We start from the raw sequence: 71169 nt of genomic DNA, 5'->3' as shown, positions 1-71169 counted from the left end.
TCAATCTAATGGAAAGATAATCTATCTATATTTATGTTTTTTTGTTTTTTTATCTTTATTTTTTTATATATATCTTACAAAGATTGAGTGTGCAACATTCTAGCTCATATAATTAAGAGTGTGGGATCACAAAGGTGGAAGGACTAAACATGTTGAATCGATTGAGTTGGTTAATCTAGAGTTTTAAATCATACATGTTTGTCTCTTTTATTTATATGAACGCCAGAACCAAGGAGAAGCTTATAAAAGTGATAGTCAAACCTTACATAAAGAGTGATGGTACAATATCACCTTGTGGAAGCTTTCCTTTCTTAGCGGTTGTGTATCGTGTTTGTGGCACCATCCATGGATCATCTCTTATGAGCTATGTCTTCCTTGTGTAATTTGTTAAACTTCATGTGTCTCTCTCTTTATCTCTAGTGTGAGTTTATTTCAGGACTTCCCAGGTCGATAGTGAAAGTTTTCCTACAGGGGTTAGTCCAACAAAATATCGAATATCTACTATAGCATACTATCGGCTCAAAAATCAACCTAGACACCATGTCTAATTTGATTTAGGAGGGCATTTTAACCTAAGCACCATGCTTAATTTAAAATCCCTTGGAAGTATGATCATCATTCCTAAACTAAGCACCATGCTTATTAAGAGATAAATGAAACTACTCCAAACCTAGACATATACTAAAGCAAATAAAGGTAGCATGAGAGCATTTATAGAGATCTACTCAAGTGGAGATGAAGTAGTGTGATTTTTAACAAATCAAGCATGTCTCAAAGGTAGGGACAACCAACATAGCAACATGGCAAAGGATGTTTTTATGTAAAATACTCCCCAAGCTTGAATTTTGCAAAATTCAAGTTTGGGTGAATTTAATTCAAAGTTGTATGATGATTGGTTGGACATACCTTGTGCTTGTCATTCATCCGATCTTCTTGCTCCAATCCTGGAAAGGTTAGTGACAAGAATACCCGAAGGAATATTTTTACAATTATCCTTATATGCTCAATACACAAGGTAATGTTGCAAATAATTAAAAGCTCATGTTACGATTTGATCAGTGCTTATTTTAGGATACTAAGCTTGTCCTTGGGAAACCATCAATTTATGTCGGCGAAGTGGTTTCCCCTCCAACGCTGACCTATATCAAGATCAACTCAACGAGATCTGCAATATTTATTATAGACATATGCATCGAGAACCGCCCTTTTAAAGTTTATATAAATAGAAGGAAGAGGGGGTTGGAGATCTCAAATGTGGTGATGTTGGAGAGACCAATAGATTGGGAAGATGTTGCATATGAGCATGAAGTAAACGAAGTGGCTATGAAATAAATTCCATGCTCATTGATGTTATCTTCGTCTCCAATCTGAATGTTCGGAGTTTCTCCTAGATTGGTCTCGCCTATGTCCTCTTCTGTAGTTGGATGAATCTCATCTTCAAAGGGAGTCAAGAACTCACCATTTGAAAGTGAGCCAAAGTCAGAATCCATTAAGGCTTCTTCCTTGTCCATCCATTCAATGGTGATAGCACATGGATTTTTAATGCCCTCTAGCCATTGATTTTGCTCTTCTCGATCCACCTTATGGTCTTGGTGACTCTTATGCATGGGATGTCTAGAGAGATTCATAGGATCATCGGGAGGTTCAAGAGAAAGAGCATAGTAGAAATTATTAGGCTCAAGGATGGGTTTAAAGATAGGTTCGAACGAGTCATCAAAAGTGGGCGTAGAAGGGGAGAAGATGAGATTGTCTTCTAAATGGCTTCGCTCTCTTTCTATTGCGTCACTTAAGATGCCATCCTTGAGTCTTTCTAGATGTCCATCAAAGGGATTGGATTTGAGATGCTTTCTAAGAGATCCCTTCTTAGGAAGGTTCAGACTATATGCACTCAAAGGTCTCTTATGAAGCAGGAAGTTTAAGCTCATCCCAAAATGAATTTCCAAAGGTAGAATTTCTTCTTCCCTTAGACGATTTTGGAGCACTACTAGTTTGGGTTGGATAGCCGAATCATGGGATTGAAATGTTTGGAAATCGGCTATTGAAACTTCCTTTCCTCGTCTGGGACATGATTCCTTTTCTATCTCTAGGATTTTTTTTATGAAGACTAGTGCAAGAAGGATGTCCACGAATGAAGACATACCCTGCTTTACTAACAGATAAAGAAAGAAAAACTCTACCAAAAGGTTATATGATTAAGACCAATGTGAAAATATCGAGGAAAAACATGGTCTTGTAGGGCTAGGTCTAAACCAGAATTTATAGAAAGATTAAAAGATTCCCTAGGTGTAGCTAAAAGTTCATTATCTTCTTGATTAAAAGATAGGACCTCGGCTATAGAAAAGGGTTGGTTTTGACCTATTGCAATCAACTCTGGACACAGATCATAATTAGGGGCAAAGAAAGGACTTGTTGACTCCCATGGTCTATGGCTGGTCTCCGAAGGTGCAAACAATTCAATAAGAGGTGTGGAATTTGAGTTATCCATAAACATGGAAAAAATAAAAAGATAAAAGAATAAAAGTATAATACAAGATAATAGCAAGACTCAAAGTTATCTCAGCAAACCGTCTTTCTCCCTGGCAACGGCGTCAGAAATGCTTGTTGATATTTGTTAACGCCATCAGGAAATGATCCGCAAGCGCACGGATATCGGTGAGTGTTGATATTTGGCAACGCAATAAGGAAATGATCCGCAAGCGCACGGATATCGGTGAGCATTTCACCCGGGAGGTTATCCAGAGTTATCGTATTTATATTTTTACCACTGGGAGAAAGGGTGCATCTGACTAACCAAATCTATTGCTACTATCCCTTTAGGCTACAAAGAATGTCTCTCGATGTGAGTGATGTATAGAGAAGACTGCAACCGTAGTCTCGTTCTAACCTTGGTAAGGATGATCTACTGTTCTATTGGGGAGGCTCACGGAATCTAGACAACACAAAAGATGTTCGACCCGCACCTATAAACCTACCCGTCCTGCTAACGTAGATATGGGATACAAAGGTAACTCGGAAATATCACGTTCCTCGCTACTACCACGGTCCAGCTAGTCAGGGGATATCTATGAGTACCCTAGCCTAAACACCACGTTTACGCTAGCAAGTGATTACTCTAATACTCAACCAGAAGAGGATTAAAGTAAACTCATAAACCAAAGAACAATAAAACAAGAACTTACTAGTATTAGAAGTCGAATTACTGAAGAATCTTAGAAGCAAGCCTCGGGTTAGGAGACTTGATCCCGCAGGTACAACTCGGAGTAGACACCGATAGGCCAGCCTTCCTCCGATCCACACCTCCACTCTATCTCTCTCAATCTAGTAGAAACTAGAAGATCTATTTCTACTTTACATTGGTTGCTAAGCCTAAAAAGAAATATTATTTAGAGAAGAGGTTTTCCTTCGAGGGCACCCCTCAATCTCTATGATAATTTCTTATCTTCTCCAAGGGCCAGGGGGTCTCCTTATATAGTCCTCCCCTTCTATGCGTTTTTGGGTCGGTAGGCGAGGTGGTACTATGTTATTCTAGATCCAATAGGTCGGTGGAGATCTCCCGAGAGAAAGAGTCCTGATTGGGCTCGGCAGGTGGGCGGGCGCCCAGGTCCTGGCCCCGTTTCGCCTCCGCTTCGGTCTCGTGGCTTCTGGAGTCTTCTAGATGGTAGAAAATTGCGCGGTGCGTTGATATCTCTATGTAATCCTGACATGTGGGCCTTTCTTCCTTATTTCCTAATAACCCCCTGCAGAAATAGACAAACACCAAAACTCGTGGAATTCTATCAGATAAAACCCTAAGTCTAGATGTTGATTTCATTTGGATCCTTTTCTTTGTTTATTTGATAATTAAATTTGATACTTAAGGACCGTCAACAACTCCACTCTATCTCTCTCAATCTAGTAGAACTATTTCTACTCTCACATTGAATGTTAAGCCCTATGAGGTTGGAACCCTAAAGGAACATCTCTCTCTGAATCCTCTTTGAAAAATATGCTAATGAATAATGGGGATTGCCTCCTCCAGGGGCCAGGGGGCCTGCTTATATAGCCCCTCCAAATGAACGTGGGCCGTCGGATCAAACCGACCTTAATCGCACGGTTTTCCTTGATCCCTTAGGTCGGTGGAGCATAATCCGCGAGGTGGAACCTGATTGGCTGAGGCACCTGGGCGGGCGCCCTGCCCCCGAGCCCGCTTGGCCTCCCGTTTGTTCCCGTGGCTTCTGGAGTCTTCTAGATGATAGAAAATTGCGCGACACGTTAATATCTCTATGTAAACCCGACATGTGGGCCTTTCCTCCATATTTCCTGATAACCCCCTGCAGAAATAGAAAAACACCAAAACTCATGGAATTCTATCAGATAAAACCCTAAGTCTGGGTGTTGGTTGCATTTGGATCTTTTTCTTTATTTATTTGATGATTATATTTGGTACTTAAGGACCGTCAACACACCCCACAAGCAAGGTATTTGAGAGAAAACTTCTAAAGCTAATGCTAATGCAAGCAAACACATGTGATGCACATTCAAATGCAACATACAAGTTTATGAGCTTGCTCCCCCTACTTGTGTGCTTCAAAATTTTGATTGATCCCCTTCTTTTATTATGGTCCCCTATCTTAAATCTTTGGGAAATTTTCTCCCCCTTTGTCATCAATGACCACAAAAGGTGACCTCAAATTTTAGATAGGTTAGTGTGAAACCATGTGAAGTGAGATCATTTTTCCAAATTTGTCCAACTTAGATTACTTGCCTAAGATATTTAACTCGGTTTGATCCAAGGACAAGCTTTTTCACACCTCAAAATAAGGTTTTATCTTGTACCATGTTGAGTTAAACACTTATAGCTCATATTCTAGATCAAACACTAGGATTGTATGCCCACAAACATGTCATATGCTACCACTAGATCTAGTAAAATATAGAAGCAATAGTGGTACCATACAAGCATCAAATTCATTTGATTTTCATGAATGATCCTAAGACATGTAAGGAATGACTAGATGCACTAAGCAAGTCCTTAGCATAGGATGAATGACATGTCAATCAATTTTACCTTGCTTTGCTCGAAGGAGAGGCATGTCATATAAGTGGGGGTGCATCAACACATATTTGAGAAGTCAAGTATGTTCAATTCATTCCTTAGTTTGCAAAACCTCTTCTCATCAAGTGGCTTGGTGAATATATCGGCAAGTTGATCATCAGTGCCTATACTCTCAATGCAAATGTCCCCTTTTTGTTGGTGATCTCTTGTGAAGTGATGGCGGACATCTATGTGCTTTGTTCTTGAGTGTTGAACCGGATTGTTGGTGAGCTTCATGGCACTTTCATTGTCACATAGCAATGGCACTTGCTTGAAGTTGATTCCAAAGTCCTTTAATGTTGCCTTCATCCATAGGATTTGTGCACAACAACTACCAGCCGCAATGTACTCCGCTTCAACGGTTGATAGTGCAACACTATTTTGTTTCTTGGATGACCATGAGACAAGTGATCTTCCCAATAGTTGGCATGTGCCTGATGTGCTTCTTCTTTTAAGTTTGCATCCCGCATAGTCTGAATCGGAATATCCAACAAGTTCAAACTTTGCACCTTTGGGATACCATAAACCAACATTTTGTGTATGCTTCAAGTACCTCAATATTCTCTTTGTTGCCTTCAAATGACTTTCTCTTGGTGAGGCTTGGAATCTTGCACACATGCATACATTAAACATGACATCTGGTCTTGATGCGGTCACATAGAGTAGGCTTCCAATCATAGACCAATACAACTTTTGATCCACCATATTTTAACTTGTATCACTATCTAGGCTTCCATTTGTTCCCATTGGAGTGCTAATTGATTTTGCATCATCCATTCCAAACTTCTTGAGCATGTCTTTTATGTACTTGCCTTGACTCACAAATGTGCCATTCTTCAATTGCTTGATTTGAAGACCAAGGAAGTAACTAAGCTCTCTAACCATTGACATCTCAAACTCATTATCCATCATATTGCCAAACCCCTCACAAAATTCTTGATTGATTGATCCAAATATGATATCATCAACATAGATTTGTAACACAAACAAGTCCTTGTCAATCTTCTTGGTGAAGAGAGTGGTGTCAACCTTGCCCATCTTGAAACCTTTAGAGAGTAAGAAATCTCTCGATCTCTCATATCATGATCTAGGTGCTTGCTTTAAACCATACAATGCCTTTCTTAGCTTGTAAACATGGTTGGATTTCTTGTCATCTTCAAAACCGGGAGGTTGCTCAACATAAACTTCTTCATTGATATAGCCATTGAGAAATGCACTTTTCACATCCATTTGGTATAGCTTGATGTTATGAGCACAAGCATAGGCCAACAAGATCCTAATTGCTTCCAGACTTGCAACCGGGGCATATGTTTCACCAAAATCCAAGACCTTCAACTTGAGTATAGCCTTGTGCTACCAATCTCGCTTTGTTCCTTACAACTATACCATCTTGATCTTGCTTGTTACGAAAGACCTATCTAGTACCAATGACATTATGATCACTAGGCCTCTCAACTAATTCTCATACTTGAATTCTTTTAAAGTTGTTATGCTCTTCATGCATAGCATTAACCCAATCAACATCTCTCAATGCTTCATCAATCCTCTTTGGCTCAATGTGAGACACAAAGGAGAAATGCTCATAAAATGATGCTAATCTTGATCTAGTTTGCACTCCTCTTTGAATGTCACCAATGATATGATCCAATGGATGATCTCTTGCAATATTTATTGGTTGGAGTATTTGCACTTGATTGCTTGTACTTGGTTGATCATGAGATGATGTACTAGCTTGACTTTGATCATGAGAACCACTAGCTTGCACATTAGAGGTAGGAAGCACCTGATATTTGCCATCTTCAATATTAATCACCTCTCTAGGCCTTAAATCACCAATGTCCATATTCTTCATTGCATCAGCCAATTGAGTGCCTCTTACATCATCTAAATTCTCATCTTCCTCTTGAGAGCCATTGGTTTCATCAAACTCAACATCATGCACCTCTTCAAGAGTACCACTAGCCAAATTCCAAACTCTATAAGCCTTGCTAGTAGTGGAGTAACCAAGCAAGAAGCCTTCATCACATTTCTTTTCAAATTTGCTCAATCTAGTGTCTTTCTTCAATATGTAGCATTTGCAACCAAAAACCCAAAAATATGCAATGTTGGGCTTTCTACCATTCAAGAGCTCATATGGTGTCTTCTCCATCATTGGGTGACAATAGAGTCGGTTGCTATAGTAGCAAGCCATGTTGATTGCTTCGGACCAAAAAGAATGACTCACATTGTACTCACTCAACATTGATCTTACCATGTCAATCAAGGTTCTATTCTTCCTCTCAACAAGACTATTTGATTGTGGAGTGTACTTAGCCGAGAATTGATGCCTAATGCCAAATTCATCACAATGCTCATCAACTCTTGTATTCTTGAATTCACTTCCATTGTCACTTCTCACTTTCTTGATGGTTGTTTCAAACTCATTGTGTATTCTCTTGACAAATGATTTGAAGGTTGCAAAAGCATCACTCTTGTCACTAAGAAAGAATACCCATGTATATCTTGTGAAATCATCCACTATCACAAATCCATATTTATTTCCACCAATGCTTGTGTATGTGGTTGGTCCAAATAGATCTATGTGCAACAACTAAAATGCCTTGCATGTACTTATGATGCTTTTCTTTGGATGAGTGTTGCCAACTTGCTTTCCGGCTTGACATGCACTACAAAGCTTGTCTTTCTCAAATGTGACATCTTTCAAGCCTCTAACAAGATCATGCTTGACTAACTTGTTCAATTGTTTCATTCCAACATGACCAAGCCTTCTATGCCATAACCAACCCATGATAGATTTAGTGAGCAAGCATGTTGATAATTGAGCTTCACTAGCATTGGAATCAACCAAGTATAGATTCTCATATCTAAAGCCTTTGAATATCAAGTTAGAGCCATCTACACTTATGATCTCTACATCATCAACTTCAAATATGCACTTGAAACAAAGATCACAAAGTTGAGCTTTGGATAGCAAATTGAAGTCAAGCTCTCTACTAGTAGCACATTGGAAATGCTCAAGTCATTAGATATAGCAATTTTACCAAGCCCTTTGACCTTGACTTTGCCATTGTTACCAAATGTGATACTATCAACACCATGATCATCATTTGGATTGATTGAATTGAACATTCTTGAATCACTGGTCATGTGTCGTGTGCACCCACTATCAATTATCCAATGCCTTCCTCTGGCTTTATAGTTTACCTACAAAACAAATCAATGTTTCTTAGGTACCCATACTTGTTTGGGTCCTTGGAGGTTAGTGACTAAGCTCTTTGGTACCCAAATGGCCTTCTTCTTTGGACCCACAATTGGTGTACCAACAAACTTAGCATGCACACCCTTCTCACCCTTGGTAAGCACATAACAAGAATCAAATGGAATGTAAGATACATTAGCATTTTTCTTGTTCTTGTTCATTTTATTGCAATTAAGCTCTAGGTGCCCAACTTGCTTGCATTTGTTGCAAAACCGACCATTGCTCTTCACAAAGCTAGGCTTGTGATTTGCAAAGGCCGCCTTGCCTTTCTTGGGGGTATAGCCTAATCTCTCTTTGTTGAGAGAAAACCTTTGGCTACCCAAGCACTTTAGTAAGCGGGCCTCACCACCATAGGCTTTGCCTAGGGCGTGAGTGAGCTCATCCACCTCTCTCTTGAGAGTCTCATTCTCAACCTTTAGTGAAGCATCACAAGTGACACCAAAACTAGAAGTAGAGATAGAGTTAGTGGTGGTGGATGAAGACCTACAAGAAGCGTTAGTGGCAACAACAATAGGTGGGTTGGGTGATTCCTTAATTAAGTCACATGTTGTGCCCACATCACATGATACAACAACCTTTTCCTTGTTCTCTTCTAACTACAAGGAGTGAGCTTTCTCAAGCTTGGTGTGAGCCTTACCAAGCTTCTCATGGGTCTCCACTAGCCTCTCATGATTAGCATTGAGCTCATCAAAGGATTGCTCAAGGGCTTTTAACTTCTTGGCCAATTCTTTGCACTTCTTATTTTTAGATTGAATAAGAGAATCGGCTTGTTCTAACATGTCCATGAGTTGTTCATTAGTGAATTCATTTTCATCATCACTATCACTATCATGTTCATGTTCACTTTCACTTTCACTCTCATCATATTGTACCTTGTGGCCTTTGGCCATGAAGCATAAAGGAGTGTCGAAGAGTGATGGCTTATTGATAGCAATACTAGCAAGCGCCTTCTTCTTGGATGACTTGTCATCATCGCTTGAATCATCATCCGAAGAAGCATCACTATCCCATGTCACAACATAGGATCCACCCTTTTTCTTCTTCTTGAAGACCATCTTATTCTCTTTCTTTTCTTTCTTCTCCTTCTTGTTCTTCTTGTCATGCTCATCATTATCACTATTATAAGGACAATCCGCCACAATATGATCGGGGCTTTTGCACTTGTAGCATAGCCTCACATGCTCCTTGTTCTTGAAGTGATCTCTTCTCTTTCTTGTGTGATAGCCCTTCTTCTTATTCATCTTGCCAAACTTGCGGATGAGGAGTGCTAGTGCTTCATCATCACTATCATCATTGGAGCACTCCTCATCACTTGATTCTTCCTTCTTGGCCTTGCCCTTATTCTTGCTCTTGGATGAAGAGCTAGGTTTGAATGCTACGCTCTTCTTCTTCATATCATCATCATCCTTCTTCGTGACCTCATCATCATCATTATCATTGTATTGGTCTTTGGTCATAACATCTCCAAGTACCTCATTGGGAGATACACCCGTCAATCCTCCTCTAAATATGATGGTTCTCAATGTCTTGAACCTCTTGGGCAAGCACATCAAGAACTTGATAATGAAGTCCTCATCCTTTACTTTCTCACCAAGGCCCTTGAGATCATTGATGATGACTTGGAGCCTATAGAACATCTTCGGTATTGATTCATCATCCTTCATCTTGAAGTTTGAAAGCTTGTCCTTGAGCATGTACAACTTTGCACTTTTTACCGTTGTAGTGCCCTCATATGTTTCTTCAAGTCTTGTCCACAATTCACTAGCCTTCTCAAGATCTTTGACTTGTTCAAATACCTTTGAATCAATGCCATTATAGATTGTGTTGAGAGCCATAGTATTGCATTGTTTGTTTGCTCTCTCATTATCGGTGGGGTTGGCAGGGTCAAGGATCACAAAATCATTCTCCGTGACTTCCCACACTCTATCATTGATTGATCCAAGGTACATTTTCATTTTTCTCTTCCAATAGTCAAAGGAACTTGTGCCATCAAAGAAAGGTGGTTTGCCCCCAACATGGTTGAACACTATTTGAGCCATAATTTGAGCATCGAGGTTGTTAAGCCTTCATAAAACGATGACCACGGCTCCGATACCACTTGAAAGGTCCTAATATGGCTAGAGGGGGGTGAATAGCCTATTTAAAAATTCTAAAAATTCACTAGAGCAAGTGGTTAGTAAATAACAAAGCGTAGCTTTTTGCTCTAGCTCTAATGGGGTGTTTGCAAGCCACCTATCCAATAATTCTAGTGGATATGATCACTAGGCACACAAAAGCTATGTCACTACTTACACTAGAGAGCTATCTAAAGTTTATATACAAGTAAGTAAGCTACTCTAGTTTCCGGAAATGTAAGGGAGATGGTTTGATCTTTATACTGCAGCGTAGAGGGAATGAACCAATCAATAATATGAAGTCCAATCACCGGGAGAAATCTAATGAACAATCACAATGAAGACACACAATTTTCTCCCGAGGTTCACGTGCTTGCCAGCACGCTACGTCCCTGTTGTGTCGACCAACACTTGGTGGTTCGGTGGCTAAGAGGTGTAGCACGAACCTCGTCCTCACTAGGACACAGCAAGAATCGACCCACAAGTGAGGTAACTCAATGACACGAGCAATCCACTAGAGTTACCTTTTGGCTCTCCGCCGGGGAAGGTACAAGACTCCTCACAATCACCGAAAGATGGCCACGAACAATCACTAACTCGTGCCAATCCTCCTCCGCTGCTCCAAGCCGTCTAGGTGGCGGCAACCACCAAGAGTAACAAGAAAACCATAGCTAGAACGATCCCCAAGTACCACTAGATGCAATCACTCAAGCAAATGCACTTGGAATCACTCCCAATCTCACAAAGATATTTAATCTATGAAGGAGATGAGTGGGAGGTGTTTGCTTAGGCTCACAAGGATGTCAAGTATGTTAGAATGCCAAGAGAGTAAGCCCCAAGCCGGCCAACAACTATTTATAAGCCCCTCAAACAAATAGAGCCGTTGGCTCTTTTACTGGGAAGAAACCGGAACCACCGGATGCGCTGCTAGTAAGCCACTCGACGCTGGAAAAAAGCGTCCGGTGCTCCATAAACAGTCACGTGTCCCCTACTTGAATCTCGCGCGTTGATCTCTAACGGTCATATTTGAACCACCGGACGCGGTCAAGTAGATACCGGACGCGTCCGGTGCGCAACGGTCATGTACGCAGAGAGTTTGTCAAAAACGCAGGATCACCGGACGCGACCACCGGATGCGCCAAGTCGGCACTGGACGCTTACTCAGAGAACACCGTAAAAGCTCAGAGACACCGAACGCACGAACAGCGTTCGGCCAGCGACCGGTGCTGATCGTCCGGTGCACAGCTCTCACCTATGCCAGCAACCGAGAGCGCACCGGACGCTCCGAGGCAGCGTCCGGTGCCTCAGGACAGAGCGTCCGGTAAGAGTTAAGAGTTTTCAGTCAGAAACTTTCTACTAGCGGGCAAGAAACTTTCCACCAGCAAACAAGAAATTTTCCAACAGTATATAAGAAACTTTCTACTAGCACACAAGAAACTTTCTACCTCCTTAAGGTGTGCCAACACCACCATGTGTGTACCAACATGTGCAAGTGTATTAGCATTTTCACAATCATTTTCTTTGAAGGAGTTAAGTTAGCTCACTAGGTTCTAAATGCATGCACATGAACAATGACACCTAGTGCCACTTGATAACCGCTTAGCCAAAGAATTCCCCTCTTTATAGTACGGCTATTTATCTTAAATGTGATCACACCCTCTATGGTGTCTTGATCACCAAAACTAAAACCCTAAGCAATACATTTGCCTTCATCTCGATAAGGTTTTATTTTTCTCTTTCTTCTTTTCCAAGTTAAGCACTTGATCATCTTGTGGTCATCATCATCATCACCATGATCATCTCTTGCTCCATTACTTGGCATGTATCATCCTTATTAAGTCTACACACTTAGCATAGAGGTTAGTACTAGGGCTTCATTAATTATCCAAAACCAAACTAGGGCTTTCAATGGCCCGGTGGCCAGCGGGCCCGGACCGGCCTGGCCCGAGGCACCAGGCCGTGCCTGGGCCTCCACCTGGCCCGTGGCACGGCACGGGCACGGCCCGCTCAACTAGCAGACACGACAATGACCCGGTCTGCTAACTCAATTTCCACTGGCCTGGCCTACTAACTCCCCCCTCCCAATTCCCATCCCCACAGCCCAGTAGCCCACACCGGCCTGCTTACCCCAAACCCTAACTCCCTTCCCTCACATCCCACTCCCAGCCACCAGGGACGCGACGCGCACAAAGTCGTCCGCCCGACCGCCTCCGCATGTCCCGATCTCTCCCTTCCCCTCCAGCTCCATACCGCCGCAGCGCCGCCTCTGCCTCCGCTCATCCCGATCTCTCTTCCCCAGTCGCGCTCGAGCACATCGGCCTCAAGCCGCGGCGGCGGCGCGGCACGCCGGCACCCTCCTGGCTCGCGCGGACGCCCCCTCTCCTCCGGCGCCCCGCGATGGCAGGCTGAAGATCAAGCGCCGCCACGACCTCGTCCTCTTCCCCGGAAGCCAGAGTTGCAGTGGCGGCGTCAAGCAGCTGCTTCTTCCCCGCGCGCGCGCTCGGCACGGCGGCACGCCGTGCTCTCGGCACAGCCCGACGGCCCACGGGTTGTGCCTTGGGCCGGAGGCCAGGCACGAGCACGGCAGCAGCACGGCACGGTGGCCCGTTGAGGCACGACCTCACGTCAAGCTGGCACGGCCCGTTGGCCATCTATAGATCGAATACGAACATATATCATTAATATTATATTTGTTTTTATATTTCAGATAGTGTCAACCATACCGAATAAGATACAATTGGGTGTCGACATTATAAATATACAACTTGAGTACAGATACAGTATTGAGTGTTAAATATCTAGACTAATACAAACAGATTTGAATTCCTCTAAACAAATTCGGAAAATGTCCGTATCATTTTCATCCCTAGTCTCAATTGGAACACCGTCAGGTCATGACACTGGCTGTTCTAAGTGTAAAAATATATTGTGAAGAGGCTCAATTAACACCTATTGTTGGGGAAAAAAAAGTTCAAGAGTCAATTTGATACGAAGCCTTACATACCTGCAAGGCATACAAGCATTAGAGGTGATAAGACCAGAAGTAATAGTATATGACAAAGCAAATCACAAATGAACCAATTTCATAAACAGGGGGAATACATCACATAATGTTGATCTATCCCAACGGCAGTAATCCACCAAAGCATCAAGAAACAAATTTAGAAAGTGAATGGTTATTACATATGCCATCAGAAGCAAACTAGATACTGCAGATGTCAGTGGATGCCTAACAGTTGGTTCCCTTCCTACGGGCCATGGTATAAATGAGAACAATTATTTTTCAAATTCTACCATTGGGTTTGTCAACTTTCATTTTTTTTATGGAATCCAAAAGGGATGATGACTGTTCTTTGCTGGAAGATGATTTTGCAAAAGGGTTAACTGGCCGCTGAGGCTCTGCTCGATTGCAGTATTCAGTGCTCATTTTTTTTGCACCAGTATGATCAATGCCTCCTTCCTGATTCTGGTCGACTACAGCTGCATTGGATGCTCCATTTCTATGTTTCTTTGTTTCACTGCTTTTAGGTACTTTGGCAGATGGAATAAAAGCAGATGAAACCTTTCGAGCACTATCCTTAATTTCAATCCCTTGTTCTCCTGCTGACTTCTTTGGTTCAGTTGAACTGCATTGTTGATTGACAAGATTCGGTTTGGGTAACGAAAATTCCAGCGAACTGTTCCCATCTTGCATAAACTTAGAAGGTACAGTTGCCTGAGTGGTCAGCACTGGTGTATTCGTCGTGATTGTAGCATTGGAGCAAAATCCTCCTGTCCCAGCTATTATTTTATTATTTAACATCCTCTCCTGAAACAGGAAACTATACAATCATCAATTGAACAAGGTGCTCAAGACTGTAAGAATATTTTTTACATTAAGTGTGGTTGATAAAATTCATAGATTTATACATTAAGTGTGGCTGATAAAATTTATAGATTAACTTCAATAATAAATTCCTAGTATGGTGGTTGCTAGATTAAGAGATTTGGAATTATAGGGCAGGTGGAGCTCAAGGCCCCCTGACTGCCGCTAGGAGGATGGAACTCCTGTACAGGTTTGCAGCCATGGAACCTTGTACGAACTGCCTAGTGGTGGAACATGAGGACGACAAGATATTCTGTGATTGGTACACTCTTGACGTGTTTCTACAAGATCAGATTACATGAAGGTATGTTGGTCAAATTGATTACATAGTTGAATCAAGCCTGTGCTGAAACCGATCCTGGCTAAAAGTTTCTGCACAGTTCACATGAATCAGGTCTAGAAATTAGATAGGTTCAATCGAAGTAGAAATTAAGGGTTGTGGCTTTTACCTCAATTATGGAGCTGAACTTCTCTTGCAACATGGGAAGTTTCAAGCGGGTCACTAGTGTTAGCGCTCCCTTCATTGACTTCTCTAGTGTCAATAATTTTGCAAGCTCAGAAGCTCGAACGAGCTTATCACCTTTGGGAAAACAAGAAAAGAAGACTATAAATTTCATACAACACCAAAATTCATAAATCCTTTTAGTTCAAGTCTGGTACCACTGCAGCAGATAGAGATGAGCCTCAAAATGCATTGGTCAAGTCCTGCCTCCATGTTGAATGCTTCATCATCATATGTGGTGGTGTCAAGGCCCAAAGCAGTCATTTCTTCCATTTTATTTTGAATCTGAGATAAATAGCAATTTTAATAAACAGATAACAGAACACATATAACACAGTACAGAACTGAAAAGGAACAGTATGAACCTGTGAGAGCTGTAACTTCCTCATCAAGAACTCATTTTCCAAACTATTAGCCCCAAGGTCTGATGACGCAAGGGGAAATGACAGATGAAGTATGCTTAGCACAGGCTTGGGCATTACCTAAGATCAGAAGCAGTTTTGTAGTGAGGAAACTTTGTCCTAGTTTCGAACAGAGAAAAAAAAACATTTGTTGGAACTATCTACACTTCAGAAGTTCCACTAACATGAAAGTAACTGAAAAGAAACAAATCATACCTGTGGATAAGATTGAGGGGTTTTGCATACAATGCAGAATATATTATTTGCATCCAAACCGACCACCCAATGGCTTTCATCTTCGGATTTTCTTGCCTTCACCGAACTGAAATCAAATAGAGTGATTTTCTTTGCTGTAGCAATAACATGAGTATTTATCCAGTAGAGTATATTCAATACCTAAATAATGGAAGCCAACTTCCACCGAACTGACTGGAAAAAACCCTCAGTATTCCCTGAAAATTTGGTTGCTCTTTTAAAACATTCTTGATATTGGTATCATTGAAGCTATGTTAAACATTAACATACTTGTAGGTCATACAAACCTTGGAATCATATGAACTAAGTTGGCCATTCTCACTGAATCCAAACCAAGATAATTGAGACAATGGTGTCAAAACAAGACGACCAGACATTGATTGTGCCCCTTCAGATATGTTGAATACTTTAACATCCAGCACCTGTCAGTATCAGTCACAAATATTTAGTTATTACAACATCATTACTCACAGAAAAGTATGCATAACACCAAAGGGATAGGTCACTACTTAAAACTATACAGCAGCTTTGGCACAACGTATATAAGGTCACTGTTAAGCTTAACACTAGAGCAAATTAAAATCCTGACAAATACCTGATCCCCTGAGGGCAGACAATCAGAAGCATGTGACACAATAGCTAGCTGGTCTTCATAACCTGCTGCTGTAACAACCGGGCCACTGACTGAGAGGATATGCATCTGCCAAAAAAAATTTGGTTGGTTAGTGTTTTGATTCTGCTTTGTCTTGTACAAGAGATACGGTATCCATGGAGAGATCCATGCTCTGTCTTCTAACAAATTCAGAAGCAGATTACATTGTTTAGAGATGTGGAGCGACAATACAAAATAGAAATAAGAAGGGCGATAGAAACTGGAAATATGGAGATGTGTTTCTCTGTTAGAAGCGTATGTCATGGGCCTATCAGGCCTGGGTCGGCAATATAGCCCATTAGAGTTAGGGTTAATTAGAGATAAGAATTTCTTGCTTAGGGGCCAAGTAAGCCTCTCTATATAAGGAGAGAAGATGTATCAATCTAATCAAGCAGAAATTAGAAGGAAAAACCTTCACTCTTGCTCTGCCGTGGGCAAGGCCCCCAGCCAGCCCCCTATCTCCCTCTCGACCCCAGCAGCTGCCATAACATTCTCCATTACTTGTGTCTATCTTTTACACATCTCCAGATAGTCTATATGACTAAATCCTACTATGCACTGCTGCTAGCTTGCGTTCTGGGGGGTGCCCCTCACATTCCTAGAATGCATACCTGCAAACTTCTGACCACGGTTATCTCCTCTTAATGAATAGCGCGCGAAGGCGCATTCGCAAAAAACTAATAGTACATGGACCTCAACTTGAGCTTGGATTCTATCATATCGTATACAACTTCCTTGCTCAAACTCTTAAATTGATTGGACTTCTCTTTTCCCCTATTTTAGACAACTATTACCATTTGCCACCGCGACAACATCTGCTAAACTAAAAGTCCTCTCTATAAGAGTCTACAGCAGTTGTATTTTCTTTTTTGGTCTTCAAAGAAAAACAGAACATTGAATACCACACAGACCATAAATAGTCCTCAGCTTGCATTATCAATGGACATAAATTTGTGTTTGTTTCTCCTTTCCTTTTGATTGTGGTCTTTGAGAGGGAATCAAGAGTGGTATAAAAAAATGTTGTCAACAATTTAATACCTATAAAAATTTCGGCCTTAGGGAGCACACATAGGAAGTTGTGAACATGAAATTGATAACATAGTTCATTTGTATCTGGGAACTAAAATGGCAGCAGCTTCCTCTAAGCAAAAGGATCTTCACTATGTCCCAGACAAGAATAAAACTAGACAAATATAGAAGGTTTCAATTGTAGATGTGAGGAAACTTAATATAACCTGCAAGCCTCCTTCGGTGAAAATGCGCAAAAAATTTAAGCTTGTGACTGCAGCAACCCATCCAGCACCAAGAGCCACAGCCTTCACTTCTTCCCCCTCAAATCTCATTGACCACTAATTTTGAATATAAAGTACATTATGCATCAATAAATAGTAACAAATACAAACTTGAAGATTTTTCATTTGTTGAACTTGTATTACCTAAGTGTGACATGCAAATAACGTACCTCACTGTTACCAGCCCAGCTACCAAAAGGGCGGTACATTAGAGTGCTCATATTCTTGTCACCCTTGCATTGATTTGCAAACACACTTCCTGATCCATTCATTGCAGCCATTGTGAAACCAAAATAGTCTGTCATGGAAGGAACTCTAGGTCCTCTTCCTGTGTCATGGAAGTCAACCTGTAAAATGTAAGTACAATAGTTATTGCACTGCATAAGGAGGAACTGAAATACCATCAGGTGGCTGGATCCACATTCAAGCTGCAATCAACTGAGCACATATGGCTACAAAGCAACATGTAGCAGCAGATCTTACCTCCACATGTGAATGTCCCTCATTTTCAATAGTAGTAATACTTCCAAGCATGTTGTAAGCGAGGAAATTTCGCATGCCAGGCTGAGGTGGTGTTGAGCCAGGCTGGAAAGCAGCTTGCATTCTTGCAGTAACTAGCCTTGCTGAAGTGGCAGAATCACCTCTTGCCTTTCCAGCATCCTCTTTTTTATTATGCTTATCTTTCATTCTTTTGGTCGATTCCATTTGATGTATTAAATCCTCATTATCACTATCTCTGTCGAATGTGGACTTCCTCCTTGGTCTCTTGTGGCTGAAAGGTGTTGAATCACTAAGAGTTTCATCAATATCATCCTCCAAGCCACCAGAGGTACTTGGCTTCTCCTCGTCCTCGTCCTCGTCATCATCGTCAAATAGAGGAGCCTTAGTAGAGTTGAGATCAGGTATGCCCTCGTTAGGTGACTTCATAGTCGAAGGTATGACTGATTCCCAAATGCCAACCCTGCCCATGACATCAATCAGAAGTAAAGCATTTCCATTTGGTTTCCAAGCCAAGCTGCATATCCTATCGTCAAACTTCTGCCTCTCGATGTCCTGCCTTGACTTCACATCCCAGATGAGCACCTGCCTATCCAGGCCAGCACTGGCCAGATATCTCCCATTGGGAGACCAGCAAAGGCTGCTCACTGGTTGTTCATGATCTCCATATAGTGTGCACACCTCCTCCCCTGTGTCCCTATCATACAGCACCACATTGTTCCTCAACCCAGGCACAGCAAGGGTCTGACCATCAGGGCTCCAGCACAGAACATTCCTGACCGAGTTATCCGACCGAAATGTGGGAGCAACACGCGTCAAAGTACGGACCTCACCACCAATGCAAAGATCCCAATAGATGACGGTACCGAAGCTGTCGACGGATGCTAGGTAATCGTTCTTCGGGTCGAACGCCAGCCCAGTGACGGAGCCCTTGTGTCCCTTGAGCACCTTCGAGATGGTGTTGTCAATGGTCGCGATCAGCTTGATGCCGTCGTCGTCGCCTGCGGCCGCCAGCAGGGTGCCTTTTTTGTTAAAGGCGAGCGATCGAATCGGCAGGGTGAATCGGGCGACATTGCTCTGGAACTCCCCCTCTGCTTGCAGAGGTCAGAAGACATATCACAGATCTGGCCGTGTAAAGTAAGAAAATTTATCGAATCATATAAACGCCTCAGGGCGCTGAGATCCACGAACCTGGGAAGGTGTAGAACTTGATGGAGTGGTCCATGGATCCCGATGCCAGAGAGCCGCTGGGGCCCGGCGCGACTGCGAGTGCAGTGACGCCGTCTTTGTGGAGACGGATAGTAGCCAACGGCGACGAACCCGAGCCCCGGCCGCCGGCGAGCACCGTGGCGGCGTCGTGGATGAGGACGGCAGTGTCGGCAGCAGAAGCGGTGACGACATGTTGCCCGCTGGGGCCCCAGGAGGCGGAACAGAGGGCCGGCGAGCCTGCCTTGTGCGCCTCACGGAGCTTCACCACGCGCCCTTTCATGGCGGCCCTTCCCCTAATTGTGGTGATGCGGATTCGGAATGGGATGGGATGGGCAGATGGGTTAGAAATTGAGAAGAAGGTGGGGCTTGTACCTTTTCGTTATCTCTGTGTTCCCGCCGCCGCAAAAAAATTGGCGGGAGAAAGCGCGGGAAGGGTTTCTTAGGCGGGAGGAGCATGGGTCTGCTTCGTTATACACTTATATACTCGCTCCGATATAATCATACAGCACGTGGCTCGCTGGCCCAGTCCGTGGCCCGGTATTTTGGCCTGGTACGGGCATGGCACAGCCCGACAGCTACGAGACCCGGGCTGGCACGGCCCAAGGCACCAGGCCGTGCCTAAGCCGTCACTGTGGCTCGTGGTACGGCTCGGATACAGTCCAACAGTCCAGTGTTTAATAGTCTAATAAAAAATGTAGCCTGCTAATTCTTAAAAAAAAGCATGATGACTCATTGAACTATCCTAATTAGCTTAGTAAGAAATATAGTTTGTTAATTCTCAAAAAAGAAAAGAAAATATAGGCCTGTTGTTGGCCCATCTAGCCATCATGCTGGCCTGCTGCAGCATCAGGCACGAGCTTGGCACGCCATGTATTTGGGCCGATCTGATGGCCCACGGGCCGTGGCTTAGGCTGTACCCCTGACACGAGGCACGGTGATGGTACGGTACGGCACGACACGACGGCATGGCACAGCACGATGCAGACACAGCACGCCGGATGATCATCTATAGATAACAAAATAAACACACGCATTTAGCGATCAATCAATCTCAATTTATATTAACTAAATATATAAAAATATTACTAATATAAATAATGCCTTCCATTTCATTTTATTAGTGATGGTTTGGAACCACATAATTAGTAGTTGCCAATCGGTTTAAGACTATCTCTAACAACTGTGACTTAAAATACAAGATTAATTTGGTTAGCGCTACATGTAAATGATTTCATACCTATTTTTAGTCTTTTCCAACAACAAGACCTAAAAGACAACAATCTGCAAATAAGGCTCGAGAAGGAAGGATACCTAAATTTGGATTATGTCTCTTTTAATATTCAAATAGCTATAAATATTATGTTGAAGACTCACTTTAGATTTGGGTTCCGCAATAGGTCTCCTGTTGGAGACAGTCTAAAGTAGCAAATTGTTTTGGATCTGACAAGGCTATTTAGTTCTTAGAAATTTCATAATTTTTTTAAAAATTCTCGCCACATCGAATCTTGCGACATACATATAGAGCATTAAATATAAATAAAAAAATACTTAATTGTATAATTCGTCTGTATTCTGCGCGACGAATCTTTTGAGTCTAGTTAATTCATGGTTAGATAATAATTATTAAATACAAATGAAAATGCTACAGTAGTACTTTACAAAAAAAATTCACCAACTAAATGGCCCCAAAGTACTATTTTCCTAAATTTATTTTTTTAAAAAATATTCATTTATTTTTTAAAAAATGTCTCCTTTTTTGGAAATTTATGACTTAGTGTAGTGCCATACGACCAAATTTTTTGTCCGAACACTAAAGGGAGCACAAAGTTAAAATAAAAAAACAAAATGATATTACCTTTTTTTGTTATAACCATCAAATCAATATTTATACTAAATTAATTTAGATTATTTTTTATTAGTCTAACTATTGTTTTTCTATACCCATTAAATGAATTTCCTTAACCTTAAAAAGCCTAAAAAGTAGGATCATAGATTAACCTAATGAAAGCCCAAGTTTAGTTTTGGTAATTAACGACACCAAGTTGCTAATGTCTTGTGTTTAAGTGATTTGAGTTAGGCATAACAACACATGTGATGAAGGTGCATGCTGGCTTAAAAAGGTGGTCACATGATCACAGAGGGATGAAGCATGAAGTGAAGATCATGATGATAGATGAGGAGCAAAAGTTAACAAGGCAAATGTATAAACATAGGGTTTTACTTTTGCCGGTCTAAGATGAGTAGAGAAGTGATTGACCGGGTTTAGGATATATAGCCGACTATCAAGAGGGGAAATCACGGTCATCTCTCGAATCAAGTGCTACTAGGTCCATATCTTGAGCATATGCATTAGGATCTAGTAAAGTGCTAACTTAACTCCTTTGGGAAAATGTTTGTGAAAAGCTAACACACATGCACTTTGATGTTGGACACTTGTTGGTGTTAGCACATTTACAAAGGAGGTGGAGTTCCTAGGGTTGAGAGGGGTGTGGGTTCCTCTCTCCCTCCCGCCTCGCAAGCTCGGCGGGATTCGGCGCTTTTGAGAAAAATAAGTGTATATTTTCTATTGCGCCAGTGGAAAATTTGGAGAAGTCGCGGGACTGTTTCTCAGTGAGAAAACACTCACCGGACGCTCAGCGCGGAGGCACCGGACGCTGGCCTTTAGCGTCCGGTGTGCTGTCTGGTGTAGCAGAGTGCACCGGACGCACCGAAGAGAGTCCGGTGGGTTGCGTCCGGTGTGAGGAGGTTTTGCAATCCTCTCTGCGCATGAGTCCGGTGAGCACCGGACGCGTCCGTTGTGGACTATTTTAGCGTCCGGTGACCCGCAGGTTTGCGGAACTCTCTACGCATGAGTCCGGTGTGCACCGGACGCGTCCGGTGTGGACCTGCAGAGCGTCCGGTGATCCGCAGGTGCCCGTTACGATCTGACATGCGAGTTTCAGGACGGACACGTGGCCAACTCCAGTGCACCGGACGTAGGGAGTCGAGCGTCCGGTTAGCGTCCGGTGCCCCCGATTTCAGCCCAGTGAAAACAGCCAACGGCTAGTTTCTTTGAGGGGCTTATAAATAGAAGGTGGCCGGCTTTGGGAGGTTCTCTCTTGCACATTTGAATACTTGAGGCATACATTGAGCTAGAGAACACTCCCTCCACTCATCTCCTTGCTTGATTGCTAATCCTAGTGAGATTGAGTGAGATTCAAGTGCATTGCTTTGAGAGTTGCATTTAGTGGCACTTGATTCTTGAGTTTGCTGCGGATTTCTTGTTACTCTTGGGTGTTTCCTGACGCCCTAGACGGCTTGGAGCAGCGGTGGTGTTGAGCTCGTGATTGGAGATTGTTTCGAGCCTCACCAAGTGATTTGTGAGGGGTTCTTGAGCCTTCCCCGCGGGAGATCGCAATTGGCTACTTTAGTGGATTGCTCGTGGCTTGGAGGATCCCCATATTGTGAGTGGATGTGCGGCACCCGCTGAGGGTTTGGCTTTGGATTGCCAATTAGCTCGTGATCCATCAAGTGGGTGTATCGCCACAACGAGGAGTAGCTTGCCGGGAAGCAAGTGAACCTCGGTAAAAAATCTTGTGTCATCTCTTGCCAAGGATTCTCTTGTGATTGTGAGTGATTGGTCAGATATATCTCTACTCTACAACATTGGTATAACAATCACTCTCCACTCCTTTACTTACTTGTATACCTTGCTAGTTGTTTAGCTTGTTTAGTTTAGTCTTCTTGTTTAGGAGTGTAACTAGCCTTCTCTTATTGTTGTGCTTTAGTGTTTAGCCTCGTACTAGTTTGCATAGGTGGCTTGCATAGCTTAGTTGAGCTAGTGCTAGAATTGCTTCGCCATTTGTTTTACTAACTCACTTGCTTAGTGAAGTTTGTAGAAATTTTAAATAGGCTATTCACCCCCCTCTAGCCATTTGGACCTTACACCTAACCATCAACTTAAAAAATCCTAAAATCGATTAAATTTATTTAGTATAATTGCTTACAAATCTAGCAATATCAATCCAAATTTGAGCAGTAGGATCCATAAATTTAGATAGTATAATTGCTTATAAATGTAGCAATATCAAATTTGTGTTATAATAGTTAGAAAACATTAGCGAATTTATTAATCAAAAAGTTTTAAATTTAAATGATTATATACGTATGCATCTTACAAAAGGGAATGAATGTAGTATCAAATAAGTATGATTATTATATATTAACATAGTAAACCTAGTAGAGTATAAATGTCAATATTTTTATTAAATTTAATTAAACTTGAAATTAGATGGCTCATGGAATACAAGATATGTACTTCTATTAGGACTGGAAAATACTGTTCACTGATTTATTGTGAGAGGAAAACACTATTGGCTGATAGAAAAAATACATTATATAGGGGTGTTTGGGACTGCTTTGCTCCATGTTTTCAGCACCGCTCTACGTTTTTTAGTCAAACAGCTCCACATTTAGGAATGAGCTGCCCTAAAATGGTGTGATAGGATCGTCCATAGCCCGAGAAGGTTTGAACTAGTGTTATGGCCAAGGCCTCTTATTGGATAAGGTATAGGTATCAAACAGGTGATGAGGTGACCCAAGGGCTTGTGCTAGGGGTTGAGGGTTCTTTTATTGCCTCAACCTTCAAGTACAAGATGTAGTATTTGAACTCACGCACTAACTCATACAACACACACCACACACACTCACACCTCCATCCTAATGCGCAAGCTAGATCTATAACCTATATCTAGGCCTAAGATAACATGGCTAAAAGATACGAAAATTGTATTGTATCCATGCAAGACAACTAGAATTATTTTGGGAACCTACCTCGGTGAGAAACGGAGTCGATCCCAGGGATGATCAAACTCGCTTCCGGTGGTTCACACACCAACGAACAAACCATCCGAGATAACACTCGGTCTCGGGGTTGATGAGGATTTGGTTAGAGTCTCAGAGTTTAATGGTGTGTCTAAAAAAGTTTTAGTTAGAACGATCATTGGGTTGAGACAAGTTTAGTAAAACTAATTGCACCTCCACCAAAACAAGCACATGAAAATAAATAAAACCATGATAAATGAAAGAAGCATAAACCTAATCATCTCTGTGTCGATTGTACCTTCAAGATAATTTGATAATCTAAGTTGCCTATTGATGTCGGTACGTTTAAACATAGAAAATTCATGCATAAGCACTGCACTGGGTCTAAATTTGAGCAATGGCTTGGTCTTGTATTAGACTTGGTGTTGATCTAATTTAGATATGGATGAAATAGAGGCAAAGTAAAAAGTGATGTACATAAGAGGGAAAACAATTAAAGCTAGAGTCACTGCAAAAAGATTACCGAACTATAAATTAATAAACCTGACCTCAGATTAATGTACTAAATTGAAGAACACATCTAGTATACACCTTCTCGAATGCATCATGTGGTGGAAATCCTAACCCTACAAGAGGCAAGATAAAAAATCTAGTAAAAGCAAAACAATTAAACAATGGAGAAATCATTAATCGAGAAGGCTACCAATCATGACATCATTGAGAAGGGGGCGGTCAGGAGAGAGGTAGAGCTGTAGCGTCGATAATGGGAAGGGCGGCGATAGAGAGAGTGAAGCATAGATGCTAGCGTGAGGTGGCACAATGCTAGTTGTGGCGCTGGTGATAGAGAGGGGCAACACTTGGGAGAGCAGACAACACTGGGAGGCGGAACGGAGGTGCGGTTGTGCAAGGGAAGAGGAGGTACATAGTTTGGTGTTTGGGAGGCGATGGATCGGCGAGATATTTCATTGCTCTAGATAGGGTCAATAGTGCTATTAAAACACAACCGGATGTCTTAAAATTTTTATATGCTACAGTGGATGCTCTGTCCGGTCGTGAACTTTCGCATGTTTGAGGAGAGTAAATGAATCGGTAGACATTCCATTTATCATTTTTCCTCAAACCATATCGCTCTAATAAAAGAGCATAGGGTGAATATTACATTGGACTAATGTTTCTATTTTCCAAAGTAGTATAAGCTCACGTTAATATAAGCTGTTTGATTCAGTTAAACATCTTATAAATTATAATAGTCTGGAAAAGCTAGCTAAATTAGTTTGTTCGAATCAGTTAGAGCGTTTTTAGCTGGTATTTATATCTTTTATAATCATAAACTTCACTAACAACAGTATATCTCCACATGTAAGTTATCCAACTCACCAATCCACTAGCACATGTAATTAATTATTGCTAGTACATGCAATTATAATATCCACCCAGCAAGGCACACATTCACTAACATGCATTTAGCTATCTATATTAGTGTGCTATGTCATCTATCAACTTATAATAGTTTATCACTTTATATAGGTAATTCTATATTTTTTTAATTATTTAATCAGATTATAGGCTAAAGGCCTTTTTGGATCCATCTCTCTAAACTTTAAAGCTCTAAAAACTTTAGAGCATTTAGCTTAGCTTTCAGACCTACTTTTTAATGTGAGGTGAGCTAAAGTTTAGATTCAACTTTAGACTATATATTTAGAGATTTTAGCTCTAATAAAGTTTAGATGAGGTATAAAGTTTAGAGGAGCATTTAAATAGGCGGTAAGTCTCTCATTGTTTGGGCTTCGAAACCAGGAAAATTTTTATAAGTAGTGGTGTCATATGGAATCATAGCTTACAACACTACTTAAGGACACTCACAATGCAGACTCTATCATAGAGTCTAAAATTATTTATTACCTCGAACAATATGGATTTGGAGTTTAAATAAGATTTGGAGTCTTATTTTTTCTACCTCTTTCTTCAATAAATATGCTGCCACATCAGCAAAATACCATAAATAATATGTAATTAAGTGTCTTGGACTCTGTGATAGAGTCTTGCATTGTGAGTGCCCTAAGGGCACCCATAACAGCAAGAGCTCATTCTAATAGCTCTAAGTCAACATGTCCAATAATATTTACTTTTAATAACAACTCTTAATATGGTCAAACCACCGTAACACTGTCACTTGATTTTAAAATATGTGTAAGAGTCTAGCTTTTGATTAAAAGTTAACTTTTATCTCTTTTATTAAAATATAGAAAGAATACTTAGATCTATTTTAAAAGTCGATTGTTGGAGCTAATCTTCGTTCACTCTGTGCACCTAGGATTACATGAGTTTAATAGGCTAGGTTTATAGATGGACAAAAAAAAATGTAAATAAAGCAGCACATGATGCGAAAGCAATCAGCGGTGCCGCACGCTGGCCTGCGTTGCGACGGTGCCGCATATCCTCCCCCTCACCCTTTCGTCATATAAATCTTTTGTTTTTCCCTCAAAACCACCCTTCGTCATATAAATCCTTCTGCGTACACGTAGCAGGTCGATAACGAGGAGCGGCGACACGTCGTGAGTCGTGACGGCCGTTTCTTTCGCGCCGTATTCTAGAGATCTCCATCCAGCTCTTGCTCTATCTTCTTGTCCCCACGAAGAAAAGGCGGCGAGAGCATAAGCAAAAACCACACAGCTTGCACTTTAGGAGACCGACACAGAGAGAGAGAAAGGGGAAAGGTTCGCTTCTTCTCACAGCTTGTTTTCCTTTGGGTGCCATGGCCGATCCGGCGGAGGAGAACGTTGCCTCGCCGCCTCCGACCCCGGCGGCCCCAGCCGAGGGCGTCTCGGACCCGCCCCTGCAGCCTGCTGCTGACGGCGCCTCAACGGAGAAGGTGTCTGCTCCGGCGCCGGAGGTAAGGTCCCGGGGATTCAGGCTTCTTGGAGAGGACAACTCCGTGCACAAGGCCCTTGGGGGCGGTAAAAGTACGGATTTCTTTCTTCCCTTTCTCCCTTCTGTGCTGTTTTTCTTTCTGTGCTTCGATTCAATCGTATGGCGTTAGCTTGGATTTCTGGTTTGTTATTGACAACAGGAGTTGTGGTTTGTTTCTTTCTGGTTATTATTGTTCGAAGTGCATAGGAAACCACAGATGAGATAACGCAGGGGGTGAACTTGATTATTTATTCAGAGTTTTCTATTTGCGAAAATTATTCAAATCAATTTGTGCAGTTAGGTATGTCAAATTTTGTTCAAAAATAATTAACGGGTGTGCTATCGATCATTTTGTTGTGTTCGTTGTCCTTTTTCCCTCCTTTTGACAGGGGGTGTGCTGGCCTTGGTTATTTGGAGGTTAGGTGTCTAACCGAGCTTTGTGTTTTTTTCTAAGATCAAGACATTTTATTTAGGCCTCTGCGGGAGTTTTGCATTCAATCATTCATTATTACAAAGTTTCAGCCACCGGCTGTACTTATTAATTCGGTGCGTTCGCGAAGGAAGATCGAAGCCTACTGGGCTTCATGTATGAATAGATTGCTTTGGTAAAAATATGCTCAGGAAACGTCTTCTCTCCTGAAACTGTCTGTCTTGGGTCTACTTAATTTGTGGACGGGGAATGGTTGTTCCTTCTTTGTGTTAGCATCCCTTAGATCTAATTCACAGCTCTTGTAAGTTGTAACTAAAAGAGCATGTTGTCATGGTTTAGAATAGTTATTAATAAACCACTAGCTTATGCATGTTTCTGGCTTTCAGCTAAGTTTTCCAGATCAGAAATATGTTCTAAGAAAAGTTAATAATTTGCGACTGCAAAGAAACGTACCTACAAAATTGCTGATTTAAAGAATATTGATATTAGTTTCTCCCCAGAAAACTGCTGCCAAAAAGAAAGATATGCAAGCAGAATCTTTAGATTCATTGTTTATTGGACTCGTAGATGCAATGATGGTGACAAGTATAAAAGCGCAAGTTGGCCTTTTCATTGGAAACAATGCCTTTTGTCCATTTTTCCTAGGGACGCAATGTTTCGCTCGAGAAGATGTTAATGGCTTTTGACAGGTGGTTACACCAACAGAATTGTAAAAGTAAATCTACACTTGAATCATATGGTTTCTGACTCCTCTTTTTTAATCATTACAGTTAAAAATCTAGATAATCTGCTTTGGTAACAAATTTTAATTTTTAATATGTTGCCATATACAGTGATGTTTGAAACTGTGCTTCTATTTTCCAGTTCTACTGTAATGATAAGTGAATTCTTTGTGAATGATCACTTACTTTGGAAAAATTTTAGTTTGATCCTGATAACCATAAGAGGAACATATGGCTGAAACTATGGACGCAACTATTAGAACAGGAGCAGGTCAAACTCAGTGTACTGAAGGAGATGCACAATACCAGTTACAAGTGTATCTAGATATTTTGTGTTGTCCTCAGAAATAGTATTTTTCTTTCTTTTCATTGGAAAGGGGAAATACATTGGCTAAAGTTTATTGGAACACACGTGGGGCAGGAATTTGTCAATGTCAGGCAGCTGGAAAATGCTCATGAACTGCATACTGAGCTGGGTACCTGAAAACTTGGCACATCATTCTTGTTATTCGCACAGGCTTAGGCTTACTAAGGGACCATGTACCTGAAAAGAAACAAAATGACTATAGCTAGTGAAGTTCATGATATATCAAGACTAGGTTAACCTTATGGTAGTGGAAGAGATGGACAATAATAATTTGCTGCGTGACTATGACTTCTTGCTAATGTAAAGGGGAAAATTGTATATGGTGCTAAAGATAGGTGGATCAGGAGTGGAATGGGAAATGTCGATGCTTGATAGTCATCGGAGAAGAAAAATCAATTTAAGATGGATACTAAAGTTGGAGCAGAAATCTCCACAATTTTACATGCAAGCCTTAATTCCAGGCCAGAAAGTTAATTGTTGTTTGATCAAAAGTTCAAATATTTCCAACATACAATTGAATTTTCCTCCTTTTGTACCAGGTGGGCTGACATGGGATTAAGGGATGTCCCTGATAGGACTTAGTAGAAGAGAGAAAGATAGAGAGTTACTACTAGTATCTTAGGAGCTCACAAATATAAAAAAAAAACATGGACATAACCGTCCCATCACCCTGTCTCTAAACCAAACACATGCTAAGAATTTAACATTATGATGTATAATCCCTGAATTTTCCACTTTGCCAATTGGCCATGATCTTGAGTATTCTTCCTCTGACTAATGGTATGAAATTGATGTATGAAGACATCTTTAAATCATGAGTTAACCTCAATTGAGTGGAAGACCTGGCATTTAGCTTAGGTCATTGCTGTTATCTTTTTGTTCTAATTCTGCTCCTTGTGGAAAACTTTCTGCAGCTGCTGATGTTCTGTTATGGAAAGACAAGAAAACTTCTGCTGTTGTAATAGGGGGTGCAACTGTCATCTGGGTTCTGTTCGAAGTGCTTGATTACCATCTCCTGACTCTGATATCCCATGCACTGATTGGTGTGCTTGCCATCTTATTCCTCTGGTCCAAAGCTACCACCTTTATCAGGAAGTGAGTATTGAGACATAGGATGATCCTCACATATTACATTTAAGGCAGAAATCCATCTTATTTATGTCAATGTGTTGCCTCTGCAGGAGTCCACCAGATATTCCAGTAGTGCAGATACCTGAGGATCTTGTTGTGAATGTTTCACGAGCATTATGCAATGACATCAACAGAGCACTTCACTTATTCCATGAGATTGCAATGGGGCATGATCTGAAGAAGTTTTTGTTTGTATGTTTGTGCTCTTATAACAGCTAAACATTTGTTTTTTATCTCATGCTTGTCACTGATTTGAGATTGTTCCAACTTCTTTTGCATGTTTACTCAGGTGATCGTGGGGCTGTGGGTTAACTCTGTATTTGGAAGCAGCTGTGACTTCCTCACCTTGATATACATTGGTAACTCTCTTCGAACATACACAGTACTCCCTCTCTTCCAAAATATAAGACGTTTTAGCTTTTTTATAGATTGCTTTTACTAAGTACCTAGATATAATGTGTATATCTAAGTCCATAGCAAAAGTTATGTATCTAGAAAAAAACAAAACCTCTTATAATTTATAATGGAGGGGTACTTGTTTTGTAATTTCTCATACTGTAAGCTGCTAGACTGATCAATTGAATCAAACAGCCGTCCTGTTGCTCCACACGGTGCCAATCTTGTACGACAAGTACCAGGACAAGGTGGACCATTTCGCTGGAAGGGCACACACCGAGGCCCTCAAGCAGTACGAGGTGCTGGATGCCAAGGTCCTGAGCAAAATCCCCAGGGGTCCGGTCAAATCCAAGAAGCAGAACTAGGATCAACCGCAGATTATGAATGCTGGTGTCCTTTTGCGTGAATGGCTTTTCGTTTGCATGGTATATACATGTAATCTCGATCGGTCTGATGGCTTCAGCTTGGTTCTTTTGCTACTACTTTGTGCTGATTGTGGGTGCATGCTGCTCCCTATCTCCGTGATGCCAGTTGATGTTACTCTAGTCCTATGTATGTCAGTGTGTACGTGATACAGATGTTGGGATGGTACGTTTACGGTTTATGCTACTGCTGTAGCTTGTAAATTTCAGTGGTAAATAAATAAACCCTTGTTGCTCAGCACGATGCGACCCTTGCTTTTCTGTGGTGCTGCACAAATGGTGTACATACTCCATTACGGATGGACCGACGTACCGTTGGCAGGAGATCAATCGATCCAAGATCATGTGCCCAACACGCAACCGGAACGGCTTGATGCATGGGGCGTGCTGCACTACGAATCTTCGACAATGACAAACCGGACAACAATTCGTGTTTCCTTTGTGACTAAGGACGGGCGATGGTTCATTATCGCTGCTTAGATGCTCCAGTTCTTGGCTAGGGAATAGAATTGGCTTTATCGACACGGCGTTGGGTAGCTGACTCGATTACTAAAGGAAGGCCAATAAGCCACAATGGCCAGCCTAAGAGGCTAGCTCAATTGGTTAGGTTTCTTGTATTTAAACCTACTCATCTGAATTTAAGTGCTCGACTTTAGCATGGATATTCGTATTTTTTTAGATTTATTCTATGATTTAACAGTGTTGTGCTTTTAGTGGTAGGCAAAGTTTAGGTTGATAGCGAGATGTTTGTGGTGACTTTGTCAATCTCAAGATATATCGTATAGTATTTTCGGAGATGCTTATCGGGATAGGGTTTGTATATCTATGTTCATAGGAGTGAGTGTGCGTATATATTAAGCTTGTGTAATTTGCAAAAAAAATGTTTAAAATGGACAGATAGAACTAAAATCTATATTGACGAAATCGATAAGATAAGTTGACCAAATCGCTCATTATCAGGCTGGGACTGTAATACCCGATTTTAATAACAAAACCACATATGCACCATATGTGAGTTTTAGAAGTCAAATCTCACATATATCTATAAATAATGGGTAATATCAAAATACAATGCATAATATATATAACGTACATAATAAATGAGAGATAACCTTAGGCAGCAAACAACGGAAGATAATTCCAACTTCGGATATTAACTTCACTCTACAGGATCCAACTGACTGGTTGATCACAAGTCTAAACTCCTCTTGAGGTGGGAGAAATAGCAAGAGTGAGTCTATGTCGAACTCCATAAGTATAGCAACTAGATTGTATAGATCCCACAATCTCATGATCAATGTGACATAAATAATGTAAAAGTATTAAACAATAAATAATGAGTATCTTAACACAACAAGAATCATCACCCTTATGTAGATGTCCTCAAGGACGCTCCTGACCGTGAGTTCGACTAGTATACTAGTTTTAACACTCTGTAGAGGTTGTACATCTTTACCCATGAGTTATGATTTACCCTTTCGCCCGAGGCCCGTCGACCTCTTAACCCACTACCAAGAAAGGTCAGCAGGGATCACTATGAAGCCTTTCAAAAGTTCGTCTAACATGTTAGGGCCGCAAGGTTTCCCAGGCGCGCAGATATAGAGCCCTCTTTCCAATGGCACAATGACGCGTAGCCTATACACATAAAGACAGAGGCCACAATATACCCAAAACGGTAAGCCCCTCTAGCGCCCTTTCGGGTAACCTCTAACAAGCTAAAAAAGATCTTCATAGTGAGCTAAAACCAGAGCCATTATAGCCCTCATGGTTGCACTGTTATCCCGGGTGATCACGTACAGATAAATCCTCAAGTTGTATTAATCTAGTCACAAGATCATGGTCACAGAAAGAAAACCCAAATGCTATACTTGCCTGGATAAAAGCTTTCCTGCTAGTCCAAATCTTCAATTAATTGCTTGCTCATTATTACCAACTCCGGTCCTTCTTCATCACCACATAAAACTCACCGACTAGACAAGATCATACCACACAAGCATCCAAACAAACATGCATAGCAAACATAATAAATTTAGAACAATACATCAATCAATAAAAAGGTTTAAAAATAAATATACGCGCAGCTACAATCACGCAGACACAAAAAGTACACTAATCGGAGTTACGGTGAATAAGAAACGACTAGCTAAGATTTACTTCATCATAGAAGCAAAGGCTGTAAGCTCGGTTTATTTTATTTATACAACCATGTGACAGATATTGATTTGGACAATGTATATCTTAGCTAAAAAAAAGAGTTAAAGCTACTAATCATATTTTATTTGCAAGCACATCTCATAATATTTGTTACTTAAACTTGACTTTGAAAAAGGAATAAATATGTGAGAGCATATATTCAAATTTTATATGTGTGTTTAAACTAAACAAACTCAGAATTTAGAAACATATTTTTATAAAGCAACTAATATTTTGTTTATAAATCACTGACAAATAAAACCTATATAGCTTTTTACTATGAATCTGATTGCATAAATGTTAATCAGTTTAGTAATTAATTAACAAAAACATAAACACATGACTTGAGAAACATTATTACTAACGCGTAATTTCCGTTGTAATAAATCTAACGCAACTTGAATGGGTCAAAACGGCGCTAAAACGTAGAAGGTATGAATCAAATAAGATTTCCTTTAATAAAATAGTAGATTAAATCTAAGCTCGAATTTTAAAGTTAAAAGCATGTATAACAGTGGTACTACCCTGTAGAGCATATCGCCATGAACACAACTTGAAGGAAGTAAAACAGAGAAAGGGCGACTACTTACGTTGGAAACTAGCCGGTTCGGGTTCTGACCAAAGCTAATGGCATCCAGCAGGGCAACTCGCAGGCAGAGAGGAGGCAAGGCAGCTTGTGGACACCGTGATTGGAGAGCTAGCTGGGGGTTCGGTCCATCCACAAGATCGGCATAGTGATAACGTCAACATAGAATTAAGAAACGGAATCACAAAGGCGCAGAGTTTCTCACCGACGACAGAGAAGTTGTGGATCGATGATGATGGCCGGACTTGGAGGAAAAAAAACAGTTCCAGTTCTTCGCGTGGAGAAAAGTAGAGATCAGGCATCCTTTGGCCACAGTCGTGCCGGTTAATCCCAAGGAGTTGGGCGATGGGAGCTTGGACTGGGCATCGACAGCGTACATGAGTGCTCCTCCAAGGTAGTTTCCTGACCAAACGTGATTCAGCGTATAACAATGCACAATTAAGGGATCATATCGGCAAGGAGAATTAAAGAATAGAAGAATTACTAACTCTATTAGGCCGGCCAGGAACTCGTGTTCCTCGTTTGAACCAGAAACATACATGGATGTGGCGATCTGCAGTTGCATGGCTAGATGTTCTGGCACCGTAGAAACTAGAGAAAAAACTAATTTATTCATTATCACATAGATTCCCAAACTAGGGGCTTTCCTCGTGATAGTTTTGGTATGCTTTGCCCAAAAAGTTTATATATATATATATATATATATAGGGAGAAAAACTCTCCATATCTATATCAATTAGCAATATGGTACTAATTGATATTGTACCTTCCACCTTTACTAATGAGCCTAAATAAATATTAAAGCCCATTAAAAATAATAAATAAAGACATGGTCTTTGTGATTTATAATAATTATTGCACATGAGATTTGAGCGTTAAAAAGGAAGAATGGTTTTATTATTTTTCGGAATTAATTAATTTTATAGATAAAATAATTCTAGAAAAGTCTAGAATTATTATTTAAGCTCCGAAAAATACTCCAAAAACTCCGAAATTCAGGGAAAATTCTCAAAGCTATTATAGAATATGAGGAACCTAGATAAAGTGTTTGGAGCTCTTGATGAGATAATATGGAGCATCTAAAATTTAGATTATGCTAAAAAAAATAGAAGCTGGAAAAATTGTCGAAAAGTGATGGATTAGAAACTAAAAGAAGAGATTTAGGTGACACCGAAAAGATTTTAGGATGCTCCTAATAAAAACTTGAGCTTAGAAACAAGGAATTTTGTTATAGATAAAGATAAAGACATACCGGCCAAGAAAGATCGATCCACTAAGCGCATTTTAAAAACTTTGCTCACTCTCAACACACAAAGGAGCAACAAGCAAACATTACATCAAATCTTATGTACCAGCATGTATGCACAACAGCGTTGTTAAACCGTATGATGAATTTTATTTTATTTTTTAAAAATATTTTCCTATGTTTTCATGAGCACAAAAATACAAAATAAATTGTTTAGCTCTATTTTCAAAGAAACAAAATTTAGTGTATTAGAATTCTACCCCCCTTAAGATGAATCTCGTCCTCGAGATTCGGAAGATGGTGATCAAAGAGATGTCTATACTCCGTCTTTAAATCTTCCCTTCCTTGTGTGGTTGCATCGTCTTGGTACGGATTCCACTTTACACACTCAGGTACTCCAATCACTAGTCCACTTTTCCTTTCTACACAAGAACATAACCTAGTTTTAATGGAATGCAACACGAAGGAAACTCTTATGTCCCTAATTTATAAAGCCTCCAATAAATCTCAAACCATATCTTGTCATTCAAAGAAACTCCTAGTCATCTCACTCACATACTTTGGTAGCTCCCTAAATGTTATTCACACCCACATTGCTCAGTCTTCCATTAACATAGTTTCGTTGCGCTTTACATCCAAGAACAGGCTTCTTACAGTTTTTTTAGCTTCGTCGTTGTGGATTCTGACTCGGTTCACTCCCAACTTGCTCTTTAACATTATTATTTGGATAGTACTCAACTTCATCGTACTCGTAACATTCCTTCAACGGTAGAAACATCAGTCTCTTCCCACATATCAGTGAGAGGCTTCATATAGGGCTCCTAATTCATGGGATACTATACTTCTTGTCATTAAGTGACCAACGTCAATAACATGAGCAAGGATAGATGATCATAGTCATGGGGTATCTCAAGAGACAATTCTCACTTCAAGATAAATTAAAAATGCATCATCCCGTGATATCAAGGTACTACCCCCTTAAGACAAGATTGATTGGGGGACACTAGAGACTAGCTCTCATATCCTTTTTAGACGCTACACATCATATAGTCTTTTAAATTCACTTGTACCAAATCTCTTAATCCAGGTTGGTTTCATCACTAAGTTCCAATGATTAGTACCTTTATCACAGTTAAGTTGTTTCACTCTCACATCGTACATATAACTTTGTGGACTTTCTTGTCATCTGATCCTCATAAGCACAACTCTCCATCTATGAGTATCAGCCATGACATATACCTCCATTGATATTCTCCAAGTGGGATGATATCTTGAAACAATACCAAATTTACCGAACACTTGTGATCCTTACATATGATCCAACATTAATCAATTCTTCTCCTTGTAACTCCTTTAATTAGGCTACCCCCCTTAAGAAAGGTCAACTAGGGAACACAAGAAAAGGTAGCTTGCACTTTTTCTTGACAAGTTATCTAGCATTGAGACCTTCTGACATCCCAAGAAACTTATGTGTAAAAGAACAAACAGGTATCCTAAAATTTCCTCGCGATATGAAAAACACCAGCGTGGTAAAATATGTATAACTCTTATTCTGTTAATCCAATGGAGTTGTGTCTTATACCGTTAGAAAACTTATGAAATTCTCCACAACTTTCATATAGAAGACATCCTTAGGTTATGTCCTTAAGCTCAGGTAAAATAACCAAACGTTATATCCATCCTGACAATGTCTCAGCAAAGGTGCAATATCTTATAGAGGTCATATATCGAGCTATATAAATCATATGGAGATGATCCTTATATTGATGGAAAGCTTATAAAATCCTCTACAACTTCGTATACAATATTTTCCCAGATTCTGAATTTAAATTGGCTGAAAATAGGAAATACCAGACCTGTCCAGATATTGAAACAGAACAGAAACATCCAATTGTAAATATTATATCTCGGGTTCTAATTATCCAAATAAGTTCCAGCTTATATCGTTGGAAAGCTTAGCAAATTGTCTATAACTTTTCTATAGAATACCTTTCCAAATTCTATAGTTACATTTGTCTAAATCAGTGAGTAACCGAAACTGGTCCAGATTTCTGATAGCACAACTGTATCATCTTGTGATTTTCATAACTCCAATACCAAATAGATATGGGGGTGATGCTTGAGGTCCGAGAAAGATCTTGAAATCTACTATTGTACAGAATTTTCTTGTGATTTTAGATCATCCCAGAATAGATATATAAACTGATAAAGACGAGATACTCTGGAAAGGACGGATAAAACAACAAGAGAAACCAAAACTCAACTATTTATTACATTAATCCTTATACCTTAGTCATATAAACTAAATGAAATTGTGGAGAAAACTCACAAGATCATTGCACTCATTACAAAGATCCAAATCAAGCATAAGCATAATGATAAACCAACTAAGCACTAAAGGTTCACACTTCAAACATTGACTCAACTTGCGATACTATTGTTATCTTCATATTAAGGGTAAAGATTCTTAAACTTCTATTTCAAAGACGTAGGAAGATGGAAAGACAAAGTTATAAAAGCATACAAAATCAAGGAGTGAAGATGAGAACAAGTACTTTTAAAATAAGCAATAGGGTGGAGATAATTAGCAAGGAAAGGGATATAGTGTAGTTGAAAATATCAAGGTTTGTAGAACAAGGATTTCATGCCAACTCCAAAAGCTTAAGACGGGCAATTTCTAACTAGGCTTGCGTCCTACAGTCAACATTGCTTTGATACCACTTTGTAATATCCGATTTTAATAACAAAACCAGATATGCACCATATGTGAGTTTTAGAAGTCAAATCTCACATATAGCTACAAATAAGGGGTAATATCAAAATACAATGCATAATATATATAACGTACATAATAAATGAGACATAACCTTAGGCAGCAAACAACGGAAGATAACTCCAACTTTGGGTATTAACTTCACTCTACAGGATCCAACTGACAGGTTGATCAAAAGTCTAAACTCCTCCTGAGGTGGGAGAAATAGCAAGAGTGAGTCCATGTCAAACCCACAAGTATAGCAACTAGATTGTATAGATCCCACAATCTCATGATCAATGTGACATAAATAATGTAAAAGTATTAAACAATAAATAATGAGTATCTTAACACAACAAGAATCATCACCCTTATGTAGATGTCCCCAAGGCCGCTCCTGACCGTGAGCTCGACTAGTATACTAGTTTTAACACTCTGTAGAGGTTGTACATCTTTACCCATGAGTCATGATTTACCCTTTCGCCCGAGTCCCGTCGACCTCTTAACCCACTACCAAGGAAGGTCGGCAGGGATCACTATGAAGCCTTCTAAAAGTTCGTCTAACATGTTAGGGCCGCAAGGTTTCCCAGGCGCGCAGATATAGAGCCCTCTTTCCAATGGCACAATGACGTGTAGCCTATACACATAAAGACAGAGGCCACAATTTACCCAAAACGGCAAGCTCCTCTAGCGCCCTTTTGGGTAACCTCTAACAAGCTAGAAAAGATCTTCATAGTGAACTAAAGCCAGAGCCATTATAGCCCTCATGGTTGCACTGTTATCCCGGGTGATCACGTACAGATAAATCCTCAAGTTGTATTAATCTAGTCACAAGATCATGGTCACAAAAAGAAAACCCAAATGCTATACTTGCCTGGATAAAAGCTTTCCTGCTGCTCTTACTGATTCTGCTAGTCCAAATCTTCAATTAATTGCTTGCTCACTATTACCAACTCTGGTCCTTCTTGATCACCATATAAAACTCACCGACTAGACAGGATCATACCACACAAGCATCCGAACAAACATGCATAGCAAACATAATAAATTTAGAAAAATACACCAATCAATAAAAAATTTAAAAACAAATATACGCGTAGCTACAATCACGTAGACACGAAAAGGACACTAATCGGAGTTACGGTGAATAAGAAACGACTAGCGAAGATTTACTTCGTCATAGAAGCAAAGGCTATAAGCTCGGTTTATTTTATTTATAAAACCATGTGATATATATTGATTTGGACAATGTATATCTTAGCTAAAAAAATAGAGTTAAAGCTACTAATCATATTTTATTTGCAAGCACATCTCATAATATTTGTTACTTAAACTTGACTTTGAAAAAGGAATAAATATGTGAGAGCATATATTCGAATTTTATATGTGTGTTTAAACTAAACAAACTCAGAATTTAGAAACATATTTTTATAAAAGCAACTAATATTTGTTTATAAATCACGGACATATAAAACCTATATAGCTTTTTACTATAAATCTGATTGCATAAACGTTAATCAGTTTAATAATTAATTAACAAAAACATAAACACATGACTTGGGAAACATTATTACTAACGTGTAATTTCTGTTGTAATGAATCTAACACAACTTGAATGGGTCAAAACGGCGCTACAAAACGTAGAAGGTATTAATCAAATAAGATTTCCTTTAATAAAATAGTAGATTAAATCTAAGCTCGAATTTTAAAAGTTAAAAGCATGTATAACAGTGGTACTACTGTGTAGAGCGTATCACCATGAACACAACTTGAAGGAAGTAAAACAGAGAAAGGGTGACTACTTACGTCGGAAACAGCTGTTTCGGGTTCTGACCAAAGCTAATGGCATCTAGCAGGGTAACTCGCAGGCAGAGAGGAGGCAAGTGTTGACAGTCCTTAAATGCCAAATTCAACCGTCAACTAAACATGGAAAATGATCAATATACACCAAACACCTAGAATTAGGGTTTTATCTGGCAGAATTCCACGAGTTTTAGTGTTTGTCTATTTCTGCAGGGGGTTATCAGAAAATATGGAAGGAAGGCCCACACGTCGGGTTTACATCGAGATAATTACGTGTGCGGCAATTTTCGTTAACCTAGAAGAGTCCAGAAGCCACGGGAACGAAACGGGAGGCCGAACGGGCCTAGGGGCAGGGCGGGTGCCGCCCTGCCTCAGGGGCCAATCAGGCTCCGTCTCCTAGATCGTGCTCCACCGCCTTTAATGATCAAGGAAAACCGTGCTATTAAGGTCGGTTTGATCCGACGGCCCACGTTCATTTGATGGGCCTATATAAGCAAGGCCTCTCCACCCTAGGAGGAGAGGAGAAATCATTATCAGAGGAAGCCATCAAAGTTAGGGTTTAGGAACTTCTCTCCCTCAGAGAATTAGAATTAGCTACTCCCAATTCCTTCAAGTTCTATAGGATTGATTAGATAGAATTAGAGAAGTAGAGCCTAGCGCTCTAGATTTCGGATCTTCGTCAATAAAGATTGGGATTATTTTATATCTTTCTCTACGACTTTATTCTAATTGCATTATGTCTCTATTTATTATGTTCTTAGTTTGCTCTAGTTCTATATTTGATATAGTTATGATTGATAATGAGTTTATGTATAAGTTTGCAAAGCGCTTAGCTCTTGACACGTGGGAGTTAGGTGGTAGATCACATGTGGGCGTGGTGCTTAGATGTTATTTACCTGCAAATGTATCCTATTGGGCAGGTCGTGTGGTAGTTCACGATGGTGACAGCTTCGTTGATTTTTATATAGTCCACCCTCCATTAGTAGGACACACAGAATATGTATTGTGGAGTAAGTCTTGCTATGTTCTGATTTACTTTAGCAATGTTCCTTATATATGAATGAAGAGTCTTTTGTGCTATATATGATCTTGTAGATGCCTAGAGTAGATTGTGACTTAGTAGATAATAGATGCTTAGAATCCATTCTCTTGCTAGTCCGACGTCACCTTACATTTTATGTGGAGTAGTCTATTTCTAATCGCTGTGAGCTTATATTTCATTATCTTTATTTTTATGGCTTACCCCCTGCCAAAGCAAGTGACTGTGTGACGAGTTTCTCATTAGTAATCATGTTCTTGCAAGTTTATCTCTAGTCTACACCTTAATAGATTTTACCCCTATTTTCACTTTCGTCGTTCTCTTAAGCAAAATTATAAATAACGATACCCGGAATATTTTTCCTGGTGAAATGCTACAATGAGGTATTTTATCTGTGCGTTTGTGGATAGAATAGATTATAGTCTAGAGACCCTTCATATTCATAAATACCTTAGTACACTCTGGCACCATGCTGAGGAGACAACCTAGTATTCAAGTAGTGTTAGTAAGTGTCGACAGCAAGGCAGCTTGTGGACACCGTGATTGGAGAGCTAGCTGGAGGTTCGGTCCATCCACAAGATCGACATAGTGATAACGTCAACATAGAATTAAGAAACGGAATCACAAAGGCGCAGAATTTCTCACCGACGACAGAGAAGTTGTGGATCGACGGTGATGACCGGACTTAGAGGAAAAAAAACAGTTCCAGTTCTTCGCGTGGAGAAAAGTAGAGATCAGGCATCCTTTGGCCATAGTTGTGCCGGTTAATCCCAAGGAGATGGGCGATGGGAGCTTGGACTGGATGGGCATCGACAGCGTAATGAGTGCTCCTCCAAGGTAGTTTCCTGACCAAACATGATTAAGTGTGATTCGACGTATAACAATGCACAATTAAGGGATCATATAGGCAAGGAGAATTAAAGAATAGAAAAATTACTAAGTCTATTAGGCCGGCCAGGAACTCGTGTTGCTCGTTTGAACCAGAAACATGGATGTGGCGATCTGCAGTTGCATGGCTAGATGTTCTGGCAGCATAGAAACTAGAGAAAGAAAACTAATTTATTTACTATCACATAGATTTCCAAACCAGAGGCTTTCCTCGTGATAGTTTTGGTGTGCTTTGCCTAAGAGGTTGTTACATATATATATATGGAGAAAAACTCTCCATATCTATATCAATTAGCAATATGATACTAATTGATGTTGCACCTTCCACCTTCACTAATTGTCGACGAAAGATAGTCGGCAGTCTACCTTGGGGTATACCCACGGTAGTAGTTTATCGGTAGACGGTGCGTGAACTACGAACTCGACGGTGACGCAAGACACGGACAAGCTTTTTATCCAGGTTCGGCCGCCGAGTTGGCGTAATACCTACGTCCTGCGTCTGGTTGTATTGATTTGTGCTGAGAGAATATGATGTCCTAGGGGGGTCCCTTGCCCCTCCTTATATAGTCTGGAGGGCAGGGTTACAGATCTAGAAACTAATCCTAGTCGGTTACAATTGCCATAGATAATTCGATATCAATTCCTATTCTAACCGACTAGAATCCTGCTTGATCTCCACGTCTTGTTTCCTTGTGCGAAACTCCGAGCTGTCGGATCAAACCTTGAACTCGTCTTGTAGTGGGCCAAGCTTCCTGGCTAAAGTCTAGCCGTAAGGGTATAGGGGTTTATACCCCCACAGCTAGTCCCCGAGCACCATGTATTGTGATGCAACACGCCGTCTTGAGCTTCTTCGATCAGCGAGGCTTGTCGTCTTCAATAAGTTGGAAAATCGCCCAAACAGTTGCAACGGTTCCTTGACCAACTCGAAAGACAGTTGATCAACATTGACATCGAAGAAACAGGTTGTTCGAAGAATGCATGGTGCTCTAGAAAAAATTTCTTTCCTGGTGAAGTGTGCCCACTTTACCTTTTTGAAAGGTAGAGGCATCAAAAAAGCAAGCAAATTCACCGCTAGGTGAAGTGTGCCCACTTAGTCCCCGAGCCTGGTAGTAGGTGACGTAGGCACGTGGTGCCAGGGTCAAAAGAAAATTCCCCAAAGTAGTTTTGAGACTGAGATGCATCGCTAGATGCATCGTACCGATGTAGTCCCCGAGCTTGCTGGAAGGCAAAGTATGAACCTTGTAGCAAGGTCTAAAAAATTGAATTTACCAGTCCACGAGCATGTCATGCTCGTCTGCAATCGAAAAGACCAATCGACCAGTCCCCAAGCACTTAGTGTGCTTCTTGGAATTATATGTTGCTATACTGTACGACCAGTCCCCGAGCGTCGAGTGCTCAGTGGTCGGTGCATGCTTTAAAGCTTTGAGCTGATAGACTGAGCGACCAGTCCCCGAGCGTCGAGTGCTCGGTGGTCGGTGCAGTCCTTGAAGTTCCGTGCTGATAGACTGGGCGACCAGTCCCCGAGCGTCGAGTGCTCGGTGATCGGTGCAGTCCTTGAAGTTCCGAGCCGATAGACTGGGCGACCAGTCCCCGAGCGTCGAGTGCTCAGTGGTCGGTGCAGTCCTTGAAGTTCCGAGCCGATAGACTGGGCGACCAGTCCCCGAGCGTCGAGTGCTCGGTGGTCGGTGCAGTCCCCGGATTGTTGACTCACTGGCGTGTGTGTCTTCTTACTTTTGAAAAGATCTTTCCAGTTAAAGTTGACGTGACGGGGTCTCCTGACGATATGTCAGACGGATGCATGAAAAGCTGCACCTGGCAACTGTACAACCGCTCTTTGCATGGTTTGAGAAAAGGAAACCATCAATTGGTACGAAAACTCCGCCGCATTAATTGTCTATAATCATTGTAAACCGAAACGCCGCGTCCGCCGCATGGCCTGCCCACTTCCCGAGAATACAGGAAGTGGGAGAGGTGGGGTCGCAGGTTTATAAGGGCCTAATAGGACCGGCTGTACCGCTTCTCCTGCCATTGCCTTCAAACCTTCCGCTCTCATCTTCTCCAATCTCCTACATCTTCCTAACTCCAGCCCGCATTCGCACCTCTAATGGCGAAGAGCGACTCCAGGAAGAGGGCCGAACTGATGGCCAAGGAGTGGAAGAAGTCTCGCAGCACCACAAAATCTCTTGGTGACCTCGTCGATATGGGGCTTCTGCACGGCGCAGAGCTCGGCGGCTGGAGGGCACCGGAGGGGGAGAGCTACCCCGACCCTCGCGCCGGTGAGATCGTCGTTTTTGAAGATTTCGTTAAGAGAGGCTTTGGTGTCCCTGTTCATCCTTTTCTTCAAGGTCTTCTTTTGTACTATGAGATCGGGATTTGCAATCTGCACCCGAACTCAATTCTCCTTATTTCCACCTTCATTCACCTGTGCGAGGCCTATGTTGGCATAGAGCCGCACTTCGATCTTTTCCAGTATCTTTTCTGTCTGAGGAAGAAGGGAGCAGTTGGAGGCTCCAAGGTTGCAGGTGGAGTATACCTCAACCTTCGTGATGGGATGAAGAATCGCTACCTGCACTGTCCATGGAACACTTCCTTGACCGAATGGTACAGGAAGTGGTTCTACATCAGGGAGGAACCGGGCAGCTCCACGTTCTGCGACGTGGGATACGTTCCCGAGAAGAGGGCAAGCTGGACCGACCGCCCGGAGTTCGACGGTCCAGTGGCGGATCTCATGAAGCTGATCGACTGGTCGCGCCTAGACGGGCTTGGCGTGGTCGGCAACTTCATTTGCCGCCGGGTGATGCCCTGCCAGAAGAGGGTGCACTCGGCGTACGAGTATGCCGGAAGCGCAGACCCGACCAGGATGCGGTCGGAGATCTTGGAGAAAGCGGAGGTACAACAGCTGTTGAATGAGCTGTTTAACTTCGCGGATGGGGGCTTCATCCGTGGCAGTGATCGGGTGCAAGCCTTCAAGTTAGGACGACCAGCACCAAAGGTATGTAGCAGAGTCTGTTTGATCATTCGTATATCGTCTGCAGTTAACTCATCTCTGTTGCTTTTGCAGGTCGGTGATGTCGACCGGTGCGCAGTGTATGTATCACTGGCACCGGGGATGGAAGATCCTGTGGGAGAGGTCCCGCCAGAGGGGGACGCTGCTCGGTGTGCTCATTACACCAGCAGTGAGGAAGACCGAGCCCGCCCCGTCCCGACCTCCGAGGAGAGGGTAGCGGGGAAAAGGCCATTGCCGGCAGATCCCTTGCCGACACCGGAGCTGCCGGCAGATCTACCGGCGGAGAGCAGCCAAGCGCCGAAGCGTCGTCGGCTCGTGCGGATCGTCGACGACGACGACGACGAGGAGGCTGCGCCGTCGTTGGTCCGACGGCCTCGGAGCCGCCCAGACACTGCGCCGGTCGCCACTGATCGAGTGGCCAGCGGCGCCGCTGCCCCGCAAGGTGTCGAGACGGGGGCACAGGTGCCGACCGGACGGGCGAGGAGGAGGTTCACCGCGACCCACCGTCGGTCAGACCTGTAAGTGTTCGACTTACGTATTTTGGACTCCTCTTTTTTTTTTTAAACTTTTGTTCCTGTAGTGCGGCATCGGATGTCGACCCTGGTCAAACTGCCAGCCAGGGAACGGGCGAGCCTGCCCGCTGTTCTGGGGATGCGGCCCCCCAGACCACAGAGCAGCCAACAGCTGCAGTCGCGCCTGGGAGCACCGAGGGGCTCCCGAGCGCGGCGCCGACTACAACAAGCAGCCCGACCAGGGCTGGAGAGGCTCCCCCAACTGACTCCTCGGAGAAGGGAAGATCTCCGACCGCTCCTCCTGCCGGGGGGAGTGAAGTCCCCCCGCCGCCCCGAGCAGGAGCCTCTTCGGCTGCGGGCTCCCCGGGTCTGGTCCAAGGGCCAGTAATGCCTGGGACCACCACCGGGGGTGACGCAGCACCGGAGGAGGAAACCCGGGCGGCCTCCGACGACGAGGTGGAGGAGATCGAGGGTCGTCCCCGTGATGGCCGCCAACACGTATATGTGTGGCGCCAACGCGGGGATCACTTTATCGGTCATGAGGAGGTCGCCGAGACCGAAGAGGCCGCCAGGGTGGAGCGCGCGGCCAAGCGCCTTGTCGACGAAGTCAAGGTAAGCGGCTTTTTGTACTGCTGCGCATTCTTTTGCCTTGTCTTGCTTGATCGTTATATGCTTGCTTTGTAGGACGTAATGAAAACGGCGAAGTACCGGAAACGGTGCTTTGACCAGATAGAAGGCGTCATGGCCGAGAACAAGGCCCTTGCCGCGGAGGTAGACCGGTTGCGGGCGGAGGTCGGGGAGAAGGTGGTCGAGATGAGCGCCGAAAAGGAGCGTCGTCTCGACCTCGCTCGTCGTCTGGCCGACCAGTACCGGCTGCAGGAAGGTTAGTCACACGCTCCGAGCAGTTTCGCGTACTTGTATAGTTTGCTTTGCTGACCAGTTTAGGATTCACGCAGCCTTGGAGGAGGAGGTGGCGAGCCTCCAACAAGAGAAGGAGCAGCTCAGCCAACAGCTCGCCGGTGCGCAGGAGTCGGGGCGGCGAGCGGAAGAGGAGTTGGGTCGAAAAGACCGGGAGTTAGCTGGTAATGGGTGCCGCCTTGTTGGTTGCTTCCTGCCCCTTTGCTTGTCTGGTATGCCGAAAGTAACGTTTTGTTTTGTTTGCAGTGCTCAAGGTGAACACCAAAAAGCACCTGGATGACCTGATCAAGGACCGGGACTCCTGGAAGGCCAACTGTTGCAGGATCTGGAAAGGAGTGTCCCCGGTCCTAGATCTGCTCAGCCCCGAGCTCCCGGAGAGCCAGCCCCGCGCGCCGCAGTTGACCCCGGTCGAGAAGGCGCAACGGGCGTGGGACTGGCTCCAGCAGTTTGTGAAGGACGCCGGGGAGTTTGCCGGCGCGCACGTCCTCAGCATGGTGCGCGCCCACTACCCCCTGGTCGACTTGAGCAGGCTGGAGAAGGGGTACCCGAAGGAAGTCGGCCCACAGGAAGCGGACGAACTTCGGGGTAGTCTGCTGGACTTGTCGTCGACAGTGATCGGCGACATCAATCTGTGCGGGACGGCCACTCCTCCAGACCAGCCGAGCTCAGATAGGTCGGCCAGGGAGTTGTCGGGCGCGTCCGTTGCGGGAGATGGGCGGTCGACGCCTGCGGTCTCGACCAGCCAGGCGCCGGTGGCCCCGACCCCTTCGTCCGGGCAGCAGGGCCAGGCGGGTGATCAGCCCGAGCAGCTAGGCCAATAAAGTAGTCTGTAGGAATAGACTAGTGTCTGCCCGTCAGGGTATTTATTGTAAACTTTGTATGTAAAGTTTGTAATAAAGTTTGCTTTCTGTCATGACTGTTGTTTTGAGCGCTGTAAGAATATCTGAGTGACGTGTCACCGTATTTGTCTTGGTTGTCGCTAAGAGCATCCGTTGCAGGAGTTTTGCCGAGTGCTGTGTGGGACAAGGTATGGGCCAAAAAATAGAGAATTTCATTATAAAAAATTATAAGATACTTACAAAAGAAAGTCATTAAAAATCTTTATGGATAGAAACGTCGCAGCTTGTCGATGTGCCAAGAGTTAGGCACTCGTGTTCCGTCTGGGTATGCCAATCTGTAGGACGTAGGTCGTGTGACCTCGGTCACCACGAAGGGTCCTTCCCAGGGAGTGGATAGCTTGTGCATTCCCTCCTGGCTTGTTTTCCATCGAAGCACCAGATCGCCGACCACGAAAGAACGGTCCTTGACATTCCTGTTGTAGTATCGCCTGACTGCTGCGAGATATTTTGCTGTTCGGAGACACGAAACTAAACGCTTTTCCTCCATGCAATTGATTTCGAGTCCTCTGGCGTTGTCGGCGGTCGCCTGGTCGAAGTGCTTGATTCTAGGAGATCCGAAGTGTATGTCAGACGGCAAGACCGCCTCTGCACCGTACACCATGAAGTAGGGAGATACCCCTGTGTTTCGACTGGTCTGAGTTCGGAGGCCCCAGACCACTGCCGGCAATTCTTTCATCCATCGACCGGGTGCTCTGTCGTTTTTGGTGTACAACCTTTTCTTTAGGGCATCAACGATCATTCCGTTAGCACGTTCAACTTGACCGTTGGCACGTGGATGTGCCACTGACACATATTTTATGACTATGCCTCTGTCATCGCAGAAATCCCAAAAAGTGGTGCCAGTAAACTGAGTGCCCAGGTCGGTGATTATGCTGTTCGGGATGCCGAATCTGTGTATGATTTGACTGAGGAACTCCACAGCCTTCTCGGCGGTTGCCTTGACCAGGGGCATGTATTCAATCCACTTGGAGAACTTGTCGATTAACACGAAGACAAACTTAAAATTGCCCGGGGCTGGTTTAAATGGTCCGATCATGTCAAGCCCCCAGCAAGCAAAGGGCCAAGACGCCGGGATGGTTTGAATTTCATGGGCAGGTACGTGGGTCCTCTTAGCGAAAAACTGACATCCTTCGCAATGCCGAACCAGTTTTTCTGCGTCGCTGACCGCGGTTGGCCAATAAAAACCTGCTCGGAAAGCCTTTCCGACCAGCGTTCTAGATGCGGCGTGGTTGCCGCAGGATCCGGCGTGTATGTCCTCCAAGAGCTTGATACCATCATCTTGGGGTATGCACTTGAGCAGTACTTCGGAGCTTGCGTTTTTCCGCATGAGTTTTCCGTCGACCAGGATGTAGTTCTTTGATCGTCGGATGAGACGCTCGTTCTCTGTTTTGTCCTGAAAACCTGTCCCGTCTGAGATGTATTTGATGAACGGGATACGCCAGTCACGCCCACCGGTTGTCGGAGTGGCGTCATCTATGAGCATTGCCTCGGTGGGTTGCTTGTCGACCAGGGGGGAGCTTACGCTCGGCTCATGGATGTCCTGGACGAAAATACCCCGCGGGATTTGGGCCCGAGACGAGCCTAACTTTGACAACGCATCTGCTGCTTGGTTCTTATCCCGGACCACGTGGATGTACTCTATGCCATAGAAGTTAGTTTCCCATTTGCGAATTTCTTTGCAGTAGAGATCCATCTTCTCGTGGGTTGCGTCCCATTCCTTGTTGAGCTGGTTGATGACCAAAGCGGAGTCGCCGTAGACATAGAGGCGCTTGACCCCTAGTTCAACGGCTAGTCGTACGCCATGTAAGCATGCTTCGTATTCGGCGACATTGTTTGACGCCGGAAAAAGGATCCGAAGGACGTAGCGGAGTTTGTCCTTGTTGGGCGATACGAACAATATCCCAGCGCTTGCACCGTTGATGTTCAAGGACCCATCAAAGAACATTGACCAGTGGTCTGAGACATCTGGAACGGAAGGCTCGTTGAGATCCGTCCATTCGGCAATGAAATCGACCAGGGCTTGAGACTTGACGGTGGTGCGACTCTGGAACTCTAGGGAAAATGGACATAATTCCATTGCCCATTTCACGATTCTGCCATTGGCGTCTTTGTTGCGCAGGATGTCCCCGAGAGGAAAGCTGGTTGTCACCAGGACTCGATGGCCGTCGAAGTAGTGCTTCAGCTTTCTTGACGTTATCAGGATGGCGTATATAAGCTTCTGTATTTGTGGGTACCTGGCCTTGGATTCGTTTAAAACTTCGCTTATGAAGTAAACGGGTCTCTGGACCTTGAAGACGTGACCTGGTTCATCTCGCTCGACCACTATTGCCGTGGAAACAACCCTGTCGGTTGCAGCAATGTAAAGGAGTAGGTCTTCATTGGGCTGAGGCGCTGTGAGGACAGGCGGTGAAGTGAGGAAGGTCTTAAGCTGAGTGAACGCAGCGTCGGCTTCCTCTGTCCAAGAGAATTTTTCTGACGCTTTTAGTAGTTTGAAGAAAGGGAGGCCTTTTTCTCCCAGCCTTGCGATGAAACGACTGAGGGCGGCCATGCATCCGGTTAGCTTCTGAATATCCTTGACGTTCTTCGGTGGTCGCATGTCGAGTACGGCTTTGACTTTTGAAGGGTTTGGTCGCATCCGGCCGTTGAGTCGACCACCTTGTCGATGCGAGGAAGACCAAAAGGATCTTTAGGACAGTGTTTGTTGAGATCGGTGTAATCAACGCACATTCTCCATTCATTATTCTTTTTGCGTATGAGAACTGGATTGGCGAGCCAATCGGGATGATACACTTCTTTTATGAATCCGGCTGCTAGAAGCCGTGTTATTTCTGTCCTAATAGCCTCCTTTTTGTCACGAGCGAACCGTCGCAGTTTTTGCTTGATTGGTCTTGCGGTCTTCGAGACGTTTAAGGAGTGCTCGATCAGGTTTCGTGGGACACCGGGCATGTCTGCGGGTTTCCATGCGAAAACGCTCACGTTGTCCCTTAGAAACCTGACGAGCGCGTCTTCCTATTTTGGATCCAGGTTAGCCCCGATGAGGGCTGTCTTCTCGGGGTTGCCTTCGACCAGCTGCACTTCTTTGTACTCCTTGGATTTCGAATTCTTTCTGGCTGTCTCCTGCTCAGGTAATCGGAGCTGGTCGGGAGGCAGCTGTGCGGCTTGGCTTGCTGTTTCCGCCATGCGGATTGAGAGGTCAATTGCCTCGGTGATCTTGAAGCTTTCTTCTTCGCAGGTGTACGCCGTGTAGACGTTGCCTCTGACGGTTAGGACACCCTTCTCCGTGGGCATCTTAAGCACTAGGTATGAGTAGTGCGGGACTGCCATGAACTTTGTCAGTGATGGGCGGCCCAGTATGGCGTGGTAGGTCCCGTCGAAGTCCGCGACTACGAAGTTGATGAACTCCGTCCGGAAGTGATCGGGTGTGCCGAATTGGACAGGCAATGTTATCTGTCCGAGGGGCACCGAACTTTGACCTGGCAAAACGCCCCAGAATTGGGCGTCGTAAGGTTTTAGTTGCGCCGGTGATATCTTTAGGGCGGGCAGGCTGTTGCGGAAGAGAATGTCGATGGAGCTTCCCCCGTCCACGAGCACGCGCTCGAATCTGATGCTATTGATGCAGGGATCAAGAATCAGTGGGAAACGTCCCGGCTCTGGGATAGCGGCCCACTGGTCCTTCCTGCTGAACGAGATCTCCCTGTGGGACCACGCGGGAAATTTTGGATCTGCGATCAGCCCGTCCGTGCTGTCTATGTTGAGGCAGGCTCTCTTTAACAGCTTTCTTTCTCGCTTGGACTCAGTGGAGACCTTGCCCCCGAAAATGGAGTGGACCACGTCGGTGGGGCTGACGTATTGGTGTCGGGGGTCCCTGTCTTGGTCCTCATCCTCATCTTCGTGGTCGTGCCCGTCGCGTTTGTTATTTTTCTTGGCGGAGTTCTCTTGGGCGGCCCGCCGTGTATAGATACTTTTGAGGACGCGACACTCTTCCATGGTATGGTTAGACTTTGGGTGTAGCTGGCACGGTCCCTTCAACGTTTTGTTGTAGTCGTCTTGGTAGTCCCGTCGTCCGTTGGGACGTTTGACCGTATTTACTTCGTGGTCGCATTCACGAGGGCGCTTTCCTCTGAAGTCGTCGCGGCTGTCGCGCCGCCGATCCCAACCCTCTCGGTGATCGCGGTTGTCGGAGCGGCGGTGATTTCTGTTGTCGTAGCGACCACGACCGTCATCCCGCCGAGAAGGCTGGTCTGGGTCTCTCGCGTCGTCTCGGATTAGTTTTTCTGCGTCATCAGCATCGGCGTAGTTTTTAGCCGTGGCGAGGAGCTCTGCTACCGTTGATGGGCGCTTACGCAACAGCTTGTTCCTCAGCGCTTCATGGAAACGCAAGCCCTTGATAAAGGCTGATATGGCCTCGTCGTGAGAAATCTTCGGGATTTTGAGGCGCATATCCGAGAATCGTCGGATGTAATCGCGCAGAGGTTCATTCTTCCTGTCTCTTATCCTTTCAAGGTCATACTTGTTCCCGGGCTGCTCGCATGTGGCGATGAAGTTGTCGATGAAAGCCTGTCGTAGCTCTTCCCAAGATTCGAAGGAGTCCTCGGGCAAGCCGAGAAGCCACTGATGACCAGCCTGGTCGAGGACTACGGGGAAGTAGTTAGCCATGACGTGCTCATCTCCTGCCGCTGATCGGACGGCGATTTCATAGAGAGTGATCCAGTTCTCTGGATTTTCCTTGCCGTCGTATTTTTTAAGTTTTTCGAGCTTGAAATTGCGGGGCCACACGACCTGGCGGAGGTGTGAGGAGAACTGCATTAGGCCTGGAGGACCGTGGGTCGCGTCGTACTCGATGCGGCGCAGGTTTTCGTGGACTGCTCTCTCTGCGGCGCGCCTGTTGATGCGGTCCCGGGCATCTTTGGGAGGGATGTTGTGGCGGAGATCCCTGTGATGATCTTCTTCTTCTTGGCCGCGTACACGGTTCTGCTGGCGGCGGCCATCGGCGTCCCGACCACCATCGTCGCGCCGTGAGTCCCCTCGACGGTTGTCGGGGGAGCGGCTGCGGCGGCGCCTGCTGGGTGAGGCCCGGCTGCGATTAGTCTGGTCGGAGGCGGCTTCCGTATAAGAGACGTCCTGGACTCTCTTGAGCAGAGTGGCTGTCTGTCCCATTGCGGCGATCAGGTGTGCTCGGATACTGGTCCGGACTCCCTGGCATTCGGGGGTGTCAGGAAGCCGATCCAGGTTGGCCATGGCGACAGCCACGTTGGCGCTTGGCGTTTTGTAGACCGGCTGGTCCCCGACCATGTCAAAGGCATCGTTGAGGTTACTTGGTGGCATCTGTTGTTGCTCGTCCGCACGCCGTCGGGCGCGATCGGCGTTACGCTGTTCGCGGAGTTGCCTCTGGTCATCTGTTTCTCCGTCAACGGCCGGTTCGTCGGCGCTGACATTGAACACGATATCCCCTCGCCGGGGGGGGGGAATATCGGGAATCGGTCGAAACCCGGAGGGTGTGAAGGAAAATCCAGGTCGTAGCCCTCGTCTTCGGTGTTTATAACCTCGGTGGGGACGGAGCCGGTGCTTGAGTTGGTGCTGGAAACCTGGCCGTCCCGTAGCTCTCGGATTGTCACCATGTTGACATGGTGACGATTGTTCCTTGTCGGCGACCAGCCCGCTTTGCTGAAAACGGATTGGACATGCTGTGAGTAAACAGAGGCCGAGTTATTCAGGCCGCAAGGATAGTCTCCCTTTTTGAGCTCGACGGATCGTCCTGAGGGGGTTGAGGTTATCGTCAGGGACGTTCCCAGCCGTTCGTGTGTGGTGACACGAGTTGGCCGGCGGGATTTCGAAAAATCCGCTCGAGCGGCTTGGTCGGGCCGGCGCAGAACTCCATCTATTAGTTGGGAGACTTCGAGTAGCTTGGAGTCGGCGCGATCGAGCGCTTGGAGGAGGTCCGAGCAGTCGATCTCCTTTCCCTTGTAGAGTGGGAACGGTGGTCGGGAGCTTGGTGCCGTCATGCGTGTGGTCGGAGACGGCGTGATCTCAGATTGGATCTGGATCTCTTTCGGAACCGTGGTCGGGAAGCCGCCGCTGCACGTCGTCCACGTGATCTGGCCGACGGTGAACGTGAGGCCTTCGGGCACGGTCGCGGAAGCTGGGATCGTGACCATCTTGTTCGCCGGAAAAGTTGCACGCACACCCCCTACCTGGCGCGCCACTGTCGACGAAAGCTAGTCGGCAGTCTACCTTTGGGTATACCCACGGTAGTAGTTTATCGGTAGACGGTGCGTGAACTACGAACTCGACGGTGACGCAAGACACGGACAAGCTTTTTATCCAGGTTCGGCCGCCGAGTTGGCGTAATACCTACGTCCTGCGTCTGGTTGTATTGATTTGTGCTGAGAGAATATGATGTCCTAGGGGGGTCCCTTGCCCCTCCTTATATAGTCTGGAGGGCAGGGTTACAGATCTAGAAACTAATCCTAGTCGGTTACAATTGCCATAGATAATTCGATATCAATTCCTATTCTAACCGACTAGAATCCTGCTTGATCTCCACGTCTTGTTTCCTTGTGCGAAACTCCGAGCTGTCGGATCAAACCTTGAACTCGTCTCGTAGTGGGCCAAGCTTCCTGGCTAAAGTCTAGCCGTAAGGGTATAGGGGTTTATACCCCCACACTAATGGACCTAAATAAATATTAAAGCTCATTAATAAATAAAGACATGGTCTTTGCGATTTATTATAATTATTGCACATGAGATTTGAGTGTTAAAAAGGAAGAGTGGTTTTATTATTTTTCAGAATTAATTAATTTCATAGATAAAATAATTCTAGAAAAGTCTAGAATTATTATTTAAGCTCCGAAAAATACTCCAAAAACTCCAAAAATTTAGGAAAATTCTCAAAGCTATTATAGAATATGAGGAACCTAGATAAAGTGTTTGGAGCTCTTGATGAGATAATATGGAGCATTTAAAAATTAGATTATGCTCACAAAAAATAGAAGCTGGAAAAATTGCCGAAAAGTTTGTAGAGATTGCTTGATGGATGAGAAACTAAAAGAAGGGATTTAGGTGACACCGAAAAAATTTTAGGATGCTCCTAATAAAAACTTGAGCTTAGAAACAAGGAATTTTGTTATAGATAAAGATAAAGACATACCGGCCAAAAAAGATCGATCCACTAAGCGCATTTTAAAAACTTTGCTCACTCTCAACACACAAAGGAGCAACAAGCAAACATTACATCAAATCTTATGCACCAGCATGTATGCACAACAGCGTTGTTAAACCGTATGATGAATTTTAATTTTTTTTAAAAAATATTTTCCTATGTTTTCATGAGTACAAAAATACAAAATAAATTGTTTTAGCTCTATTTTCAAAGAAACAAAATTTAGGGTATTACAGGTACTCATGCGGTCAGGGTTTGCGTACGTGTGTTCTCGTGATGAGAAAATGGCTATTATAGGACTCCAATCATGATGGCTTCTCTCAAATAGAACTCCAATCGTTTGCTTCTCCCTAATAAGACTCCAATCAATTACCATAAGTTATAATGGGATTTTGCATCATTTAACCATTTTTCTTATATCTCAAATAAATGTATTTTCTAATAATGCCCATACTGCCCTTCTGTACTATACATGACAGATGACACCAATTCAACTTATCGGACTCGTTCTCTCGTGCGACGTATTCATGAGACGAGCGAGCAGATGGCGATGCAGAGCCCCCGCACCCCGCGTCGGCGCTCAGCCCCAGGCTCGCTAGCAGCACACTGATGCCGGCCTGGTCCAGGATCTGCGGCGTGTAGTAGAGCACGTCGTTGATGCCCGAGAACTACTGCAGCACCTGCATCGTGACGCCGTACACCAGCGCGTGACGCACGCCAGGCTCCAGGAGCTCGCGCCACCGCGCACCGCCGGCGGCCTCCGAGCCTGACACCACCGCCGGGTCCACGAACGCCGCATCCCCCTGCTGCTTGGCGGCGTGCTGGTACAGTGACTAGCTCACGAGCGTCGTCGCGTGCCCATGGTGGTGGTCGTGTCGCCTCCTCCAGTCATGCTGCTCAAGGGCGGCTCAGAACCATCGAGACTGATCCAGCGACGACGGATGGATGCATGTCGACGTAGTAGTAGTTGTAGCTGGCTGGCGGCCGTAGCGTGTTCATCTGCATGCTTGATGCACTGATGCCCTGAGCCGTCGAGGGGCGTCTGCTTGCTGTCATGGAAACTGAGCATGCTGCCGAGGTTGGAGAAGAGAGTGAGGCGGCCTCGTGAATACGTCGTGCCAGAGATCGAGTCCGATAAGTTGAATCGGTGTCTACAAAAGGGTAATATGGGCATTATTATTAGAAAATACATGTATTTGGGACATAAAAATGGTTAAATGAAGCAAAATTCTATTATAGCTTATGGTAATTGATTGAAGTCCTATTTAGGAGAAGAAAACAATTAGAGTCCTATTTGGGAGAAACCATTATGATTGTAGTCCTATAATAGCCATTTTCTCTCTCGTGATGTGTCAACACAGTCTTTCAAAAGTGCTCATAGGAGTAGAACTTGCTTATGTGTGTTCATAGAGGTGAGTATGCGTACGTGTTGATCGTCTGCATTTGTAAAAAAGTTTAAAATAGACCTATAGAACTAAAATCTATTGACCAAATCGATAAGATGATCGTCGAAATCGCTTGTTATCAGGCTGTTGGTCAAGAAGAATTAGAATGTGAAGAAGAATTAGAATGTTCTGTCACGTTTTGATTGAAAGTTGCTCCTTTCGTTTGAAATTATAGTTTTTTTTTCTAAATCATACTATAATAATTCTAATTATGTTTTAATCTAAATTATAGTTCACTTTTGTTTTGTCTTCGAGCTAAACTTTAGTATCTTGGACTAACACTTTACAAATATATTAACATATTGTAGTTCAAATGAATACTTTCTTAATTATAAGACGTTATATATATATATATATATATATATATATATATATATATATATATATATATATATAACATCTTATAATTTAGGACAGAGAAAATACACGATTAAAATATATTTTATAGAGATCTGATAAAACTGTGTATCTTTTTATTAAAATTTTTAACTTAATACAAAGCTAATATAAATTGAGAATTTAGTAAATTCTAAAGATATATTGATTTGTGATAGTCCTAATAAATACATGAGCAAATATATTTTATGAACAATTTGATGGAATTGTGTGTTTTTTAAATAAATTTTTAACTTACTATAGAGCTATAAGTTGAACTATGGTTTGAAGAATTTGGAAGAGGAGCAGTAGAAAAACTGTTAGAGCATCTCCAACAGTTATGCAATTGGACTTTGCATTCTTGAAATTTGCCAAAAACCTTAAAAATTGCTCTCTAACAGTTTTGCATTTGACTTATGCATTTTGGCAAACTTGGCATTTGATGGACCAAACTTGGCATTTTTGCATAGGCACAGTGGCTTGGTAATTTTGATATCCCGAGAATCTTGAACTGCTTGTCGTGCCTGTACTCTCCACGTCGTGGTAGTTTCTCGCGATACGAGTCCTCGCACACGACTATTCTCTTTCCCCCGCGTGCCGCCTCCTTTCTTAGCGCGGGGACGAAGGAGATCCATCGCCGTCTCCTTTTGTTGCAGCGACGCGAGGCTAGGAGATCCATCACCGCCTCCTCTCCTTCCTTCATGCGACGCTACGCCAGCTAGGAGATCCATCGCCGCGTCATTTTGTTGCAGCGACGTGAGGCTAGGAGATCGATCGCAGCGACGAGATCGGATCTTGACGACCTGGACCAAGCGGCGACGTGGACTTGCGGGACGACACGGCCGCGCGACACGCGAGACAATTGGCGGCGACGTGCGAAGGAATTGCACGCGACGGGCGCCCGCGCGACGCGCGAGAAAATTTCCAGCGAAGATGAAAGATTCCCGCACAAAAATAGTTGGGTCCGCTATTTTGGGAAATGTCAAGTCAAAAATGCCAAACACTTAGGCCTTGTTTGGATGTAGTCTCATTTGCATCAATCCACATGTATTGGTGTGGATTGGAGTGAAACTTGAACTAAATTCTACCTCAATCCAACACATATGGATTGAAGTGAATCCGACGACATACCTTAGCTGTATGTCCTTGCCTCTCGGAACCGGGCGTTCGACGGCGCTGTGACCTGGTCATATTGCAATGGGCTGCGGCGTGCTACCGCGCACCCACGGCACTGAGACTGACCCAGGTCCAGGAATGTGGTTGGTAGGTATAGGTGGTGAAGATTAGAGGTACCGTATCTAGCCCGCCAGCCATCCTGCAGTCCTGCTGCTCTAGTCCACCTGCATGGCGGTGGTGTCCCTCTTGGGATTCTCGCTCCCTCTCTTCTGCGTTCGTCTCTTCCCGACCCACCAAGCCTTCCTCATTTGATGCTGTTCGGTCACGGCGATTGAATTCGCGAGATTCAGGTAAATGCGGGCTCGTCTTCTTTCAGCTGAGTTCTCCTGAACATGGATTCGAAATCCACGAGAACGCAATTTTTCGATTAGAAACAAATATAGCCGGCACTTTGTTCGGTGGTCAGCCTAACTGCAGTGCACGCCACCTGTTTGATAGAATGCCTCCTTCGTGATTCCACCTCTTCCCTGCTCGTCTGAGTGTCATTTGTTTACTAACAGCTATGCCAACGACGATCTCCACAAGGCAGTCTCTGCAGTTTGCTTTGCCTTCAAACAATGGTAATTGGTAAACATTTAAGTTTTTCTGATACACGAGTTGTTCATGCTGCGTCTCCTTGTCTATGGTCTGCTGAATTTCTTTTCTTCAATCTTCAGTAGTTGTTTATTCAAGAATGCAAGAAACCTTGTCCTTCGGATCACAACAAACCTTATCTTTTTCCGTTAATTAGAATGTGTGAAAAGAAAACTGTTCACACAAAAAGTTGGGTGATTTTGATATTCTTAGGTTTTTTTATGAGGGGATACTTTAAGATTAATCCAATGCTATAAGCTCTTGATACTTTGTAAAGAGTACATCCAAATAGGTTTTGATTAATCTTAACTACAAACTTGCTGTTTCTTTCGAGTTTGATACTTCTCTGTTTCTGTTTCTGGAAACCAGTAATGTTAAGCGCATTTGAATATCTTAATGATACAAGGTATCTTAGTTATTGAAGCTCAATACCTTTTACAGCACGTCCAATATCGACTGCAGTAAGAATGACATGTTTTGCTAAGAAGCAACCTATTGTTGCCGTGCCCTTATCATCTAGTTTGGAGGACAAAAGGTATGAGCCTGTAGTCAAAATGTGTGGCATTACATCTGCCATCGATGCGGAGATGGCTGTGATGGCTGGAGCTAAATTAATTGGGATGATTCTTTGGCCCAACTCCAAACGCTCTGTTCCATTGTCTGAAGCCAAAGAGATATCCAGAGTGGCCAAATCTTATGGGGCTGAATCAGTGGGTGTGTTTGTGGATGATGATAATAGTACTATCTTGAGAGCATCTGATACATGCAATCTCGATCTTATCCAGGTATATCTTCCCTTACTATATTCTACTCTCTGTAACAGAAGGAGGAGGTACAATCTAATTTTACTGACACATTGCTTGTAGCTTCATGGAGATAGCTCCCGAGAACTACTTCCTCTGCTTTGGAAGAACAACAGGATTGTATATGTGCTAAATGCTGATGACGACGGTATACTTATCAATGCTCCTCCAAGTGAGGAATATGTTCTTGATTGGTTTTTGGTGGACAGTGCAAAAGGTGGAAGGTACAAAATTCTGCTTACATGGTTTGTCTATTGTCTAATGTCTTGATGTTTGCTCTTGGACTAGCTAATATTGATATTCTGAAAAGCTGTTCTTCATCCCACTAAATTTAATGTTGGCAGTGTTTTAATTTTGGTTTTACCTATTTGTGAATATCACAGGCCCTTTTTCTTATAGCATTTGCTCATTAAAATTTGTTTGTTGTGGAGAAAGCTGGAACTGATAAAATCTATTTGGATGCATTTACAGTGGTAAAGGGTTCAACTGGGAAAAATTCCAAATGCCAACTGTTAAAAGCAAGAACGGGTGGTTATTAGCAGGAGGCCTTCATGCAGATAATGTTCACCAAGCCGCTTCTGCTCTAAAGCCAAATGGCCTGGATGTTAGCAGTGGCATATGTTATCCTGACGGTTTACGGAAAGACCCGAAGAGAATGTGTTCCTTCATGAGCAGTGTAAAAACTTTGAATCTCCTCTAAAATACTAGTACATTATTGGTCATAGTTTCTTGGTGCAGTATGTGGAAACTGAATAAATGGCAGTCCTAATAAAAAATAAAGGCATTATTGATCTTTGGAATCAACCTGTAACATTCAGTCAATTTCTATGTTTCAGCAGCTATATCATTTTTCAGCTTCTCGTTAAGGCAGTTCGACACATATCTGTTTACTAATGTGTTGAATGAGGCATTTGATTGCAATGTGAATAGACAACTTGAGTTTTTGTTCCGAACTTGTCCACTCATTAGCAATACTAGTGCTAGCTGTCTGGCGGGCATGCATGGGCCCCTCACTAAGAGAAAATTTTCAAATTTAGAATATTGGAGTACTATCTCGGTCCATAAATGATACAATTCTGGGTTTTGGTCAGAGTCAGACTAACATAAGTTTGACTGAGTTTATGAAAAATACTATCAATATTAAGACTCTAAATAGGTATATTCTGAAAATATATTCTACAACAAACCTAATATATTTATTTAGTATGATAAGTATCAATATCTTTTTATATAAATTTAGTAAAACTTTAAATAGTTTGAGTTGCTTCTTTTTTTAGGATACAGTGAGTACTTGATACCACATTTCAGATGGAGTTGGAGCAAAAGGACTGAGGTTCCATAAGATATGCTTCTAAAAATTAATAACTTGATCACATATAAAAGCCTGCGAAAATTCTGTGTACATGCACAGTAAGTTTTTTTTTGATGTGTTTGTACTCCCTAAGTACAATGTTTTATTGCACTCTAGGTTCCAACCATTGTTTTAAATAGCGAGCTAAGGCTAAGGTGTTTAGCATTTTATCAACCGTTATTAGCGGAGTATATCAGACTATAGCGGCAAAATTGTGCATAAACGCAAATAGCGTCACTCTACCTCAAAAAGATATATTGGGCTATAGCGACAACTATAGCGAGCTATTTAAAACCATGGTTCCAACACTACAAACTACACATGGCAACTTATTAATGTTTTCCAAGAAAGGAATCTGAATCTTTCTATATTAAACATTGTCATGGTAACTCTTATCTTTAAGACCGATGATGCTGAGCGCATGAAGAATTTTAGCTTATTAGCTTGTTGATGATGAATTGAAGTTTCAGGATCTTGTCAAAGCTTTTAGCCATGAGATTGGGGCTTGTTAGAGCATCTCCACGAGTTTTGTAAAACAACTTCCTATTTTAATTTTTTAGCAAAAAGAAAAAAACTATTGTTGGAACTTCTAGTACGGCGTAGGTTGTATCCGTGAGAGGTTGGGGGTCGAGGGGTTGTCTCGCGGCGGCGGCGAGCGTGAGATCCCGTCCTGGTGGCCGGCGTCAAGAACTCATGGGAGCAGAAGAGATTTTAGGGCACACATGTGCCAGAGAGCGAGAGAGAGCTTCTCAATCTCTGGCTTAACTTTATTAATTCAACTGTTCGACATATATAAAGGAAAGTTACACAACGCTAACAACTTGCTAACAAACTGAAGCTAAACTTTAGGATCTACCCAACAATACTTGCACAGCTAGCTAATCCTGCGAAAGCAGCCGAACTGCCCGTGGTGACCGCGCGCCGCGCGTCGCGGCCTTCTGTTGCCGCGCTGCTAGCCACGGGTGCGCTTCCTCCGGTGATACACGTTGTCCACCATAACATCTCTCCCTCCCTTGTGAAACAGCTCGTCCTCGAGCTGAAAGGAGGGATGGACAGCGCGAAAGGCTTCGACCGGATCCCATGTGGCTTCCTCGGCTGACATGCCCTCCCACTGAATGAGCACATGCCAGACACCGCGGCGAAGAGAGGCACGCAGGGCGCGGGCCGGTTGCGGAAGAAGGCGACCATCACGCAGCGGGGGCAATGGCGGTGTAGACGACGGTGGCGTTCCGTGGAACGGCTTGAGTACGCCGACGTGGAAGATGTCGTGGACGCGCGCGCCGTCCGGCAGCTGAAGCTTGTAGGCGACGTTGCCGATGTGGGCCAGCACTTGAAAGGGGTCGGCGTAGCGGGGGCACAGCTTACCGCGTCATCCGGGAAGAAGAGACTGCAGCAGCCTGTGCAGCCCCCTTAGCCACACCCAGTCACCCGGAGCAAACTCCAGCTCCCGATGATGGGCATCGTAGTGTCGGCGCGCATACTCCTGCGCCGCCTGGAGCAGCCTGGAACGGACGTCGGCGAGGAAGGTGTCGCGGTCGGCAAGGAGGCGATCGACGGTCTGGGTGCGGGCACTGCCCGGCTGGTACGGAAGCAGCGTCGGGGGCGGCCGGCCGTAGACGACGTGGAACGGGGTGGTGCGCAGGGCCGAGTGATGGGATGAATTGTAGCAAAACTCGGCCTACGACAGCCAATCCACCCAAGCTCGAGGACGCACCTGTCAAACAACGTAAGTACATAGCAATTGTCTTGTTGACTACCTCGCTCTGGCCATCGGTTTACCGGTGAAAGGCGGAGCTCATCTTCAATTGCACACCAGCGAGCTTGAACAAATCCCGCCAAACATGTCCGGTAAATACAGGATCCCGATCACTGGCAATCGATTCCGGGAAACCGTGCAAGCGGACAATGTCTTGGAAGAAAGCCTGAGCCACCGACAATGCCGGGTGGGGGTGGCCGAGTGGTATGAAATGGGTGTACTTTGAAAACCGGTCCACGACCGTGAGGATGACACTCTTGCCATGAACCTTAGGTAGAGCTTCCACGAAGTCCATGGCAATATCCGGTCAAATCCTGGACGGCACCGGCAATGGTTGGAGCAGGCCGGCTGGGTGTAGAGCTTCGGTTTTGTTCCGCTGGCATGTTGAGCAGGCGCGGACAAAGTCTCGGACGTGGCGGCGATCATGTTCCAGGTAGAACTCGGCGCGTAGACGTTGCAGCGTCTTCTGGGCGCCCTCGTGGTCTGCAGTGTGCGCGAGGTTGAGGACGACCGGCAGCAGAGGCGACGTGCTCGGAATGAACACGCGGCCTTCCTTCAGGATGAGGCCGTCCTGTACACGCCACGTCGCTCCACGGTCACCAGCGGTCACCGCGTCCTGGAGCGCGGCCAGGTCCGTCGAGGCGCCGATCTCGCGGCGAAGGTCGTTGTAGAGGTCAAAAGACGGCGTCGAGATGGTGGCGAGCGTGGCCTCGTCCGAGCCACGGCGTGACAGTGCGTCGGCCGCAACATCGCCCGGGGTTGTACTCCACCTTGAAGTCGTAGCCAAAGAGCTTACTAATCCATTGATGTTGAGGGACTGTGGAGAGCCGCTGATCCAGCATGTACTTCAGGGCATAATGATATGTGCGGACGACGAATGTTCGGCCCCATAAGTAGGGCCACCAGTGTCGAACGGCTTGAACCAAGCCAATCAACTCGCGCTCATACGCCGCGACCTTCAAATGGCGGGGCGCGAACGGCTTGCTGAAGAACGCCAGTGGCCCAGCACCCTGACGTAGAACGGCGCCGAAGCCGGTGCCGGACGCGTCGCAGTTCACGACGAAATCGGCGTTGAAGTCGGGGAGTTGCAGCACCGGTGCAGTCGAGAGGGCGTTCTTGAGGGCGTAGAATGCTGCTGACGCCTCCTCGGTCCACCGGAAGCTCTCCTTTCGGAGAAGCTGTGTTAGGGGCGCGGCAATGGTGCCGAACCCCTTGATGAACCGCCTGTAGTACCCCCCAGGAAACCCCGAAGGTCTCGGGCCGAGCGGGGTTGTGGCCAGGCGGCCACGGCTTCCACCTTCTGCTGGTCCATGGCGACGCTGTGTTCGGAGATCACGTGGCCAAGATAGTCCACTGTCGGAGCTGCGAACGTGCATTCGGAATGTTTGACGTGCAGCTGGTGCGCACGCAATGTGTCGAGCACCGCCGTAGCTGTTGCAGATGTTCCGTCCAAGAGCTGCTATAGACTAGTATATCATAAAAAAATACAAGAACGCAGCGACGCAGAAAAGGTTTCAACACCATATTCATCAGGGCTTGAAAGGTTGAGGGGGCGTTGGACAGCTCGAAGGGCATCACCATGAACTCAAAATGGCCATGGTGTTTGCGGAAGGCTGTTTTGCTGATATCATCCTCATGGACGCGCACCTGGTGGTATCCCGATTTGAGATCAAGCTTGGTAAAAAATTTTGCCTCTTTGAGTTCGTCGAGTAATTCCTCCACCACTGGGATGGGGAATTTGTCTTTGATTGTGACTGTGTTCAAGGCCCGATAATCCACGCAGAAACGCCAGGAGTCTTGTTTCTTGACAAGGAGGACAGGCGCGGAGAATGGTGAAGTACTTGGGCGGATGATACCTTGGGCTTGCATCTCGACGCACTGCTTCTCGAGCTCGTCTTTCTAGAGGTGGGGGGTACCAGTACGGCCGTACCGCGACGGGGTCGGTGTTGGGCCGCAGGTGGATGCGGTGATCACACGGCCTCGCCGGCGGCAGACCCTTTGGCGCGGCGAAGACGTCGTCGAACGATTGAAGCAGGCGCGCCAGCAGTGCCGGCTCCAAGCCGCGCATGGTATGCAGGCGGCCTGTCAGCGCGATGTCCGTGCGGGTCGATCCCACACCCTTCCAGAAGACGCGGCGGCCCTGGTGCCAGAACGCCATGCACAAATCATCGAAGTCCCATAGAATGGGCCCCAATGTGCGCAGGAAGGCCATCCCAAAGGACCATGTCAACAGTCCAAGGGAATGGAATAGTAGTCGATGGAGAAGTCGGTGTGGCCCACGCGATCTTGAGTAATGCGGATGCCAACGTCGTGCGCCAGGCCGCGGCACGCCACCCGGTCTCCGTTTGCGACGACGACATGGGCACCGTGGCTGCTGTGGAAGTTGAGGCTGGCTCGGCGCGCTGTCGTGGTGCTGATGAAGTTGTGCGTCGACCCGGTGTCGATGAGGGCGGTGAATTCGTGCTCGCCCACCGACAGTCGAATCTGCATCGTGTCTTCGCGGATTCCAGTGATGGCCGTGAGCGAAATCAGCGGCGGCTGCTCTTCAAAGGCCGGCTGGTCCGCTGGCTCGACCGTGTCCCCATCGGTGCCATCATCATCCATGACCTCCAGGTAGAACAGGCATGCACACTTGTGACCCCGCACGTAAGGCTTGTCACAATTGTAGCACAGGCCCTGCTAGCGGCGCTCGGCCATCTCGGTCGGTGTCAAGCTCTTGAACGGGCGTGGAGGAGGTGGTGCGGTCATGGCCGGGGGAATTGGCGTGGACGGAGTAGCCCCGGCCGGGTTGACATGTCCTGGGGGAGGAGGTAGCAGAAGGAGTTGTTGCTGTCCCGGAGCCTGCTGCCGGTGTTGTCGAGGTGGAGCGGGGGCGTTGCGGCGCTCATACGCGCGCGCCAGGAACATGGCGCGCTAGAGGTCTTGTGGCATCTGCAGCTCCACGTCCATGCGGATGGCATCCGGTAAGCCGCCGGTGAACAAATGTGCCCACTGAAGTGGCTTGAGGTGTCCCGCGTGCGCCATGCGCACTTGGAACTTTTGAATGTAGTCCTCGACCGAACCATGGAACGCAAGGCGCGCGACGTCGGACAGATGTTTCGTCCCAAATGCCGGGCCAAAATGTTGGTGGCACAGCATGCGGAAGCGCTCCCAGGTGATGTTTGCGATGCCTCCAGCTTCCTGCTCCATCACAAAGTACCAATCTTGGGCAACACCAGTGAGATGAAACGAGGCGAGCCAAACCTTGTCCGCCTCGCGAGTGCGTTGCGCCCGGAAGAATTGGTCGCACTGTAGAGCCAGCCCTTGGGATCCTCCTTGCCACCGAAAGTGGGGAAGGATAGCTTGTGGAAACGCATGCCCAGGCCCTCGGCGTGATCGTCGTCGTGCGCCTGCGATCCAGTCGGCAGGAGCGGTGTAGGGCTGCTGAGGTTCGGAAGCGGCGATGGCGAATGCGGGAATGGGATCTAGGTGATGGGAAGGCCCGGCGCGGCGGCTGTCGTGTGGACGATGGTTGATCCCGAGCCCGGCTGTGGCGGAATTCCGCCATACCATGGCAGACCGTAGGGAAAACAGGCGGGGAATTGGGAGGAGCTGGCGCCCTGGCTCTTGACGGCCGACAGGCGCGTCGCGAAGTGGCTGAGCTGACGCTGGAGTCCCTAGATGACCGACGTTAGATTATCGATGGGGTTCGTAGATGGGGGTGGTGGTGGTGGATGGCGGAGCGGCGGTGGATGGAGCGGTGGTGGTTATGGTGGATGGAGTGGTGGTGGTGACCGTGGTGTCGCCGGCGGTGGTGGCGACGCTCGACATCTCCCCACGAGCCGTCTGATACTAGATTGTTGGAACTTCTAGTACGGCGTAGGTTGTATCTGTGAGAGGTTGGGGGTCGAGGGTTTGTCTCGCGGCGGCGGCGAGCGTGAGACGCCGGCCGCCAGGCATCAAGAACTCACGGGAGCAGAAGAGATTTCGGGGCACACACGTGCCAGAGAGCGAGAGAGAGCTTCTCAATCTCTGGCTTAACTTTATTAATTCAACTGTTCAGCATATATAAAGGAAAGTTACACAACGCTAACAACTTGCTAACAAACTGAAGCTAAACTTTAGGATCTACCCGAAATACTTGCACAGCTAGCTAATCCTGCGAAAGCAGCCGAACTGCCCGTGGTGACCGCGCCCCGCGCGTCGCGGCCTTCTGTTGCCGCGCTGCTAGCCACGGGTGCACTTCCTCCGGTGATACACGTTGCCCACCATAATAACTATCCTCCATTAGTTTAGTAAAGAACTCATTATTATAAAAATAAAAAGTTGCTAAATATCCTCTCGAACCAACAAAGTGCTTTCACCAGGGAGGTATATATTTTTTAAAGTGTGTGGTCATAGCTCATGAGTTCCTACATACTCCCTCCATACCTATAAAACAAGTCGTTTTGGACAAAGTTTGAGTTAAATATTGAGAATATAAATCATAAATAACTTTTAAGTTGTTGAGTTTAAAAATATAAAAACCATATGAATAGATTTGTCTTGAAAATACTTTCATAAAAATATATCTATACCACTTTTTGATAAATATTTTTATAAAAAGAAGAAGTCAAAATTAGACTTTAGAGACCGTACCATTGTCCAAAACGACCTATGGGTATGGAGGGAGTACTCCATCAATCCAAACATCCAAGTTGACTTATAAAGCTAATTACGGTATGCTAGGGTCAATTGCTCTCCTTTTAGTAGCATCCGTGGAAGGAAAAGTGTTTGAACTGTATTGACGGGATTTGGTCCGCCGGAATCTTAGCAATGTTCGGTTACAAGTGAATGGCTGAATGCCCTAACCCCTAAGATTCTCACTAGTAGAGGTGCACCCGCGATGATATAAGCCACACTAAGCCAGCTAGTTCGAAGCCAACCTCTCCAATAATATTAGCTTTTAGTGATGGCTCAGAGTATAGTTAGGCCGATATGATACTCTCATATGATCTTAAAATACGTGTACGAGTCTAGCTCTAAATCAAGATCAGGTACCTTTTCTCCCTCTTCTATTAAAATATGAAAAAATGCTTAGACCAGTCTCAATGCATGTTTCATAAGAGTGTCATGCACATTAAATAGGGTGCCACATAAGCAAAAAATGAAGGAGTTTCATCAGATGAGAGAGGAGTTTCATCCTCATAAAACTCATGTGGCTCGGTTAACTAGTTTATAGTCTTGGTAACTGCGCCATGAAACTATACATTGAGACTGACCTTAGAGCTAGCTTAAGCTGTAGACATTGCGGCTGCCCTAGTCCTATTGAATGTACCAAGGCCTATAGTTTCGGTTCTAGTGATTACTGAATATATAGAAGTACTAAAACATATCTCACATGTTGTTGCGAGAATTGTGAATAATTTGCAATGGAATCATCCTATATATAAATTCTCATTATATAATAAAGGGATAAATTATTATAGATTAATATTAGTGGATAGCGTGTCACATTGATCGACGTGGATACCTAAATGCAACAAAGATAATAATAAGGATAAAAATTAAGGTATATGTACAAGAAATAACAGGATCAGCATAACGATATGGTACGAGTAGAGAAACTGGCTATATTAGTTTCAACGGAGATATAATAAGGATAAAAAATTAAGATATACGTGGAATACAACGTACCAGCAATACTTCTTTAAGCAACTACATTATTATCATTATAATAGAAAAACTACTAAAGATCATCTCTCATGTCAGTTCTTTCACATGGCTTTTCAGCCATGGCAATGAGCATTCATCTCTCATGCCAACACACTATATTGGTACTAGTATACTACGAATCTACGATAACGCCTTCATATGGCTAATGCGATTGTCCTCTTCAAATAGCTAGGAAGATCATCCCATAAACTCTCTCCTTTTCTTTTTCTTTTGGCTAATGCACCACTTGCTCTCTATTTAATTTTTGTTCTGAAAACTAAGAAAAGGGGAAAAAAAAAAGCTAATAAAGCTACTTGTGTGTTCGTGCCAGGCCGCCAGCTCGCCTAGCTCGACGTGCAGTGGACGGAGCACCTGTTTTACAATCTCAAACTCGCAACCGTACGCCCAACCTTTATAATCTGCTCTCTCTTCAAATAACCTGTATTCCATGGATGAGACCTCTAAATCGGCTGACATCGCCGTAGAGCATTTCATACTTGAGTCTGATAAACGCTTACAGCGCGAGTAGGCTGCCCGCGCCGGCGAGCCGAGGGCTCAGGGCCGCCGGAACCAAAAAGAGGCTGCTCGCCACATGCTCCAGTCCCGGCGGCAACGCGCAGTCGACGGCGATCCGGGCCACGTCGTAGACGTCTTGGCCGAGGAACTGCCTCACCATGTCGAGGAACCCACCTAGACTGTCGGGGAGCTGGTTACCCATAGACAGATACTTCATGAGATACCCGACGTGGTATAAGCCGGCATAGGTGGTCCAGGATATCTGCGGCCGGCGGAACAGGCCGCAGCCACTGAGTCCCGTGGCTAGCCTCAACGCCGTGATGCCGTGCACCTGGTGCTCGTCGAAGCTTAGGCTGCGTTCTTGGAGGTATCCGACGGAGTTGGCGGCGTGCGGGTCCGTCACCGGGTGGAAGCCACGGAGGTTGAACTCCCAGGCGACGATGTGGCCGAAGTCGTTGTAGATGGCGAGGCCAACCTGGATGGGCTTGAGAGCGTCGACGTTGGCCTTGACCACGCTGTATCGCTCATCAGCCGTCTGCGAGGTGTGCTTCTGACTGCCGTTGTGTATGACGCCGGGGTAATGGATGTTCACCGCGGCGTAGCGGGCGTTATGAACAAAGCTATGGAGGAAGCGCAGTTCGAGCTCAAGATTGTCTTTCCATACGCTGCGGACGGGGATCCCCGGAGGCAGCGGCGGCATGGAAGCGCCGCCGTGATATAGCGACGCGTAGTGTGCCATGACGAAAGGTGGCGACGATGATGTGAGAGGAGACGTGGGCGTGCCGGCCGGATGCACAGCTTGCGATGGCGATTCTAATGCCAAGAACTGCAGCGAACCAAAATTAAGACTCATACTAGGGCGCAATATATAGACTTACGTCTAGAGTTAGAGTCCATGTCGATTGCGGCATCAGCGCATCAGTTTGCTATCCGGATTCTGGATCGGACTTGAGCAGTCTGTTCGTGGCGCTTTGTAACAGTATATCAGCAGAATCAACCGGCGACGTCCACGTATTTCTTTCTCTGTGCTCTGTCTATACTATCGACTGATATCCCTTTTTCTTCTATAGATATACCACCTCCGTCTCAAATTAATTGTCACTTTTGGTTTCTGTGCTACAAGTGTGACTAGATTTATAGAAAATACATGTAATATTTGTGTTCCCAAATAAATTTGTTAAAAAAACTAGACTCAAAGATCTTTCTAGTGATCCAATTTTTTACAATTTGGCCCTTTTTTTGAAAAAAAATCCTTTTTGGACCCTTAAAAAACTTAAACGCAGTTTTGGACCCAGGGGGTCGACGCCATGCATCATGGCGTCGAGGTATCACGTCTCGACGCCATGGATCACGGCGTCGAGGTCCCTGGCTGTGCCCAGCGGGGCATCTGACGTGGCTGTGACGTGGCAGGGAGCTCGACGCCGTAGATCACGGCGTCGAGCTCTCTACTACAAACCAGCCGACGCCCTTCGCTACCCGTGGACGCAGTTCATATTTTCATCTCCCCTCTCGGCTCTTCGTCTCCAAAAACCGAGCACGAATTTGGATTCAATATTTCTACCATCAAAAGTTTGATTTGATCCATAGATCTTGAAGAGCCAGGTATACTCTTTCACATATTAGTTTTTGACACATTGATTTGACCTATATTACACGTATGTTGTAGATTTTTGACGCTAGATTTTTGAATGGATGATTAATATTTATATTATGCAACCGTAGAATGCCACGTCGTGGAAAAAGTAGCAAACCAAGGTAACCTTTCGACATGTTTCGATAAATTTCATTCATTATTATTTATCATTTGGTAAATTGTAGTTTTCGTTTGAATCGTTAATTGCTATGATTTCTTAGAATTGAATTCTTTGAACTGTAGCTATCGGCAGAGGTATTGGATGTGTTCCAATTTTGTCTGGGAGCCTACGCCAAAACAACGCCGCAATTGTAAGTTAATTTTTCTATTGTGCACTTAGTATTTTGTGGCCTATGAAGCATGATTTAATTTTTTGAACAAATATATTTGTTGCAGACCCCTCCACCATTGTGTGATTTTGAGAAGTGGATCGACACTGAGATTAAGGAGTCCGACAAGCGGCTTCTACAAGGCCTAAAGGAGTGGGATGCAGAGCGTGCAGAGATATTAGAGAAGAGACGTAGAGAGGAGGCTCAAAAGAGGGAGCACAAGGAAGAGGAGGAAAGAAGACGTGTTGTTGCGGCTCGGGAGGAGAGGGAAAAGAAGCTTGAGCGTGTGCGCCGAGCGAAGGCAGCGATGGATGAGAATCCAGATGCCCAGCGGAAGGGAAAGTGGCCTCGTTGCACTCAGTAGTTACATTACCTTCTTGTTCTATGTTTGGTTCATGGACAATATTGTTTAGTGTTGGACTTTTCAATTTGTTGTCATGTAATGCACTTTAGCAATTTTAATTTGGTTTCAGTATTAGTAGACAATATTTGTATTTGAGTATTGCATAGGCAATGAAATGAGGTTAATTATTTGAAATGGAAGTTAACGAATTAGTATATTGCATAACTAGTAGCACACATCACATTGAATGGCATGTCAAAACATGCACCAAACAAGGGTGCAGAGGTCCGAGACTAAACCTAACATGCCTTAGGTAATTCAAGCCATTAACAAGCACAAGAAATGGCATGTGAGAACATATACCACACAAAGGTACATAGTTCTTTCGACTAACCCTAACATGCCTTAGGTGATTAAGCCAAACAACAAACATATGGATGTGGCCTGTGAATTAGTTCAGTTCGACCTAGTAGTGTGGCCACATAGCAAACTATGTTGCCCCTTCTCCATAGTAGCCTCCCGTTGTTGGTGGTGGTGGTGGGGGTGGTGGTGAAGGAGGGCCCTTGTTCTTGTGATTAGGGCATGTGCAGTATGGATCATTGCATATTGTGTTTTGGGAGCCAGTAGCATTGCTGTTGTCGTCCTCTTCGTCATCCTTGTAACCACTGCTAACTTCCATTTCTAAATCAAAGATACAGTCCTGCAGGTAGTAGATGTACTCTGCATGGGGATGAATAGGTCTAGGATCGACCCATCTGGTGAAGCCACAGTTCTCTTTTGACAAGGATGACTGCAATAAGTATGTAGCTTTAGCACCAAAGAGTATCTTATTGAAGGTTGAATTACTAATATAACTTACCCATGCTCGTGAACATTTGAAGAAACGACGCCCTCCATCTATCCCCTCTGTGTACATCTGCACCAAACAATCCTCACCATGCATGCATTTTGGCCACTCTTCTTTTCGGTCATCATATGCCCTCAGTGGTGCCTCTTTAGTAAAATCATGTTTGCTCTCAAGGGGGAACCTATCATAAATTGCTTCCTCAAAGTCTTTAGGACCAAGAGGACCCTCCCAAACAAAGGGATTACCCTTCATCGCCCTCTTTCCCTTTCCCTTCCCTCTAGACGACCCTCCAGACATTTTTACTTCAACTGAACAATCTCCTGTGAGTAGCAACGCACTCACCACTGCGTATATATATAGGAACCCAATACTTGGTAGCCGTTGTAGTATAAAATAAATGCACCTGAAAAGCCTAGATTCGATTACTGAAAAGCCTAGTTGAAAACTGAAAAGTCTATTTGGATTGTCATCTGAAAAGCCTAGATTCGATTACTGAAAAGCCTAGTTGAAAACTGAAAAGTCTATTTGGATTGTCATCTGAAAAGTCTAGATTCGTTCACTGTTTCGGATGTGATGATTCAATGACAAGCCCATATTGGTTCACTGTTTCTGAAAAGCCTACACTGCGATAACCAATAGGAATGGACCACAGAATGTGCACTACATTGAATAATTCATGGAAAAAATTTGCAAGAGTTTCCCTTGTTTTAGGTACATCCACAGTTATAAATACACATCACAGTATAATACAAACATTGATTCATCCAAATATCACAATACAATCACATACGCCATCAGAAATGATAGTTCAAATAGTCCACAAAGACCATACAGTCTCATATAGTACAAATAGTCCACAAAGTTAACAAAGTCGATACATTAAAAATAACAAAAGTTATGCCATCAATTCTAAGCTGCTACCATGGTGTTAGCACAGAAGTCCTCATCACTGCCTCCTAGTCTTACCCTTACCCTTGTGGCCAAGAGCATCGGTGCTTGGAGTGTACCTAGAAGGCGAACGACGTCGCCTTCTTGCAACCTGCGT

General features: G+C 44.4%; 4 protein-coding genes across 6 annotated transcripts; 2 read left to right on the top strand and 2 right to left on the bottom strand.

The window, feature by feature from the left end:
* Positions 13500 to 19546, bottom strand: LOC8085377 (WD repeat and HMG-box DNA-binding protein 1). Of its 2 annotated transcripts, none has more exons than XM_021448636.1 (12): positions 19104 to 19542; positions 17898 to 19003; positions 17585 to 17761; positions 17358 to 17471; positions 16066 to 16170; positions 15758 to 15892; positions 15612 to 15667; positions 15432 to 15537; positions 15180 to 15296; positions 14973 to 15099; positions 14762 to 14892; positions 13500 to 14255 (listed from the first exon to the last, which is right to left on the bottom strand). In XM_021448636.1, exons 1-12 carry the CDS (start codon positions 19399 to 19401, stop codon positions 13731 to 13733), a joined length of 2997 nt encoding a protein of 998 aa, XP_021304311.1. In that variant the 5' UTR covers positions 19402 to 19542; the 3' UTR covers positions 13500 to 13730. The 2 variants fall into 2 exon arrangements, with proteins under 2 accessions (XP_021304311.1, XP_021304312.1); XM_021448637.1 differs by lacking the exon at positions 13500 to 14255 and adding an exon at positions 14282 to 14684 and having other exon boundaries at positions 19104 to 19546.
* LOC8085376 (reticulon-like protein B2) lies at positions 26419 to 30546 on the top strand. The gene is made up of 5 exons (XM_002438399.2): positions 26419 to 26887; positions 29268 to 29448; positions 29535 to 29676; positions 29774 to 29843; positions 30076 to 30546. The coding sequence occupies exons 1-5, from the start codon at positions 26680 to 26682 to the stop codon at positions 30243 to 30245; spliced, it is 771 nt and encodes a 256-aa protein (XP_002438444.1). The 5' UTR covers positions 26419 to 26679; the 3' UTR covers positions 30246 to 30546.
* LOC8073057 (N-(5'-phosphoribosyl)anthranilate isomerase 2, chloroplastic) lies at positions 56302 to 58472 on the top strand. Of its 2 annotated transcripts, XM_002438398.2 has the most exons (5): positions 56302 to 56590; positions 56801 to 56860; positions 57315 to 57658; positions 57740 to 57900; positions 58148 to 58472. In XM_002438398.2, exons 2-5 carry the CDS (start codon positions 56803 to 56805, stop codon positions 58374 to 58376), a joined length of 792 nt encoding a protein of 263 aa, XP_002438443.1. In that variant the 5' UTR covers positions 56302 to 56590; positions 56801 to 56802; the 3' UTR covers positions 58377 to 58472. The 2 variants fall into 2 exon arrangements, with proteins under 2 accessions (XP_002438443.1, XP_021304722.1); XM_021449047.1 differs by lacking the exon at positions 56801 to 56860 and having other exon boundaries at positions 56305 to 56590.
* Positions 66971 to 67825, bottom strand: LOC8073056 (probable CCR4-associated factor 1 homolog 9). Its single transcript, XM_002437003.2, has one exon. The coding sequence runs from the start codon at positions 67823 to 67825 to the stop codon at positions 66971 to 66973; it is 855 nt and encodes a 284-aa protein (XP_002437048.2).

Source organism: Sorghum bicolor, chromosome 10 (assembly GCF_000003195.3).
Source record: "Sorghum bicolor cultivar BTx623 chromosome 10, Sorghum_bicolor_NCBIv3, whole genome shotgun sequence".
In the NCBI taxonomy this organism is placed as follows: Eukaryota; Viridiplantae; Streptophyta; class Magnoliopsida; order Poales; family Poaceae; genus Sorghum; species Sorghum bicolor.
This window is presented reverse-complemented; position numbering and strand designations above follow the sequence as displayed.

What these genes read in the sequence shown, in the direction of transcription:
- LOC8073056 (XM_002437003.2), bottom strand. Translation starts at nt 67,825, where the DNA reads ATGAGTCTTAATTTTGGTTCGCTGCAGTTCTTGGCATTAGAATCGCCA.
- LOC8085376 (XM_002438399.2), top strand. Translation starts at nt 26,680, where the DNA reads ATGGCCGATCCGGCGGAGGAGAACGTTGCCTCGCCGCCTCCGACCCCG. An exon ending in GGCCCTTGGGGGCGGTAAAA is followed by an intron (nt 26,888 to 29,267) that starts GTACGGATTTCT and finishes AACTTTCTGCAG; the next exon opens with CTGCTGATGTTCTGTTATGG. An exon ending in GCTACCACCTTTATCAGGAA is followed by an intron (nt 29,449 to 29,534) that starts GTGAGTATTGAG and finishes TTGCCTCTGCAG; the next exon opens with GAGTCCACCAGATATTCCAG.
- LOC8073057 (XM_002438398.2), top strand. Translation starts at nt 56,803, where the DNA reads ATGCCAACGACGATCTCCACAAGGCAGTCTCTGCAGTTTGCTTTGCCT. An exon ending in TGCTTTGCCTTCAAACAATG is followed by an intron (nt 56,861 to 57,314) that starts GTAATTGGTAAA and finishes TACCTTTTACAG; the next exon opens with CACGTCCAATATCGACTGCA. An exon ending in GCAATCTCGATCTTATCCAG is followed by an intron (nt 57,659 to 57,739) that starts GTATATCTTCCC and finishes CATTGCTTGTAG; the next exon opens with CTTCATGGAGATAGCTCCCG.
- LOC8085377 (XM_021448636.1), bottom strand. Translation starts at nt 19,401, where the DNA reads ATGAAAGGGCGCGTGGTGAAGCTCCGTGAGGCGCACAAGGCAGGCTCG. An exon ending in GGAAGTTACAGCTCTCACAG is followed by an intron (nt 15,100 to 15,179) that starts GTTCATACTGTT and finishes TATTTATCTCAG; the next exon opens with ATTCAAAATAAAATGGAAGA. An exon ending in AGTTCAGCTCCATAATTGAG is followed by an intron (nt 14,256 to 14,761) that starts GTAAAAGCCACA and finishes TTCCTGTTTCAG; the next exon opens with GAGAGGATGTTAAATAATAA.